The 72,089-nt window shown below is 38.4% G+C and overlaps 1 protein-coding gene and 1 pseudogene across 2 annotated transcripts; one reads left to right on the top strand and one right to left on the bottom strand.

The window, feature by feature from the left end:
* Positions 1-15,460: 15,460 nt before the first annotated feature.
* On the top strand, positions 15,461-20,741 carry LOC135594310 (ACT domain-containing protein ACR10-like; annotated as a pseudogene).
* Positions 20,742-23,340: 2,599 nt separating this feature from the next.
* LOC103998365 (uncharacterized) lies at positions 23,341-52,903 on the bottom strand. 2 transcript variants are annotated; one of them, XM_009419822.3, is made up of 14 exons: positions 52,331-52,903; positions 50,973-51,059; positions 50,298-50,401; positions 50,078-50,128; positions 40,334-40,505; positions 39,924-40,232; positions 38,226-38,429; positions 37,624-38,139; positions 37,308-37,517; positions 33,789-33,977; positions 27,736-27,908; positions 24,509-24,661; positions 24,349-24,430; positions 23,341-24,275 (listed from the first exon to the last, which is right to left on the bottom strand). In XM_009419822.3, the coding sequence occupies exons 1-14, from the start codon at positions 52,733-52,735 to the stop codon at positions 23,877-23,879; spliced, it is 3,054 nt and encodes a 1,017-aa protein (XP_009418097.2). In that variant the 5' UTR covers positions 52,736-52,903; the 3' UTR covers positions 23,341-23,876. The 2 variants fall into 2 exon arrangements, with proteins under 2 accessions (XP_009418097.2, XP_064939502.1); XM_065083430.1 differs by lacking the exons at positions 23,341-24,275; positions 24,349-24,430 and adding an exon at positions 24,741-24,785 and having other exon boundaries at positions 24,525-24,661.
* Between the last annotated feature and the right edge of the window lie 19,186 nt (positions 52,904-72,089).

The raw sequence follows: 72,089 nt of genomic DNA, 5'->3' as shown, positions 1-72,089 counted from the left end.
TAGATAGGGGGAGTTAAGGTTAACTCCATCATCAATTGATTGTCATCATCAAAAAGGGAGAGATTATTGAAACTCGGATTTTGATGATGAAGTCAATTGAAATTTGTTTGATCTAATCTATATGTTAAGAAAAGTGTGCAGGATTAACTACGATAGTAGTAAGACATAAAGTAGGTGTTGTGCTAGAGTCAAGATCGAGATCTTATTGGGAGTTCGAGAGTTCGTCGGAAGCCCGAACGTTTGTCGGAAGTTCTACCGGAACCAAACGAGAAGTCCAGGAGCTTGCCAAAGAAGCTCGTCGGAACTCGCCAAGAAGATCGTCATAAAGTCCAAGAGCTTACCGGGAGTCCGTCGGAACATTACCGAGAGTTCGTCGGATGTTTGTCGGAAGCTCGCTGGAAGAGCAATTGACGCACCGAAATAAGAAGTGCTATAATTATGGTTTAATTATCGTAGTTAGAGCATAAATTAAGTTAGAATTGAGAGGTAATCCCACTAACTTAATTAGGGGCCAACTGGGCCCTTAACAGGGCTGAATTGCACAAAATTATGCAGCCAATTCAGCCCCTAAAAACAGGGCCAACGGTGGCACCGCTTGGAAAGCAGTGCCCCAGGATTTTTGGGCGGTGGTACCGCCCCTGTTAGGTGGTAGTACCGCCAGAGCTCAGTCTCCGAGCTTTGTCAGGCCATAGTACCGCCCCTATCAGGCAGTGGTACTGCTAGAGCTTAGTCTCCAAGCTTTGTTAGGCGGTGGTACTGCCAAGACCCTAGAAATTCAGGATTAGACACTTTTTTGCTCTAATTTTAAAGCATTTTGGACCTATAAAAACCTCACCCTTTTCTACATGAAAGGACATGAAAGCTATTGGCATAATCTTGAGTTCTTGAGTCTTAAAGTGTTGTAAAAGTGAAGAGTTCTCCTCCTTCATCTCTTAGCATTGTAACCATCCAAGAAAAAGGAGTGAGACTTGTAAGGGTTGTCTCCTAAACCCGGCAAAAGGAGAAAGAGCTGTAAAAGGTGGTTGGCCTTCGCCTATTAAAGGAAGGCTTTTAGTGGACGCCGGAGACCTCGTCGGAGGAGGAATCCAAAAGTGGATGTAGGTCACATTGACCAAACCACTCTAAATTCTGGTTTACTTCTCATTTGTGAATTAGTTTACATCTCCTTAATCCTCTCTTGCACTTTTACGAAAGCTTTCAAGTTTACATTCTCTCCGAAATAGATTGAATAGAAACAATTTTCGTAGGAATTAGTTTTAATCGAAACGAATATTTTTCTGAAATCGGAAAAGTTTTCTGTTATACTAATTCACCCCCCCCCCCCTCTCTTAGTGCTGCTCTTGATCCTAACAGCGACAACTAAGAGAAGCTCTAGCCTATGAACCTTTGGTTCCCTCCTATTTACAGAGGCCCCCTATCAACTTAACCCTAATGGATCCTACCCTATTGGGTATTGGATCTCCATCTAACTACCCAAGCTTCTTAGATTAGTGGATCTTTATATAATAATCTCTCATTGGCTCTTATTGGATCTCCATCTAACTACCCAAGCTTCTTAGATTAGTGGATCTCTATATAATAATATCTCATTGGCTCTTATTGGATCTCATCCATAGGATCCAATAATTCAGGGGCTTATTAGATATCCAATAAGATAGGGGCTCCGACGGATATCTCATATCTGAACCTCTACTCGTCGTAATGTCTACCATATGTGTGTGACCCTCTAGGCCCAATATCAAGCTGGCCATAAGTCATACTTGTCAGAACTCATTCAGGTTTAGTGAATTATTATCTACATAATAATTCACTTGACTTGTCTATCCTCGGTTACCGTTTATCTATAGTCCCTCATCCTTCTAATACCCTAGAGATCATATACCAAGTATGGTACTGTCAGTCTCACATAGTTTCTACTCGAGTCTCGCTCTAATCGGATTCTCCCACAGAATTTTCTCTCTATATATGAATATCCCTGGCCAGGGATTTGTTTGAGTAAGAACACATGAGATATTCCTCTCATGACACCGAGAGCGGATGATCCTCTATCGACACTCAATAGCCCTCAAACGGTTGACTACCACTCCCAATGACCAACTATGCTAGATTTAGAACCTCCAAATCTATAAGTCTAGTATCAAAGAGTGGAGTACTCATACAGGACACCCTTGGTGTCTCAAGTCTAAGGACCAAATACACCACTAAGACGACGGAATCACTGTCTGACAATGAGGCATCATCAACCATCCAACATTCCATGAGTGGATCAATCAGTGAACTCATTCTCCAATGAGCACTTGTACTATATCCCTAGTGTCTCTACTGTTGAATCTCGTATTTTGATGATGAAACTACTTGATATATGTTTATGATTTAATCTGTGTTTTAAGTAACGCAGGATACTTCGATCAGGATGAGACAATTAAAGCAGGAAAATCATGTTGTGCTGGAGGAACATGTCAGAAGATTGGACGTCGGGCCGGTGGATCGGTCGACGTATCGACAGAAGGCTTCGGGCCGTGGACTCGGGCATCGGGCCAAGAAGAGCGGGTATTGTGCCAAGGATATCGGAGTTGCAGAGTCAACTGGCCGATTGGGCAATAGGCTGCAGGAAAGGACGATGCACCGAAGAATCGGACGAAGCGTCGAGGGACCAATGACATGCCAGACAACTTGGTTAATTGCTTAGGATTAATTATCTCGATCGAAGTTTTTGTTTTGAGTGTGCAGGATTAACTACGATGGAAGAAAGACAAGCAGCAAGAGTTGCGCCGGAGTCAAGTTCATGATCACGTTGGGAGTTCGAGAGTTCGACGGAAGTTCGGACGGTCGTCGGAGGTTCTGCGAGAACAGATCCGAGAAGTCCAGAAGCTTGCCAAGCGAAGCTCGACGGAACTCGCCAAGTGGATCATCGCAAAGTCCAGGAGTTTGCCGGAAGTCCGCAGGAGCATCACCGAGGGTTCATCGGATGACCGACGGAAGTTCACCGGAAACTCGCCGGAAGAAGCGATTGACGCACCAAAGCAAAGCTGCAGAAATTGTCTTAGATCTAATCGTAGTTAGCACATTGATTAAGTTGGAAAATAGGAGGTGATCCCATTAGCTTAATCTTGGGGCAATTGGGCCCCTGAAAGACTGAAATTGGGCCGAATGGAGCTAACCATTCGGACCCTGATTGCACCAGGAGGTGCAACCGCCTAGGCCAGGAGGTGGCACCGCCTGGGCTAAGCCTCCCAGCGAGACTGGGCAGTGCAACCTCCCCAGCCAGGAGGTGGCAACGCCTGAGCTCAGTCTTCGAGCTAGACTGGGCGGTGCAACCTCCCTGACAGAGAGGTGGCACCGCCTGAGCTCGGTCTTCGAGCTCTGGCAGAGAGGTGCAACCGCCTCAGTCAAGAGGTGGCACCGCCTGGGCTCAGTCTTCGAGCTCTGCCAGGCGGTGCAACCTCTCCAGTCAGGAGGTGCAACCGCCTGATCCCGGAATTCCGGGATTTGATCGTTTTGAGCTCCAAATTTGAACTGGGTTGGGGCCTATAAATACCCCACCCATTCAGCACTGAAAGCACAGAACACATACTCGAAATCTTGCTATCTTTCTGTGTTTCTTAGAGCTCAAAACTGCTAGTTCTCCTCTTTCTATTCTTCAAGTTTGAGTTGTAAAGAGAGGAGAGAAAACTTCTGTAAGGGTTGTCTCCTAAGCCCGTCAAAAGGAGTGAATCTGTAAGAGGGTAGTTGGCCTTCGCCTATTGAAAGAAGGCTTCTAGTTGACGTCGGTGACCTCGTCGGTGGAGGAAGCCAAAAGTGGAGTAGGTCAAGACTGACCGAACCACTCTAAATCTCTGGTTTGCTTTCATTTTGAGCACTTTATCATTACTACAAACCTCCTACATAGCTACTGCTCTCTGCGCTTTTACGAACAAGTTTCTAAGTTCTGTTCTTTTCAAATCTGCATTCAGACGTAAATCGGTGTTTTCGTACGATCTCTACATTGCGGTTTACACTTACGTTTTGATTCTATTTATAATTGTAAACTGTCTTCTGCGCTTTTACGAACGAGTTTCTTTGCAGTTTACGTTTATGTCTTGATTCTGTTTATAACTGCAAACTGATTTCTGCGAACGAGTTTCTTTGCAGTTTACGTTTACGTCTTGATTCTGTTTATAATTGCAAACTGAATTCTGCGAACAAGTTTCTTTGCAGTTTACGTTTACGTCTTGATTCTGTTTAGACGTAAAACTGTGTTTTAGACGTAAACTATTTTTAAACGTAAAACTACGTTTAGACGTAAAACTGCGTTTAGATGCAAACTGCGTTTAGACGTAAAACTACGTTTAGACGTAAAATTGCGTTTAGACGCAAACTGCGCTTAAATGCAATCTGCGCTTAGACGCAAACTGCACTTAGACGCAATATGAGTTTAGACGTAAACTGTGCTTAGATGCAAACTACGCTTAAACGCAATCTGAGCTTAGATGCAAACTGCGCTTAGATGCAAACTGCGCTTAGACGCAATCTGCATTTAGACGCAAACTGCAAACTGCATAAATTACGCTTAGACGCAAACTGTGTTTAGACATAAACTGCACTTAATCATAAGTAATCTTAGAATTGGCTTTTGCATCAAAGTAGTTTTTATCGAACGAACGCAGCTTTCGTTTTTAATCGCTGAAAGATTTCCGCTGCACTAATTCACCCCCCCCCCCCTCTTAGTGCTCTCGATCCTAATATCTACACGAGCAACTATGAGACCAGCTGTATCCATTATATGGACGGGTATACAGTACACCAATCTATCCAATTATCTCGATGTCCCTCTCGAGTAACTTATGATCGGAATTATTTAGGATTAGTGTTTAAAGGAGAATTGGTCTCATTATCGTGATCTCATCATGATCCGATTCATATTGTATAGATCCATGAACATCATAATTTATTCATATAATAGGTAATATAAAGTGATAAAATACCAAATTATAATAATAAGTAAAAAGACTGCGTGTCAAGTCACACGTGTCATCACTCACGTGATTGGCTTGTAGGGCACCTATGACTAGGAGATTGGGGCATATCTTCAAGAAAAGAATTAAAAGATTAGTGAAGGATAATATTTGGGAACATTTAGGCTTCACTGATTTTAATATTTGTATAGATTACATTAAGAGAAAGTAAACTAAATATATAAAGAAAAATACCACAAGAAGTAAAGAACTCCTTGAGATTATTGATATTGATATCTACATACCACTCAATATTCCTTGTTTTAGTGGAGAAAGATATTTCATTACATTTATATATGACTTATTTAGATATAGTTATGTTTATCTAATACATAAAAAGTCTCAGGCCATTGAACAAAGGTGGTGAATTTTATAGCAGATATAATGAATCCAATCAGAATATTGGTCCTTTTGCTAGATTCCTAGAACAATAGGATATTTGTGCTTAATATGCATTACCAAGTGTGCCACAACAGAATAGTATTGCTGAAAGGCAAAATCATACTCTTATGGATATGGTTAGGAGCATGATGAGTTATTCCTTTGCACTTGAGTCAATGTGGGGTGAAGCTTTTAGGATAGCTATGTACATCTTGAACAGGGTTCCTAGTAAGTCGGTTTCATCAACTCCATTTGAGTTATGGACTAGTAGAAAGCCTTAGTCTAAGACATTTACATATTTAGGGGTGTCCTATAGAGATAAGAGTATTCAATCCGCATGAAAGGAAATTATATCCAAGAACTATTTCTAGATATTTTATGGTTATACAGAAAAATCCAAGGGATATAGATTTTATTACCTAATCATAGAACGAGAATAGTAGAATCCAATAATGCAAGATTTCTAGAAAATGACGAAATCAGTGGGAATGAAAAATCTCGAAGGATTAATTTTGATATTAAGGAGATTCAGGTTAATTCTCCCATATTATCTCATATTCGAGAAATTGTTGTTCCTCAGGTCAATAAAAGAATTGATGAGGTTGAACAACAAAATAACATCGATGAACTCTCTCATATGACATTGATGTCATCGCTGATGATCTTATAGAATAATCACAATTGGTAGCTTCGAGAAAATCTTAAAGGAAAAGGAAACATGTTATTTTTTATGATTATGTGGTATATCTACAAGAATCAGATTATGATGTAGGAATAAAAAGAGACCCCTTATCGTTTTCACAAGCCATACAAAGTAACGATCATAAAAAATGGTATGATGCAATAAAAGAAGAGTTAAAATCAATAGTTCAGAATGGTGTTTGGGAACTTATTGAATTACCCAATAATTGTAAAAGAGTCGGTTATAAATGTGTCTTTAAAACAAAACTTGACTCAACGGGCAATATCGAACGATATAAAGCCAAACTTGTGGCTAAAGGATTTTCTCGAAAAGAAGGTATCGACTACAATGAGTCTTTTTCTCTAGTTTCTAAAAAAGACTCATTAAGAATCATTATAGTATTAGTAGCTCATTATGATCTTGAGTTACATCATATGGATGTGAAAATAATATTTCTGAATGGGGATCTACCTGAGGAAATCTGTATGGAACAACCTGAATGATTCATAGAAAAGGGAAAAGAAAGTTAGGCTTATAAACTTAAGAAATCCATTTATGACCTTAAACAAGCTTCTAGACAATGGTATATAAGGTTTTATAATATCATTAATTCCTTCAGATTTAAGAAAAACACCGTTGATCAATGCATATATCAGTGGGAGCAAGTTTATTATATTGGTCTTATATGTGGATGATATTTTACTTACTAGTAGTAATCTTGGTTTATTGTATGAAACCAAAATATTTCTCAATAAGAACTTGATATGAATGAGATAGTCTATGTTATTGGCATTGAGATATTTAGAGATACAGAAATAGATCTCAAGGATTATTATGATTGTCTTAGAAAGGATATATTAATTGTATCTTGGAGAGATTTAATATGTAACTTTGTTTAGCCAATGATATACCTATTACTAGATGTGAAAAATTTAGCTAAAACTAGTACTTGAAAAATGACTTAGAAAATAATCAAATGAAGAATATTTCTTATGGGTGCGCAATTGGAAGCCTATTATATGCTCAAACCTAGACCATATATCAATTTTGCAATTGCAATACTAGGTAGATATCAAAGCAACCTAGGAATGAAACATTGGAAAGCTACAAAGAAAGTATTAAGATATCTGCAGGGGACGAAAGATTATATGCTTATATATAGGATATCAGATCAGCTTGAAATGATAGGATATTCATATGCTTATTTTTCAAATTGCCTCGATAGTAGGAAGTCCATTTCAAGATTTGTATTCATATTAGCTGGTGGGGCAATTTCTTAGAAAAGTATAAAGCAATCACTTATTGCATCATCAACAATGGAGGCTGAATTTATAGCATGCTTTGTGGTCACAAATCAAGCTTTATAGCTACGAAATTTCATCTCAAGACTTGGTGTGGCCAACTCAATTGCTAGGCTACCGAAGATATTTTGTGATAACACCGCAAAAGTTTTCTTATCTAAGAATGACAAGTACTCTAGTGGTTCCAAGCACATCGAGATAAAGTACTTGGTGGTTAAAGAAAGAATCCAGAAATAACAAGTGTCAATTGAGAACCTAAGCAACACTATGATGATTACCGATCCATTTACCAAAGTTTTACACTGTAAAATATTTAAAGAACATGTTCTTAGAACAGGACTTGTGAGCAAGCTGTAAAAGATATGATGATACATATTTAAGTAGATGTTATTATTGATATTTTTTTGTTTAATTAAAGTTATTTATTTCTGTTATCCTATTTATATTTATGTTTATGCATATTATAGTTGAATATAATAACATGATTGTCTTGACAAGACAAATTACATAGGTCATTATGGATTATATTAGGAAAAACTAATAATGTTGTGGTACATAGAAGGGAGTATGATATAGATGATATACAATCGCTATGACTTGTATTGATAGTTGGACTTAATATAGTATTATTGTGTTTATTGGACTTATTGGCTTGTTTTTAAAATTCATGATCATATATAAAATGCTTTTCGAAATTCTTTTGGAATACAAGGTAAAATTATTTTCAAACAAATTTTGTTTTATTTATTTTGATTTTGAATATCTTTTATATCTTATCAATTAACGAGTCAAGTGGGAGAATGTTAGAATATGTGACCCTTTATAATTAGATAAGATATATAATGGAACTAATTGGATTCTGATAACAGATATTGACTAATAGAAAAGAAGTTCATATTATAATAGGATTCCTTAGGGGATGCTCTTGATAGAAAGAACTCTCCTAATAACTTATCCTAGACTCTCTGTTCTCGCCTATAAATAGATAGGACCTCTAGGGACTGAATGAGGTATGTTACGCATCTTTTAGAGGATGCAGTTAAGGGAAGCGATCCTGTGAAAGGATAGGAAGAGGGGAGACTGATAGTCTAGTTCTTCTTACATATTGACAACGATTTTAGATTTTAAGATGGTGCATTTGCATATCACACAAAAAATTATTTGATTTCAATCCTGACATAAAAAAATTAATTTCATATTTTATATAACATATTACATATTTTATATTTTATGCTAACACTCCTAATTCTCAAGTGTATATATACCGTCATATCTATTTGGTTGGTCTCTTCTTGCAAGCTTATAGCTCTGTAATATTTAGCGTTAATAATAATGCTTGTGGCCCTTGGAAGACGTGACACAGGTACTCTGTGAGCTGGGACTCTCTATAAGGAGGGTAAAAGTTTCCACCACTACTGATGGGAGAGTTATGGACCTCTTTTTCATCAGTGACACAAGGTTTGATTATGCATCTATTGATATTTATCAATTGATACTAGAACAATTCTCCTTCGTAATCTGTGATTATTATTATGCATCTCTAATCCCTATACCAAGAATTCAAATAGGATGTTCTGATTGTAAATCATAGTATATTAAAACTAATCACCAAAGTTTACTGTTAATGATTAATGTCAGTTGTCCCAGACTTGTGTTGTGTTTGCTTGGAGATTGTATGACCATGATGAGAACACGCCCATGGTTCTGCATTAACTGGCAGTTCTTCTAATTTGGTTCGTAGTAAAGGATATTTAGTTATACTGAACTATTTCATCAACTGCCTTGTACATATGTTAATTGTATATAAACATAATGTTTTCTTTTAAATGTAAATTCTGTCGTTAAATTAGAAGTGTCAAGATTCGTTGTGGTGTGGCCTGAATTACCACATTGAACTGGGAATCAGCAAGAGGCAAATTCTGCTGTACAATCTACTAGTATGAACTAGAATAGCTAAAATGTAGATCTCCATTTAAAATTTTGAAAAGGTTAATTGGCATGAACAAGCCAAAGTTGTCCAAAGTAAGCATTACGAGCCCTTTTTGGCAACATTTTTGCAAAGAAGTTATTAAATATATTACTGTTAGAACCCTTGTAGATTCTAAACTTGGGGTTGATCTCTTTAGGGGATCGGCCTCCTTGGAACTCTATAGGGGTTCCTCCCTCCAAGTTGCTGCTCAAAGGCTGTAGAAAATATCCATCTATTGCTTATCAAAAGAGAAGGAATACATGGCTATTTATAGGGCTTCTAAACCCTAACTCCTAATAGGACTCCTACTTAAGACTCTTACTTCTAACCAACTCCTAATATGACTCCTACTCAAGACTCCTATTCCCTTACAACTCCTAATTCCTCTCTAAGAAAAAACCTCCTACATGAATGCCCTCATAATTAGGACTCTCCTAGCTAGAGTCCTAACAGAATGTCCCTCTCAATTAGGACTCTCCTAGCTAGAGTCCTAACATTTTTACATGAATGTCCCTCTCAATTAGAATTCTCCAAGCTAGAGTCCTAACAGACCCGCCCTCTTCAAATCAGCCTTGTCCTCGAGGTTGATGATTCATGAATTCTGGGAATTTGATCTTCAAGTCGTCGTAGTTGTCCCAAGTGGCATCTTCTTTTGGTAGGTTCGCCCACTGTATTAGCACTTTATTAGTGGGTCGTCGTCGTCGAGTCACGATCCGTCGATCAATAATGGCACTTGGCTGGGTCTGGAGTTCTCTTTGGGTAGTCATATTTGGTGGGTGGCTTTGGGCTATCTCCAAGCACTTGTTTAAAACTTCCGGTTGGCTGTTGGTTTGTGGGTGATATGTCGTACTCCTTTTCAATTTAGTACCCTGCATATAGAATAACTTTGTCCAAAATCTGCTATTGAAGATGCAAGTAGAATTTTGTCACAAGCACAATGCGTCCCTTATAGTGTAATTCTTTTGAGTCCCAATTGTAATGAGCCATGGGGCTTGGTGCTTCCTCCAATTTTTTTATAATCTTACTAGTATCTGAATCTTCCTACCATTCCATCTTAATATCCTCAAGGAAGTCGCTGGTCGGAAGTGAAACGGTCGAAACTTCAACTTGCTCGGGTAGCTGCGAAAGCGCATCTGCAAGAACATTCTCTTTCCCCTTTTTGTAAGTTATTTCAAAATCAAATCCAAGAAGTTTTGTTACCCATTTTTGCTGCTCGGGGGAAGATATCTTCTGCTCCAAGAGATATTTTAGGCTTTTATGGTCGGTCTTGATTTGAAAGTATCGCCTGATCAAGTACAATCTCCACCTCGTTGCTGTGCGCACAATGGCGAGCATCTCCTTATCATATGTTGACATATTTTGATCAGAGGGAGATAATGCCTTGCTAGTGTATGCGAGTGGTCGACCATCTTGCATGAGAATGGCTCCAATTCTGACTCTAGATGTGTCGGCCTCAATAATGAAGGGTCGGTTGAAATCTGGTAGTGTTAGCACCGGCGTCGTCGTCATGGCTGCCTTAAGTTTGTCGAAGGCAGCGGAGGCTCTGTCCAATCATTGGAAGACATCTTTTTCTAGTAAGGAAGTAAGTGGTGCACTGATCTTTCCATAGTTTTTCACGAACTTGCGGTAGTAGCCTGTTAAACCCAGAAAGCCATGTAGCAATTTTATGTTTCTCGAGGTCGGCCAGTTTTGCATTGCTCCAATTTTGAAGGGGTCCACTGCCACACCTTCCTCTAATATGATATGCCCAAGATATTTCACCTTTTGTTGAAGAAAGCAAAAATTCGTGGTTGTTGTGTGTTCAAAAGGTGGTTTTCCGTATGTCTTCTTCACATGCTCGTATTTAATGATACCCGGATCAAAGGTCCAGCTTTGTAAAGATTTGTGCTCCCTTTCATCTAGCAATTCATCTACTATTGGAATAAAATATTTGTCCTTGATGATTATGCCATTGAGAGCTCGGTAATCAACACATATTCGCCTTGTTTCGTCCTTTTTGCGTACAAGTAGCACCGGCGAAGAGTAGAGGTTGCAACTTGGCCGAATAACTCTTGTTTCGAGCATCTCTTTTATAATCCTTTCTATTTCATCCTTCTGGAGATGTGGATACTGATATGGCTGAGCATTTGCTGAAGATTTGCCTGGAAGAATCATTATACAATGATCATGCCGACAGGTAAGAGGTAGGTTGCGCGGTTCGTCAAATATATTTGAAAATTCAGCAAGCAAAGGAAGTAGATTTGGATCTTCAAATTCTGTTGGCTCTCCCTTAGTTTGCTGCTCAAGTTGTACCAAAAAGCCACTGCATGCTTTATGCAAAACATTCTCCATTTGTTGTGTGCAAATCGTTGTTATGTCGCCCCCACGTTTCCCATGCAATGTCACCTGTTTCTCCTTACTGTAAAATTTCATAATTAGTTTCATAAAATTTCAAGAAATATCACCTAATATCATCAACCATTTAATTCTGAGCATAGCCTCATGATTGTTAAGAGGGAGAAGGAAGAAATATGCAATTATCTCTTGGTCCTGCAGCAATAGTTTCTCCTGCAAGCGCCTATGATCACAATTCAAAATCCGTCCGTCGGTGACCTTAACATCAAACCTGCAGCGATTCTCGATAGGTGATGATATCCGAACAGCAAGCTTACTATTTAGGAAGTTAGTAGTACTGCCCGTGTCGATGAGAACAGTGATTGGTTGTTGTTTGAGAAGGCCTCCAATTTTCATCGTTTGTGGGTTTGAATAGCCAGCTAGTGTATGTACCGTAACTTCGGTCGGTTGTGGCTCTTCTTCTACATCTTCTTCTTCATGTTCAAGGCTCTCTTTTGGATGTTCAATGACCTCTTCTTCTATCGGTTCAATCATAAGAAGTCCCCCTTTACTACAGCGATGCTCATGGCTCCACGGCTCGTCACAATGCCAACATAATCCCTTCGCATATCGCTCCCGAAGCTCTTCTCTTGTTAACCTCTTTGGTGTAGGGACTTGGTCGACAGTAGGGGGGGCTAAGGGCTTCAATATTACTAGTTGAGGAGAGACCCTAGTCCTCCGAGCTTCATGGTTCAATTGCTCGTCTTGATGTCGTGCGAAAGAGATGGCTGCCATAAGCGTATACGGTTGTCGCGCTTTAACTTCTCCTCGGATCTCCGGCTTCAAGCCCTCAATGAAGGTCCTCAATAGCTGTTTTTGAGACCAATCATGAGTTTGATTAGATAACCTTTCAAACCTGGTTTGGTACTCCTGAATGGTGGAGGTTTGTTGGATCTTTGCTAGTTGTTCGTCAATATTCTCGTAATCGGTTGGTCTGAAGCGAATCAGCAGTCTTTCTTTGAATTGTCGCCATGAAAGGACTCCATAAGTATGTTCAAACCAGTCAAACCACTGTATAGCATCCCCTTCAAGATGTATAGCTGCAATTTTCACCATAGATACATCCGCGGTTTTGTGGTACCGAAAATATCGCTCCGCGCGCGAGATCCAACCAATCGGGTCTCCTTCTTCCCATCTAGGGAAGTCCACTCTCATGCATGGATAGTTGGGGTTGGTCATAGAGCCTACCCTCCCTTGGAAGTCATCTCTTCGGGCTTGGTGTGATTGGGCAAAGCTCTCTCCTTGATATGATTTCTTCGGGCTTAGTGGTCGGCCCAATCTGAGTTCGGCAAAGAGCGTCCGAATCTTATCCTCCATTCGTGCCTCCAAGGCTTCGAATTTAGCATTGATTGCCTCCTTAGATGCCATAGTATATGGCCTCAAATCAATGATGTTAAGATCTCTCTTTTGCTGTTGGGTTAAAGGCATGTATAGGTTGAGAGAAGTGATGGTCGAAAGTGTTGGTGGATTGGTGGATGTAGGCTACGGTTTAGGCTTATTTTGTGGCTGTTTTGGGTGCAGTTTGAGGGTGTGGTTTAGTAGAGTTTTAGGGCTGTGGATGAAAGTTTTGGATCTGTGGTAGATGGTAGCAAAGGTTTGAGAGAAATCCGTGGAAGTTGCAGCAAGTATGTGCTGTATTGTAAGAGTAGAATTGTCATCGAAGAAACAACGGTTTCTCGACGTAATTTCCACCAAAAACTTGAGAGAATTGAGAAGGGAATTGATAGCAAAATCACAGTTTATATGACAGCAAGGATATCTAATTTAATCAAGAAAATTTCGGCAGTATAACAGCAAGGAAATTGGTGCAAGTTGCAATTGCAGAATTATCGTCGAAAAATTTCAGCGGGTTATGATGAAAATTTGCAGCAACATAAAATTATTTTTAGAGATAAATTTCTTAATAGATCAATCTTAGATGGAAGCCAATATGATCTATGAAGTGTATAAGAAATTTCATTCAAAAAAGATTGCAAATAGATGGGTTAAGGCAACGATATGCAGCTGAAATTTTCTGCAGCATAGATTTTCAAGTGCAGTAGATTGGACATAAAAGATCAGTAGTTTATATTGAGAATTTTTCGATGAAACCAAAGGGAAATCTACTGTTAGGAAGTATCAAAGATGTCATAAAAATTTCGTAGAAATTTGGATAGAAAAAGCACAGTAGCAAGATCAAACAGATGGTGCTATGCGGCTTGAATTCTGCAATTCAAGTGCAGCAGATTGGACATAAAAGATCAGTAGTTTATGTTGAGAATTTTTTGATGAAACCAAAGGGAAATCCACTGTTAAAAAGTGTCAAAGATGTCATAAAAATTTCGTAGAAATTTGGATAGAAAAAGCACAGTAGCAAGATCAAAAAGATGGTGCTATGCGGCTGGAATTCTGCAATGTATCTTTCGTCGTAGAGATGAAAACTTTGTGACGAAAAGTTTATGCAGCAATATAGGAACGATTTTTTTTTTTGGATTTTCGAATAAGGATAACTAAATTGTAGCAACAGTAAGGTAGGAAACCAGAACATGTTGCAATTCACGGGGAGATCAAAGGATGATCCGTGGTGGTGGAGATGATGACGGAATTCGGTGATGATCTTTTAAGCAATTGTGGGAATTGCTTTGGATGGTTGTAGAGGGTTGATGGATGGCTGTGGAAGGGCAGCGAGATGCCGAGAACGCTGCTCTGATACCAGGTGTTAGAACCCTTGCAGATTCTAAACTTGGGGTTGATCTCTTTAGGGGATCGGCCTCCTTGGAACTCTATAGGGGTTCCTCCCTCCAAGTTGCTGCTCAAAGGCTGCAGAAAATATACATCTATTGCTTATCAAAAGAGAAGGAATACATGGCTATTTATAGGGCTTCTAAACCCTAACTCCTAATAGGACTCCTACTTAAGACTCTTACTTCTAACCAACTCCTAATAGGACTCCTACTCAAGACTCCTATTCCCTTACAACTCCTAATTCCTCTCTAAGAAAAAACCTCCTACATGAATGCCCCTCACAATTAGGACTCTCCTAGCTAGAGTCCTAACAGAATGTCCCTCTCAATTAGGACTTTCCTAGCTAGAGTCCTAACATTTTTACATGAATGTCCCTCTCAATTAGGATTCTCCAAGCTAGAGTCCTAACAATTACACACTTAACAAATCTCCCCATCATGTATATACATCAGGGTTCTTTTTAGCAATGTTGTTAAACTTCAAAATATTCTTAGATTTATATGTCCTAGCAAGTTAAGTGCACAATTGCTGTTGAGATTCAATATATTTTCTTAAACGCTGTCGCTCACTTTGATGGATGTTTTTTTACATTTATGGCATCTAAGTGTATGTAAATCGTTTTATGGTTTTTACGATAGAAAATTATCGAGCTAAACATAGGAACCAAACCGATTAATTTTGTACTTGAATTTTCGTCGAGACCAAGCAATCGTTCTGCGAGGCTTTTGGTGTTGTTATTCTCACTATACGTCCTGTTCACATATTTCCTGTGTTCTAAAATGAAAATATTGCTTCAGGCAACTCCTGCATACAAAAAGAAGAAAGGAAGAGGCCTGCCAAAAATTGAGAGCTGTTTTAGGGGATTCCATGACCAAAAATTGTCAGATTGAACCAGCCAACGAACAGATTATTGTGTGCCTGCAAGCATCGCCTTTTCTGCCTCCTGCAATCACAGAAGAATTGTTCGATTTAGAACTTTCTGAAGAATTGCCTGTTGGATCTCCTTTCTCATCAAATAAATAATCCTTCTGTGACCATGGACAACCCTCTCAGCCCCAGTCATACACTACTTATTCAGATCCTTGGTCGAGACCACAAAGGACTCCTCTATGACGTAATGAGTGAGGACTCTAAAGGATTACAATGTCCAGGTAATAACATTAACAAGAACATGCTAACCAAAATGAACGTTAACAAATAATAATAATCATATCATTTTACCTTGTCTTCGTTAGTTCGTTTCAACTATGATTTTGCTATGCATTCGACCTTTTATCATGAAATGATTTTGTTACTATAGCTTAACCCCCCCCCCCCCCCCCATTGTACTTCATTATAAGATGCTTCCTAGTTATTTATGACAGGATGATGTTTTGGTCGTTAAATTCCCTATTTCTGATGATGCTAAATGCACTTAAAATGGCTCCTGTTAGATCTGCTATGGCCGATTCCATTCGAGCCAGGATGGAAGATGTGAGATTGATTTATTTGTGATGCAAATGGATGGGGAAAAAGATCATTGATCAGGGCAAACAGAGAGCCTTGTATTCGCACTTGAGAATGGACCTATTCCGTCCCCTCCAAGTTACCGTAGTTAGCCGTGGCCATGATATGGAGCATGGTTGCCAATCCTATTGAACTATTTGGTAAAGGCCACCCGCTTGTGTTCTATGACATCACTCTCAAAATGCTTCAGATTCGCATATTTTTGGTATGTCTTCCTATTTTCTGATTTGCATAATCATAAACAATTATTGTGTGCAATATTTTCTAACTTATAAACCATGATAGTACTGACCACATTTTTCACTTGTAATTGGCAAGCAACTATTTACCGTTAGAGCTAGTCACAGAAAATTTATCAAAGAATAATTTTGGTAACCCAATAAAGATAATAAAGCGGAAAGAATAAAAATAACAATAACACCATATTTACGTGGTTCGATCAATTAACCTTGATCTACATCCATTACTATAAAAGAGATTATTACAAATGTCTTAGGAAGATATTCACTACTATAAAAGAGACTATTACAAATGCCTTAGGAAGATATTCCTAAGCCATAAAACACCCGAAAATACTAAACAAGAAAAACTCAAACTATAAGCCCAAACTATTTAACTAAGTGTGGACTTAAATCCAAAGCAAACACTTAGGTTTTTCTTGTGGTGCATCTGACTTCAAAGCTCAGGCCCTTATTTATAGTTCCAATAGGAGATAATAAGCCTGATTTTCCCGATGTGGGACTATGAGACTTGCCAAATTAACAAATCTCCACCTTGGCATGTCCCAACAAAACTTGCTCCACCTTCTTCATAAAAGCCCCAATGTGCATTCACCAACAATGAACACCAACCAAGTCCAAGCACTGCTTGAACTTGTAAACCGAAAGAGGCTTCATAAGCATATCAGTTGGATTGTCCTTCATATGAATTTTCTAAACAAGGACCTTTCCCTCAGCAATAGTATCCCATTTGCATCCAACAATTTTCTTATCTGAAGGCGGCTTCACAAGATCCCAAGTTCTATTCCGATGGAGAGATTCAATTTCTTTATTCATCGCGATCAACCACTTAGCGGAATTATCACAAGAAACTACATCTGAGTAGGTAGTAGGCTCACCAACTTCACTTGTTTCTTCTGCAACAGACAAAGCATATGCAACCAAATTTGCATATCTTTGTGGTGGTCGAATATCTCTCCGTGGTCTATCCTTAGCTATGGAATATTGCTCTTCCTCTGGATTATCTGTGTTAGTAGACTCGGGACCATCTACTGGCATTCTTTGAATAGAAGAGTTAGACTGAAAAGAATTAGAACTATCAATCTTAAGCTCCACCTGCTTCTGCACACTATCATTTGTACAACTAGTAGATTTTTCTTTGGAAGATAACATAGACAATTTATCAAAAGTAACATCTCTGCTGATTATAAATTTTGGGGATTTGGGATCAGAAGTAACATACCCAAGGAAAATATACTTTTTTGCTCGAGGCTCTAATTTTCCTTCATTTACATACATATATGCTAGACACCCAAAAATTTATAAATCAGAGTAATCAGCAGGAGTACCTGACCAAACTTCCTCCGGAGTTTTAAAGTTAAGTACTGTAGAAGGAGCACGGTTGACAACGTAACAGGCCATATTAATCGCCTCTGCCCAAAAGTTCTTTGTCAACCCTGCATTTGAGATCATACACATTGCTCTCTCCAAGAGTGTTCTGTTCATTTGTTCGGCCACACCATTTTGCTTAGGCGTCATCCTAACAGTGCGATGCCGAACAATTTCTTCATTTTTGCAGAATTCATCAAAGTCACATTCACAAAATTCCATGCCATTATCTGTTCGAAGCCGCTTAATCTGTTTACCTATTTGCTTCTAAATCAAAGTCTTCCATTGTTTAAAGGTTAGAAAAATATCATTTTTATGCTTCAAAAAATAAACCCAAACTTTCCTGGAATAATCATCAATGAAAGCCAACATATACCTAGCACCACCCTTAGACTGAACATGAGTTGGACCCCAAAGGACTGAATGAATATAGTTAAGAGTACCTTTCGTTTTGTGAACTACCGGAGAATTGAAGCTGACTCTTTTCTACTTTCTAAAAATGCAGTGCTCATAAAAATCTAGTGGCCCAGTACTCTGTCCATAAAGTAGACTCATTTTGCTCAATATGCTCAAACATTTTTCACTCATATGACCCAAACGCATATGCCATAATTTGGTGATATCAGAATCAGACAATGATGATGACGAGACTGCAACCGAGCCTGTGACAGTAGTTCCCTGCAAAATATACAAGCTACCAGACCTACAAGCTTTCATAACAACAAGAGCACTTTTAGAAACTTTCATAACTCCACCTTCAACTATATATTTACACCCAAGGGCCTCTAGGGTGCCTAAAGAGATGAGATTCTTTTTTAAATTAGGAACATGTCTAACATTAGTGAGCGTCCTCACAATACCATCATGTATTTTAATTCGGATTGTTCCTCTACCAACAACATCATATGCTGCATTATTGCCCATTAAAATAATTTCACCATTACAAGATTCATATATGGAAAACAAATCTCTATTAGGACACATGTGATAAGAACAACCTGAATCTAAAATCCATTCATTTTTAGACTTCATCATGTCATCAATAGCAGAGAAAATATTTCCAACATTCTCATCAGTTGCTACACTAGCTTCAGCGGATTCAGTAGTTTTCTCAATAATTTTTTCCTTTTGCTTTAATTTATTTTTCAATTTAAAGCAATCAGCCTTAATATGCCCCATTTTATAACAATATCTGCATTCCAAATTTCTATGTCTGGATTTAGATCTAGATTTAGATCTACTACTGTCAAATTCCCTTTTATCTGTTCTCCCCCTAATAATCAGACCTTCAGCTTGATTCTCTCTACTTTCCCCAGTAATATCCCTATCTGCTCTTTAGATTTTAGTGCAGATTTAATTTCCTGATATGAAATTGTTTCTTTTCCATAAATCATAGTATCACGGAAATGCTTAAAGGATTGGGGAAGAGAACACAAAAGTAACAGGGTCTTATCCTCATCATCAATTTTTGCATCTATATTCTCCAAATCCATAACCAAGGAATCAAATTTATCAAGATGTGAGAGTATAGATGTACCTTCAGTCATCCGAAACATATACAAACTCTGCTTTAAGTAGAAATGATTCTCTACTGTCCTCTTCATATCAAGGCTTTAAACTTGTCCCACATGCTCTTAGTCGTAGTCTCCGTAGCTACCTCCCGTAAAACCTCGTCAGAGAGATTTAGAATAATGTTGGATCGGGCCTTCTTATCCATACCCGCAAAATATTCCTTTGACGTACCATCTGGAATGTTCTCAGCCCCCTGTAGTACCAAATCAACTCCGTCTTGAACCAGAATGGCCTCCATTTTGAGTTGCCACATGCCGAAGTTGACATTTCTATCAAATTTCTCGATAACAATCTTTGTTATTATCATCGTTGCCAAAAGATCCCGAAACCAGGCTCTGATACCAGTTTGTTAGAGCTAGCCTCAGGAAATTTACCAAAGGATAATTTGGGCAACCTAACAAAGATAATAAAGCGGAAAGAATAAAAGTGACAAGAACACCATATTTACGTGGTTCGGTCAATTAACCTTGACCTACATCCACGGACGAAAGAGGAGCAAATCACTACTATAAAAGAGACTATTACAAATGTCTTAGGAAGATGTTCCTAAGCCATAAAACACCCGAAAATACTAAACAAAAAAAACCCAAACTATAAGCCCAAACTATTTAACTGACAAAGACAATAAAGCGGAAAGAATAAAAGACAATAAAGCGGAAAGAATAAAAGTGACAAGAACACCAGATTTACGTGGTTCGATCAATTAACCTTGACCTACATCCGCGGACGAAAAAGGAGCAAATCACTACTATAAAAGAGACTATTACAAATGCCTTAGGAAGATGTTCCTAAGCCATAAAACATCCGAAAATACTAAACAAGAAAAACCCAAACTATAAGCCCAAACTATTTAACTGAGTGTGGACTTAAACCCAAAGCAAACACTTAGGTTTTTCTTGTGGTGCTACTTGTGGTGCATCTAACTTCAAAGCTCAGACCCTTATTTATAGTTCCAATAGGAGATAATAAATATAATTTTCTCCACGTGGGACTATGAGACTTGTCAAACTAACATTTACTACCATCATAGGATAATTTAGGAGTCACCTTGTAAACCATGAGAAATATCTCTCTGAACATTCAACCACTAACCCTTCACACAAGAGCAGATGGATGTCAAATATTAAGTTACTGCCCAGCTGGTGTTTTCTGCACCCATACCTCAATGTCGTTTCATAATTTTTGCCTTTCAAACGACAGCACAAACTTCCATAACATTTTTAGTATAGCTATATGAATCTTAATAAATTATATGCTCTCAAATTTTCAGGCCGAGATTGGGAGGCATGTCATTGGTGATAGGGAGTGGGAAGTCTATAGATTCCTCCTTTGCGATGATTTGAAGTTGTGTGCATCACAAAACAAGATAATAGAGGGACTGACCAAGATGTTGATGGGTTGGGAGTAATTGGTATCAAAACTCATCTCTTCTGGGTGCTTTGCCTATTTCAGGTCTGGTGCAATCAAGAAGCTCATCATTAGGCTATTCTTTTGTACATCAGTTGTGTATGTTCATCTATCTTTTCCCCTCTTGTCTGTAGCATTAAATATGTAACTTTGTCTCTTCAAAAGATGTCGGAGACAAAGGGACAACTCTTTGACATCATATGTTGAATTATACGGAGAGAAAAACAAGTATAGTACCAACTCCTGTTTCTATGTGCATCCAGTCTTACAAGCACTTGTGCTGCTGTTGTATAAAGTCTGTTGATACTGTAATATATGTTACATTTGCTATATATTGAAAGCTAAAATCCATTGTGATCCCCAATTTATGCAACTGATCGGTGTGCACTGTTTATCTGCTTCAAAATACCCTCTCCATTGTTGCCATGATAGAAATAGGTTCGGTTCTACACTGTTATAACGTCACGATGGATTTACAGTTGCAAAGGTAATTTACAGTCAGGCAACATGAATTTGGTGGTGACATTTATCCCATCAAGCGAGAGATCCAATTCCATCAACCAAAACTGTAATATTTATTTCTCGATGCAGACGGGAAGAAGACTAGCTAGCGTCTGAGCAGCTGCTCTGTTTGCGATCAGGGTGCGTTTGATCCTCTCCCTAAAAGTAATATTTTTCCAAATCTGACATATGAATTCACTGATCTAAAACTCAATTTGGAACGAAGCTCCCCCGGGAAAATCCATTTCACCGCTTAAAATATTTATCCAAGAGAAATATTTTGGTCCTATAAACAGTGGCAGGTGCTTGATGGTTGGCGTAATTGCTTTCCTAAGCAATTTAGGAAGTTAATTGAGGATGACGCAATGGCATTAAATTAATCAAATGATTCTTCTGTGATCCGAGAACAAAGGCAAAAGGAGGAAAGAAGTGAGATTCTAGGAACTTAAAAAATGTTTGATAAAACAATTCATTTTGCCTCTGAAAATTACCTCCAAACTTATATATATGTCAAACTAATATAATATTTGTGAAGAACAGAGAGGAGATCAACAGAAAGAAACATAATTGACCCGAGATTTCAAGGGGAAATCCATTCGTTAAAATGCCAGGATAAATGGATCAAATGAAATGGAAAAGCTTGATTCGAAGCTTGTCAGTTTCCTGATGAACAAAACAAGTTCACTGGGTACCAACGGACTGGGAGATGTCACAAAGAGTTGTATATTTGTTGTGAAAGATGATCATAACAAGAGCTAAAAAGTTCTCTTAAAACATCTTTACGAACCAAAATTAGTCCCACACTGCTTCTATCTTGATAGGTAAAATAGCAGTTGGGGCAATTCGATAAACATCTGACCAAACCACCTACGTGCCACCGACTAAGACAATATAAATCTATAGTTTGAACTAAATGCCACTTGATAGTACTTTAATATCTATTTTTGAGATATAATAGTTTGATTCAACAAATTTTTGCTATGATTTCTTGTTAACAATGTATGATAGTGATTTAACAGTCCCACAAAGTGTTCATTCTGAAACTATATGCAGGCAATTAATGAACACAGAAATGGAGCCTTTATTTTTTTTTGAGGAAGCATTAATTTAGAAAATCAAGTTGATTGCCAAGTCTTTTCCATAATTAACATAAGAAATTAGCAACAATCTCTTGTATTATTTCACAAACAAATTACATCAAGTTCATATCCAAAAGATTGTTCAGTGTACTTTAAAATAGAAAACATATCCAAATTACATCAAGCAAACATAGGAAACCACAGAATAGAAACCCAAACAGCATTGCAGACACAATAAAAGAATTCGAGTAATATACCTGAAAGAAAATACCTAATTTGATTCTAGTGTCAATATAAGCCTTCAAATAAATTTGAATTCCTTTTAATACACCATATTAAGATGGTAAAGTCACGCATATAATCTGCTTTATCATCATTTATTTCTTTGAGATGGCGTTCTGATGAGAAGATAATAGTGGTCGTTTTATTGGTAGTAGTTTTACAAACTGGATAAAAGAACCATAACTAGTTTATTTGGTCATTTTGAGGATAGCTTTCTCCATTAAAAAAAAGGTCTGACATCCTAATTGATCAATCAAGAAAACCCCTGAAAACAAATACTTTCATCATTTTATCACACAGTCAGTGATTCATCTTTTTTGCTTTTCTTTTATAGGTTTGGGATGAGTATCATTGTCCCCAACACATGTTCTTCCCATCTCTTTGGATGTTAATTATTTTCTTTTGCAAATGGTAAATGGGGAAGAATCTGATCCCAATATCCTACTATCAGCAGTCCAAGCTTTTAACAACTAGCATTTTAAAAAATGACTCGAGTTTTAAAGTCTTTTTTTTTTTTTACATTAATTTAGCATTGTGTCTAACTAAATTCTCATGGAGGAATTCAACATCCTACTAGGATCAACAAGGGGTTAACTGCAGCTACACAATGCTGCAGTTTCTTGTGCAATTATTGTGTTAATCAGCATATTTCTGTTTTAAAACACTTTCTTTTTTTTTTTTTTCCGTCCATAGATGTGGACACTAGATTAGCCTATCATACTGTTGACAAAATTTTAGTTACCATAATGAAACAAAGTTTGTGCCAATACCTGATGGTTGTAATCTGGGCTCCAATAGATGTTGGACACAAGACCAGGACGAAGCATTGTACACGAGCACAGTAGATGAAACGTACATCCAACATCTTAACGGAATATTTCTGAAACTTATAAAGTTGTAAAAACCAGGAATACCGTTCTGGAAAATGTGCAGAATGATGCAAAAGGGCAAAACAAAAACTCTGACAAAGAAATTCTATTTCTCATTCATAAATGCTTTCCATTTTTCCCTGATGTACAGTGACAAGTTGTGACTCAACCAAATACAGTTCATTTTGGTGTATCCTCTTTGGATTAATCAGTGGAAAAGAATATCACTTGGCCAGAAGCATAAGTAGTATCTGCACTCCTGACTTACTATCACAAAATAATTCTCTTTTCAAAAATTATATCAAGATACCTGTGCAGCTAAGATTGCCATGACCTTCTCGACTCCTTCAGAGCATAAAATGCAGGAAGAGGTGTGTATATATGTAAACATTAGGGCAATATCCAATGGCTTATCAAATTGCTTCATATCCAGCATCCACTATTTTTGGTCTCTCTTGGTGTAGCACTCACTGTAAGTTCTTGATTGGTTAATAAAACTGAAACCTGAACTTTATATGGTGATCTCTTTATTACCAATTGCTTCTTATTCCCGCATCCACCATTTCTGATCTCTGTCAGTATAACGCTATAGGTCTTTGATTGGTTCATAAATGGGAATTTTGAACTTGTTATGGTGATTTATCTTTCTGTCCCAATGATTTCTGCTTGTATCCATGCTTCTGCCTCTCCAACAGCTTCTCCCTTGATTTCTTCTTTTTATCCATCTTTTGCTTCAATCTCTCCTCCCTTTCCCTGTCGAGGATCCCCTGCCAATGCACCTCACCAGTTAAAGGCCACAACCATCTGTCATTGGGATGCATGCCATCATCTGCTTTCTCAGCTAAATCTTCATCCATGCTCTTCAGTAGATCTGAATTGAAGTATTTCACCCACATATCTCTGAGCTCAAGAGGGTGCTGTTCTTTTAGCTCCCCAGTAAAGGGGTCAAGGTAAACCATCTTTCTACCACTATGATAAGCCCAAACATTGACCAACACTTCCAAAACACGGCAGTAGCAGTGCCTTATCTGAGTTTATGATTGGCCATTGAATAAGTACATAGTAAAATTGAAACTGATTGGTGCAGGATAATTAAGTTACCTCGAGTCTTGATGATCCAAGAATGCAAGAGGTCAGGCTACTGGTGTTCTGATTTAAGCTATCAAGTGAATCAGCAAAAATTCTGTAATTCAGCAAATAAAACATGTCAATGAAACATATGTGGAGAATTTCACTGGAAAAAGAGATAAAAAAAGAATACCTTGCAAACATTATAAATTCTAGGAAGGAGGGTGTTGGCATCACCCAGCTGTGAAGAACAGACCAATGGTCACCATCAAAGGGCATTGGGGGCAGGGCTCGCATGTCAGGTGGTAGGCCATACATTTGTCTAAAAGCATCTTCAAACATCACCCTGCAAGAAATTGAAGTAAAAGAGTTTGATAAACTGTTTAGGAAACAGTATATATATCCTTTTGTATCATGTAGTATACCTGTAGTATAAGCCCCACTACACCTGTTTCCTATTATATATAAGCCTGCAAAACTAACAACTTTTAGCTTTAGTGGGGCTTGAGAATTTAAGATTATCTAACTGCAGTCCTATCCATCCTTAACCCAGGTTTAGAAAAATGGGACCAAATAATATTTTAGTCATTATGTGGGGATTAAGATTATCTAACTATGATCCTGTGACTCCTGCCTACTGCTGTCATGAGGTGCTTGGGTGCTCTCTTTGGTGCCAGAGCAAGGTGAAGCGAGACCTGAGTGCCGTAAAATATCTCGAGCAAGGCATTTTGATTGGCCACTGCCTAGGCGCACCTGGTCCAAAGAAGGTTGGTAGAGCTTGAGTTGAACCTAAGCTAATTGTCAACTCAAACTGATTGGTTCAGGTTCAGTGCAACCAAGCCAAATAACAACACAATCCATGCCCACACATCCCTTGGAACTCTAAGGGATCATGCTACTCTGTGTGTGGAAGGCAAGCAATGGTGTGCCTTGCCCTTTCCGCTGTGACCTCCAATGGTGCATCCTCACAAACTTTGTCTTGTACTTCCACCGTTTCCTAATAAATCCACTTATGGCCATCAAGGACTGCTTCTGGAAGTGGGAGGAGGCATTAGAAAGTGGAAGGAGCCACCACCATTCTCTGTTGGTAAGCGTTTGCAGCTCTCTCTCTCTCTCTCTCTCTCTCTCTCGGTAGTGTGCCTTCTCCTCGCACTATCGCTCTCCCTCGCCTCCCACCCGACAGCCTCCCCAGACCCCGACAACACCCCTCTTCCTCCTCCTCCTCCATCTCCACCTCCTCTCTGGTAGTTCATATTCAAAAAATTAATTGAACCAACTACCAAATCTACTAAGCCCTAGAACAACCAAATTTTGTCACATGCACAAAATAGTTCCATTTTGTGCTGAGTTTAAAGAATATTGTCGAACAAGGAGATGTATCTGCTGCTAGTTGAAGCATCAATACATCTAGTAACAGGATATCAGATAATACCTTCTCAATTACACAAGCATAAAGCTATTTTACAGTTCTTCATGTCAATGACAACACAACATTTAACTAGTGACAGAAAACTGGTGGTCAATATTGCTGGTGTCCACTGAACCTAAGATGTTAATATCATGCATGTCACTATCCTAGCCTAAGAAAATTTCAGGCTGACATAGAGAGTCACTAGAACATGTATATCCACAGAAATAAATAATATATTGTGTTTATAACATATAGCCTATAATATCGTCAAACACCAGACTATTTATAATTTTTTTTCAAGCCAGTAAAATACTGGTCGCTAGTAACTTATGGAATACTGCCAGAAATAGTAGATACCAAAAAGGACCTTTTCTCTCTTCCTTCTGTCTAGAACTTGTAGGAACTCAAGTAAAGCTGATCACCAGCTGATGATGTGTGGAACAGGTCACAGAGTAAGGAGGGTCATCAACCGAACAAATGTAGTGGGTGTTGGTAAGGTGCAAGGGGTCTGCAAGAGACCATTGAAACTGGTTGAATTTCCACTGAGATTAGCTGAATTTAGAAGATCCAACGTACAACAGCAAAACAGTTTTTCTTGACATAAAGCCAGTGATTTAAAAAGGCGCTCGGGCGAGGCAAGGCGAGGCCCGAGCGCCTCGCTAATCTCCCAGGCGGCGCGCTTCAAACAGGCGCCACTTGGGCGCTCGCCCGAGCCCAGGAGCTGGGCGCTTCGGGCGAGCGCCTGGGTTAACCAAGGCGACCGAACTAGGATTTTAGGTCTAGTTCGGTCCTGGTTCGGTCTCTGATGGTTAGTTAGTTCAATCGAACCAACTAAAATCGATATAAGTGAGAACTCAACCCTAACCCTCGTCGCTACCGCTGCCACTCCCGATCCCGATCCCGATCTCGCTGCTCGCCGCTGTCGCTGCTCGCAAACGCTGCCTCTGTCGCCGCTCGCCGCTCCTGCTCCCGCTACCGCTGCTCGCCGCTGTCGCTGCTCACAAACGCTGCCTCTGTCGCCACTCGCGCCTCCTGCTGCTCGCCGCTCCTGCTCCCGTTGCCGCTACTCACAAACGTTGTCTCTGTCGCCACTCGCACCTCCCGCTGCTCGCCGCTGTTGCCGCTCACAAACGCTGCCGCTATCGCTGCTCGCCGCTGTCACCGCTGCCTCCTAACACTCCGCTACCACTGCCGCTTCCTCTTTTCTCAGTCAGCAGGCTCAGCACCCCCTTACACTTACTTCTTCTCCTTTTGTTAACAGTATACAGTATACTGTATACTGTTAATATTGTTAGGTTTATTTGAAATTATTAATTTTCAATACTGTTAATAGATTTTCTTAATTTAATAGCATATTTTAATTTAAAATTTTAAATAATTATATTTATTAATTATATTATATATTTTTATATTTTAGCGCTTCGCTTCGCTCGGGCGAGCGCCTAGCGCCTCGAGCGTTTTTGGACCTTAGCGCCTTTTAGCGCCTAACGCTTTTTAAATCACTGCATAAAGCTATCAAGCTCAAACTAATGATGAATCACAGATTTTTATTTACAACACAGTTGAAGCTTTTCTTAAAGCTGATACAACCTTTTTAAGTCTTCAAAGAATTCCTGAATCGAACCAAAGCTTTTATATAAGTTACAATTTCATCATTGATCTACAGTTTCCTGGAGACACCTACATTTCTAACAAAAATCAACCATATAACCTGCTGTGCCCATTTCAGGCCACTCACACTGTACGTGTCATGTCATGTACCAACAACATTGTGTCATGGAATGCCTATGCATGGAAAATGTCCAATTCTCATATAGGTGATGGGCACATGGCAGGGAACCATGTGCGAACCTGTAGGACCTGGCAAAATGCAAGTGGTTTGACTAGCAGACCCAACAACTAAATCGCTGATTTTAACACTAAATTCATGCATATTACTAGATAGGGAAACTATTGCAAACCAGCATATAAACAGATCAAATAGAAGTAAATGCAAAAGGATGAAGTACCTGCACTTTGCAGCATTTAAGAGATCACACGTGGACCAGAAGTCAAGTTTTCTGTTTATATCAACTTTGTTCAGGCCCATATCCATTACTGCCCAATAGTAGATTATATCCCCTTTGCTTTGTCCTTGTATTGTCTTCTCCAATACTTCTTCAGCAGCATAAGACAAAGAAACCTGTTTCACAATAAGATAAACTTTCACCAAGTATGTTATAGAATTATAAAGATTTCCTTTATAATTAGCAAAGACAATAAGATAAACTTTCACCAAGTATGTTATTCACCAAGTATGGTATAGTAGCAAAGACAGTTGCACTCATGTGACTCAAATTGACAAGTTATGCTCTAGCATGATGGAATGCCTACTGTTAACTTATAACAATGAAGAGATAACATGTGGGCAATCTAAAAGTCTTATTCGACATTACGAATTCTACCCAATGGACTACCTCGAAGATCGATGGAAAAGATGACAACTTGTGTCAAGGACGAGACCAATTGATGCAAGACTACACCATCGAGTTTCGACAACAAGCGATGATATGAAGTTTACCATTGGTTCGCACGCCCAGATAAACTAGTAGCGAGTGGACTATGAAGACAACCAAAGAGGGCTACTTAAAGGTCAAAAAAAAAATTCAGCAACAATAAAAATTCTTCTTCCTCGAAGAGAAGTGACCACTTCTAAGATCAGTAAAAATTTACAAGGCATATAAGGGAGAAGTGTTGGTTCACACAAAATTCTTTCCAAAAAAGTGAAAGAAGAATAACCGAAGTCGACGAACAATAGCTACAACTGTCGACGATGATCCCATCGAGCTTGTGTTAATTCATTTGTAGATTCGAGTCCGAGTTCATTGATGGTGAGGCTAAAGGTTATAGACTTGATTCCATCCATTGGTCCAAATATTACAGAAAAGCCATGCATGTTGAAAAATCAAGTTAAGAAGTTATCGACGCCATCATCGACATTGACAATCAAATAGATCTCATCTCAACAAGCTTGGTCCAGAAGCTTGGGTTGGATCCAAAAAGATATAGAGATAAGGATAGATCGACTATGGAAATTTTGCTTCACCATCGATAGTAAGCATATCGATGAGGTATTGCTTCACCATCTTCGACATCGACAATCATCCTTATGAACGACATGGAAGAAAGAGGATGGTTGTATGGTACAGGAGCTCATTAGCAAATATATGGACCTTTTTACCAAAAACCACAAACTACCTCCATGACGAATGGTAAAGCACGAAATATAGCTCATCTCCAAGCACCACTACCAAATCTCAACATGTATCAAAACTCAATTTTAGAGAATGAAGAAATCTAACAATAAGTGGCTGAGTTAATCGAGAGCGATGTTATCAAACCAAGCTATTCTCCTTGCAAAACACGGTGGTGATGGTGCTGAAGGATGAAGGATGGTGCATGAGCATAAATTACCATGCCTTAAACAAGATCAAAGTGAAATTTTGGTATCCCTACCTTAGATAGACGTGCTGGACCACCATCTTCACCAAATTGGATCTCAAATCGAGTGGTGCATAGCTCCATGATCAAACCGTCGTTCGAGGTATGCTTAGGCTACTTGCCCCAGAGCCCTTTTGATATGCAGTTTGCGATCAATTCACGTCACAAACATCCAAAGAAGGCAACATAATGCTAGAAGCACAAAAATTTCTCGAGCATATCTAATGGGCGCCCAAGGAAGTTGAACAACAACTTCAATGGGCTCAACAGAAATACAAACACGACCGACATCATATTGAGGGTCGGTTCCTAGAAGGTGACTTCGTCTTGCTGCACCTAGGGAAGGAATGACCAAAAGGAAAATGAAAGAAACTCAAGCCCATCCAATATGAATCGTTCAAAATCTTAAAGCGAGTTGGAGACAATGTTTGCCAATTTGAGTTGCCTCTGTACGTAGAAATGTACTCAGTTGTGAACATGAAGAACTTGATGGTGTTCAGGCCATTAATGCTAGACCATAAACAAAAAGAGACGTTGCTTTTGATAGATGACTTGGTGATCAGCTAAGAGAAGACTAAAACCATTGTCATACCATAAGATAAGGCATCAAAACAGCTTTTCGAGTACGACGCAAAGGACAAAAGCCAAGTTCAACAAAGTGGTTCACGAAGGAAGCTAGTGAAGCAAAGTTTCCCAATCTTCAATTTCAAATTCATCAGAATCTGAATCGCCAAATTTGGGAAGTCATGATTAGGAACAATCAAACTCAATTTAAGTCCTACTCCAATTCAACTCAAACTCAGTTCGAATCATACTCCAATTCAATCCAAACTTAGTTCGAGCCATACTCAAACGCAACTCAATCTAGCCAAGTCAAACCCAAGCTCAAAGCTCAAGTTCGGCTAGCTCAAAGACTCAACCCAACTCAATTCGAGTTGGATTGGAATTGGAAGAAGAGTTGAACTCAGATTAAGAGTCCTACTCTAGTTAGGTGTCCTCCCCTCTACAACTTTAAGAAGAGGGGTGCGGTGCGGTGCGACAACCCTAAAGAGGACATGAGCAGTAACCTAAGAAAGAAGAGTTGGCGAATAGAAAGAAGAGAACAGCAATAGCAGGATTGTAGCCTTAAGGAGTTTGAGCTATTGTTCAGGAAGTCTGAGCTTGTTGCTCAAGAAGTCTCTTTTTAGTTCATTGTTTAGGTATTTCTTTACAAAAGCAATCTAGATCGTCTTTTCCTTTCAGTTATCATGCCCCCACAAAGTATAAATCAGCTCGAAGGAAGGATCAAGATCATCGAATTTTTCCCCAAACGGATTAGAAGAAAGAGCAAAATGATGAAAGTAGAAGTGGAGGTGATAAGAGTTAAAGTAGGCCATATAGGAGAACAAGGGGATATATACAATGATGTTCCATTTGTGAGCAAAATACCAACTATTTGAGTGTGAGATAAATATTATGTAAAGGACCAACAACATGCAAAGTGGACATGCACATAAATGTAAATAAATTATTTTCAAAAGTATTTTTGTCCAACAACACATTGTGATAGAGATTAAGATTCATAGCACCCAACCTTCCAAAGCAAAAATTAGTTAATCTTTGTTTTTGTAATCAAAGAGACCTAAGACGAGACTATCTGAAAATGCATATGCCATCTGGACTAGAATGTGCTAAAGAAGAAAAACTTGTAACCATTTTATTGCAGATAATGATGTAAACATACCATAAAGTTGCAATGTTAATCACTTGTTGATTGTGACAAATTAATTTCAAAACAGAAAAAAAACACATGCAGCATTTGGGAAGTCACAAACTCTAGAGATAGAAGTTTGGTTCAAATTGACCAAAAATAATCTGTCAACACAAAAGGCACAACAACCTTCACCAAGAAACAATCAACAAATCCTTTATTTATGATGCATGTCATGGTCTTATGCAGCATTTAATAAGTCACAAACTCTAGAGATAGATTTTTTGTTCAAACTGACTAAACAGTCTGTCAGCATAAAAGATGCAACATCCGTCATTAGGCAACAATCAACAAATCCATCATTTAAGATACATGTCATGGTCTGCACCAAGCTCCCTGTTCAAACTATTTGATGTTTCATTTAATTTTGCTTATTGTAAATTCTAGACCAATTTATAATCTCTTTCGGCTGATTTTGTACTTCTCAAGATCTTTTATAATTATTTGGCTACATATCAGGGCATCAAAGTTTTAAAGCAAGAGTCTCCAAATCAATCACATTAGGACAAACAGTATCATAAAATTATGGCCTTTGGAATGGGACTATGTGAAAGTAGAATAAGCAACAAGAAAACCATATTCATCTATGAAAACATTAAAAACATTTTAACCTATACTATATATCATTAATTGTGATCAAACAGAGTCTTGTCCATGTTACCTAATTTATCATTACTAGCATAGTTTAAAAAAACCATCCCAACCGATATGAACCACGTGAAAAATACCAATCTGACAAAAAACCAGCTCGTTAACCGACCCATTTTGGAGGTTCAAATCCAGATCACTTCGAATATTATAAAGTATATTAAACTTCCTCTCTCTATCATGTGTGTGTGTCAACCCCAAGCCCCTAAATATGTGGGACATGTTGTCGCTGCCTAGCTCACCCACCACCGCCAACACTTCTGTCTCTCCTCCTCTCCTCTTCTTCCTCTTCTATTTCTCTTCTCCACCTTTCGCTCCTCCATCCACTCTCTCAGTACCATGGCATGTTCTGTCATAATATGTATAAGTACACTGGTGTAGTGTTTTCAAAAACCCTAGGCGCCAAAAGGCACGAAGGTGCTAAAACGCCCAACCTTTCAAGTGAAGCAAAGCACTCTCCCAAATATTAAAATTTAAAAAAATATATTATGATTGATAAATATGGTCATAAAAATAAAAATGACAATCATATAAAGTATAGTTACATTGTAGGAAATAAAAGCAGATATCTACGAAGTTCCTACTTAACAGTATATGTTCTGTTATGTTTTAACTCCTAATAGTGTACCCACCTCAAGCTGATGTTGGAAATTAACAATGTTGGAAATAAAAATAGGAAATAGGCGATGATTAACGATGCAAGAAAATATGGAGGAAGGTGGTGGTTAGGGCAGAGGATATTGGCAACCGACAACAAAACAAAGCTAGTCGACAACGAAAGCACACACAACAAAGAAACAGAGTTGTAGATGGTAGCGTAGGAGCGTAGGGGGAGGAGGCTCGCGATCCGACGACATAGGGCAAAGGGGGCTTGTGGTCCGATGGCGTAGGGTGAAGGGGGCTCGTGATCCAATGATGTAGGGAGAAAGAGGCTTTCGGTTCGACGATGTACCCTTGTGGTTAAGCGGCATAGGGCGATGAGGCTCAGCATTCGTCGACAAAGACCGAAGGCGGCTCGCGATAGGGTTTCTAATCCTTAACACTGGATCAGGCATTGGGGGGGGGGGGGGGGGGGGGGGGGGGGCGGGTAGTGAAATTAACCTATGTCTAGTTGGTTCGGTTGAGCCACCTATGTGAAATTAACCTAATTTGGACTTGATTTGAGTGCTATGTCTAGTCGCTCGAGCGACACCTTCTTTAAGTGCCTCGCCCGACCTTGTTATGAGGCACTCGGGCCTCGCCTCATCTCGCTCGTGCACCTTTTGAAATCACTGCATTGGTGTGAACCAAACCTGTAAAGATCAAGCCAAAGTCTAACGGAGTCCAATAATTGAAACTTTAAACCCTGAAACTTTAAAATCTTCTGAATGTATCTAAGAGTTATTACTTGGCTATATTTTACACCCAACTAGAAGCCAAATAAAATTTAGAAAGATGATTTCATGGATAAAATGATATGCATATGTTTTTTGCTTGGTCCATGTTTAAATTTCAGTTTTCTATATAAAGTGAAAAACTCTATGATTTGTTAGCTTAGAGGGGAGAAACAGTATGGGTTTGACCAGAGGTCAGTCATTCTGGAAGCTGCTTATATTTCCCTTAGGTTGGCTTGTAATCCTGGGAGCCAATGCACTAATTTATTATTTGTTTATATATCTACTTGTGCACATATGAACGTTTTTCAAATCCATATGATTTATATGTGTTGTATTTTCCTTGTTTCGAAAGGTGTTCTACTTCGTGTTAGGATGAATAAAATCATCTAGAACAAACACAACCCACATGTTCAGGGCTGGATGCAGCTCTTAGTAAAACATAATGACAGCAGAGGACAATGGTAACCAATCCAACACAGTTAGAGATAAAGGTGTATCGTTTTATGATCAATACTTTGCATGTTCTTGTAGTTACCATGTGACATTATGTACTTGCTCAAAGAACTATTTGGCAATAAATGCAGGATTACAACTAAAGGATTTTTGAATATTTCTTTTTGTCACATAGTTATGGGTGATTGTTCTTGTTATTATGGTATGGGAAACAACAATTCAGCCTGATGACTGTTAAAAAATAAGTACAAAAAACTATGTCAAACAGTTTGTAAAGATTGACCCAAATATTGACTTGTATGCCGTAGAAGATACAAAGGTTTGGCTATATTTATGTCATAAATATAATGCATACCTTGTTTCCAGCAGCACGCCATGACTGGAAACCGATCCATGGTAACTTGTGAACGCTGTCCACACTGTTTGCAACTGCAAACATAGCGCCAGTCTCACATAAAAGATCCCTAAAGTATGTATCATTCAGGACAGGAAGCCGGCTAACTGCATCTATATCATCTGATTTTGATCTTCGGGCTCTAAATGACTGAAGTAAAAAAGATTAAAGGTGAAGGTGGTAAAGCATGATCCAGTTGCAAGCTTATTCAATTTAACATATAGAAAAAAACCTTCAGACAAGAGTAAATTAATTTTGCTGGAAATAAGCTTAGATGACAATTATGCAGGTGGAAATTGAGGAAAAGATGAAAGTTAAAGTAAATTAGTGGCAACCTGGATGTAATACTAATGAATAAGTACAATTCAACTGGCCTAACTTGCAATCTCATTACAATCAATAAATATGAAGGGACAAACAAAAGAGGGGAAAAGGAGAGAGTTTGGTAGAATAGAAGAAGAAAAGAATCTAGTAAAACAAGAATGAAACCTAGCATTGCAAAAATGCTTGAAGATCAAATAATTTACTTTGCAAGAAGAATGTTATAATGTAATTTCATTGAGAAGCATACTAGCATGCTGGTGAATCTTAAATTTGATTAATAACAGTACAAAAGAATTAGTTGGTCTATGATACTTCCTATCATAACCTGGAAAACTGAAACATAATTGGACATTTTTTTGTTTTCTGAACCAACGCTTTCACATTTGGAGACCTAATCTTTAACTGGAGCAGATGAGGTCTGTCAGAAGGGACAAACAAAAGGCACTTAAACAATCCCATAGGTTTCTGTTGCATATTCAGAAAGTAGCCAATGACTTTATAATCTCTAGAATTAAGGAAATACCCCATGATTTTTTTACATGACCTTAGTTGCCATAAGTGAAAGCAAGATGGATACAATTGTAGGTCAAGAATTGAGGAAGCAACAATGATTGAGAATATAGAAGTAGGAGGCCTGCCAAATATTGTATATGTATGTATATACATATACATGTATACATAGATGTATGTATATACATATACATGTATACATAGATGTATGTATATACATATACATGTATACATAGATGTATGTATATACATATACATATATACATAGATGTATGTATATATATATATATATATATATATATATATATATATATATATATATACATAGATGTATATATGTATATATAACTTTGTATATTATATTATAAAATTTTAAAATTAAAAACATTTTTTACTATAGCTAAACTTGTGAAAAATAAATTTCTCTTCATTTTAATTTATTCTCTTCTAATCTCTTTTTCTTTTGTCTTTTTCTTCTTGTTCTTTTCCCCATTACTTCTTTTTTTTAGCCTTTTCTTCTTCTCTTTCAACTCCTATTTTCTCTTCCTCTTTCCTCCGTCTTTTTTTTTTTCATAAATGGATCATGGGTTGTGACCTAGTAAGATCAAATAGTAGGCCAATTGGATGAGACCCACAGACTACTCACAGGAATTAATCCTCGATGGTTGCCTCCTTATGTTCTTCCCTCCCCCCTCGGCCGTTCATTAACTCCTACAACAGTGCCTCCCAAGCCTCCTGACCCAGGGAAAAACCCTTCCCCACCCTCTTCCTCCTATGGTAGGAGCACTCCCTCTACCATCACAAAGCCCTCATAGGCCTCCACTCTCTTGATTGTCCCCCCCCCATCAGAGTAGCAAACTTTGGCAACCTTCTTCACAAATTACTGCAGGAGTGTATCAAATCATCCTCTACCGACTTCGTTCAATTTAAGGAAGACAAATACCTCACCTGATGGCATATGTGGGCTTTTTGCCTCATCGATAAGTTTCTATATCGTCCTCTGCCCTTTACTGTTCTTAAATTTCATCTTCCTAAACTTTGGCCTCTTTTTACTCCAAACCCCACCCCATTATGGACTTGGAAGCCGGTTTCTTCTTGTTTCGATTCTACTCTAAGGTTGATGCCCTTCAGATCTTAACTGAGGGACCTTGGCATCTTCATGGTGATGTTTTTTAACTCATTCCCTAGCATCCTAACTTTTAATCTTTGTCCAAAAGGATTGATATTGCCCTTCTGTGGATTCATTTATTGGGTTTGCCGATGGAATACTAAAATGCAGAATCCCTATTTCATATCACTTCTTTGCTTGATTGCTTGATCACTTTCTTAAAATTGACCCGCGATATCTTCAATTGGGATGTAGCCGGTTTGCTCGAATTTGTGTAGAAATCAATGTTACCTAACCCCTTAAACAAGCTGCTTGCATTGGACCTCCCAAAACTCTTTTAAGTTCTCTCCTACAGAAACCTCCCTGTTTAATATTACATATGTGATTGATTAGGTCATAAAAACTTTGTCCCTTTAAATCACCAATCGCCAACGTCGATTGGTGAGGTCGCCTCGGTTTCCCCGAGCAAAAAAAAAACGAAAAGGCCAAGGCGACGTCGCCCCGGTTTCCCTGCAGGAAAAAAAAAAAAAAAGAAAGGCATCGCCTCGATCGGTTTCTTCTGCTGGGGAGAAGAAATCGCTTCTCCTCGTGACGTTGCCAAGGCTTCGTCGCCGCACCGGATCTCCAGGTTTTCTTCTTTCTTCTCCCTCTTCTTTCTTCTCCCTTTCTTTCTTCTCCGTCACCGATCAATGCTACCTCCCGATAGCAAACGGTCCGTGTACCGATCTACTGACGGACCATTACATACCGCCCGGTACGAGCGGTATTATTCGAAATTAAAATCCTTGGTTTATAATACGTTTTAGAAACATATTTTTATTACTATCAAGGCAAATCAAATCTGAAAATCAATGTTTCATGGGGATCTTTTGGTTCTGGAACCAATACCTGCAGGTTCTATTGATATCCACATGGTTTGGTGTAGTATTAGTATTGTACCAGTCCAGCCAATGTTGGATGTCAATATGGAACTGAGATTTTAATCATTGTCAAGAATCACTGTTGAATAACATAATGACCAAAATACACCTCTAAGTGCAAAACAGTTCATTAAATACGACAGGTTCAGTTTAGTCAATTTCTAACTGATTTAGTAATGACAATACTCAAGCTTTCACCATCTGACATTTTGCAATTTATATATGCGATTTTGTCTAACTTCCAACAGAAAAAAATTCATGAAAGCTTTAATGAGAAGTTTCTTTTAAGCAAATAAGAGAAGTTTGAGACCAGATACTTTCCTAGAATTAAACTAATCAAACCCTCATAATTTTTTTTATCTAATCTGATCAGATAGTCCTATTTGATGATCTGAAACATTCCAAGAGACTAGAAGGATAAATAAATAAATAAAATATTTAAGCCCTATATTTCAACAAAAAACAGAGGAAAATTCAAGTAAACAAGTTTAAGAAATATAATACGATTGGAAGTCTAATTATATGGCAGATGCATGAACTTATGTTATATATAGAGGACAAAATAAATTAAATGTAACAAATTCTCATGCATTGTAGCATCAAGCAGGCTGAACGTACAAGTGTTATCCCACGATATATAGAACCATGGTGCAAAAAAGGCCATGCTCCTTCTCCAGTATACACTTCATATATGCATAGTGGCTGTCCAGTTCTTTCTAATTCCCCTTCGTCACGCTCATATGCTTCGGCTTTCTGCTTTTCAGCTTTCCGTGAATTCCGGTAAACATCTTCCCATGATCCTGAAGTTCTCTCCATTCTTTCATCAAGCTACAAAATCATAAAACCATAAAGAAAAACTAGCATGCAGATTTCAACTTGATCTTTTCAACCAATGATTCAGAGAAAATTGGCAATTTCAAGCATGGAACAGTACCTCCTGCATTTCTCGACTCACATAGTCCTCAGAAGCTTCCATTTCACTAATGTCATCCCAATCTGATAGAGTTGGGAAGTCCTCTGCATAAGTCTCATTTACAAGTTGTGAATCATTCTCCATAAGCCTTTTAGAAAATTGTTCCTCCAGCAAATATACAATGCTTGATCTTTGTCTAGAATACTCATTTCTTAAAAAATTCTCATTTTCTGTAAAAGTATATGTTTGTTTAATTTCTTTGTCAAGCAGGTCCCACAACCAAGTTTTCTGCTGAATTTGGGAAATAGAATTTGGAAGCAGTGTGTCCGAAGGAAAATGGAGAATGCTTTCAAAAAGCTCAGCATAACCAGAGATACATTCTGAAGCAAGCATATTCATAGAGAGTGACTTCCCATGTGAAGCAACAGAATGAGCTATATTTGACAACTCTTTATCTCCCATTAGAAGAGATAATGCTCTAACCAATGTGTCCGATGTACTGGGGTGAAAAAGAATGCCATGGACATTATTGACAACCTGCAAAATAAAAGACATGTTTTAGTCAAAGAACACATAGATTTATAGCCAAAGAATAAAAGCATTAGGTTCAGCATTAAGCTCACATATTTCTGTATTACACTCATATTAGGAGCAACAATGGGAATTTCAAAGGACATGGCTTGCAACAATAGTGGAGGAAAGTTTTGTTCCTCAATGAATGACCAATAAAGAACAATATCAGCCATATACAGAAAATTGTTCACATCAAGATCCATGTCATAATGTCTTACAGAACCATCTGGAAATCCCATGCGTAAAGCAACATCCTGTTCCAGAAATGTGACATTAGTTGTTCTTGAGTTTTCACATGATACGAATATTAAAGAAAGTACTGTAAAGACAGAATTTTAGTATCTTATGCTAAAATATACCAGAACTGAAACAACATATAAATATGTAAATCTAAAATGGAAAAAATCTAATAAATATAATCAAATATAAAAATTTTAAAGCATATAAATGCAAGAGAATTTCAGCAGAAACACAAACTTCAATATGAACCATATCATGAGATGATAGTTTATGATTTTAATTTGAGCATCTAGAAAAAAAGAAGCTAGGAAATCAACGGCAAAGGAATAAGAGAGGCCCTAGTTGGACTTGGGGGTTATGCCTCCACTATGAAACGGAACTGCCTAGATACATAATATAGTAAGAGAAAATACAGCACATACAGCATGCACTTTTTATCTTGACTGAGATCTGCATGGAGTTTTGATGGTGATGTACAAATGCAGTGAAGTGAAGATAGATAATCTTATAAATGTAAACAATTGTCTCATGTCTTGTGAGATATTTAAATAGAACCAATTGTTGTTCGAAGTGATACAGTAAGATAGAAAAAGAACTGCTGATCAATAATACAAGGCAATTTTAAATCTTTAAATAACTATCTAGAGATACATATATCATTGAGCTAGCTAAATTTGTAGCATAATAAGTGTGTACTCAGCATGAAATGCCCTTTCCTAAACATCACCCCATACCATGCAATGCACTTTTAATCATCTTTTACCAGCATACCACTTAGCCCTGAGGTCTTGCGGGATCAAATGGGCTCAATTTGAGCTAGTCAATTGACTTTCCTCAAGTGACTTTCCTCTATACATGAATACCCAGCAACACCAATAATCCATGCCTTAGCTGTTCATAATTAGCCAATGATTACTAGCCACTGGCAAACTCCATCCATCAGCCTAAATAGACATGTCATACCCCCCCTCCCCCCCCTCACATTTCTATCACTCTCTCTCTTTGGTTTTTCTTCTGTTGACGTCATGACTATGCTGTAAGGCATGCTGATGACATGCACCATGACAACCTGAAGCTGGCACAATGTGATTCCTTGAGAAGGAATTTATTGGCATCAAATGCATACAAGTTCCACCGTATATATGCTAAAATAACATTCACAAGACATGACATCTGTCTCAAATAACAAGGAAGACCCCATCATGTGTACCATGCATGCAGACCATTCTATCTTATGGTGTGTATAGGTCAGACAGATATGTCTACATTACTAGACCAAAATTCAGGTATATATACTAGAGAATGATAAATATAATGTTTTCAAAGCAAAAGCAAACAAGAATGACTCTGAGCAACCAACATTTGATCAGCATGGTCTTTCAAAGATATTTCTGGCATTTGGCACTTAATTAAGTTTCCGTACACGACAGATATCTAGATTTACTATTTAACTTTACAGATTATTAATTCAAATGAAAACATGACATACTATTGAATTTTACCAATACCTGGAAAGTAGAGCTATAGGCAGCTGTCGAGTTCCCACATAAGAAAACAAACTTTATTGTTCCAATCAATCCCTTTATTCTTTTAACTTGAGGTGCCAAGGCATGCATCACTCTGTAATCCCATGGTGGATCACCATAGAAAAAGTAGCTACCAATAACTAGTATCAATCGGTCATTTTCAGCAAACCCATAATTTCCCCGCAGTTGATTTCGGGAATGGCTTGCAATATAGGCACTAGTTGCCCATATATCTACTGGAGATCCAGAAATCACGAAAAAATTTCCATTATCTAGCAAGGTGTACAGCATCTGACAAAGATATAGTAAGCCAATCAAATAACAAATTGATATTCACAAAAAAAAAAAATCAAAATGGTCTCTATATCGAAATTGAAAGGAAAGGTTATTACTGGAAGAGAGAAATCAGGAAAAACAACAGCATCAGCCCTAATAAAAGCATTTCTCCATTCGTTAATAAGATCTTTCCAGCCCAACTCTGCATAATGTGAAAGACGTTTCCCAAGGATGTCTTCATGAACAATCCATATAAGTGGCACAGACATGAAAGGCTCTTGCATAAGTCTGCAGATATTAAACTAATAAATACTTTCCATAATCATACAATAGTAGGCAAATATGTGAGTAAAAATATGACATACAAAAGAAGATTTTTGGTGTCCCTGTCAATGTCCTCTTACCTTCTCTTGTTTCTTAAAGATCACCTTAAGGTCCTCATTTTCTAACTAACTAGCATCCTTTTCATGTTGAGTTATATATTGATTATTTATTGGCAGCAAATTCTTTGGATTCCACAAATCTAATTTTAAGACCTAAGTCACGTTACACTATTACTGTAGAATCTACCAAGAAGATTTGCCAACAAGTGTTCAGAGAAATTTATACATTCATCATGTATTAATGCAAATTGTTTAGGGTTGCACTAAATCTGTCATGATTACAGAAGCTACCCAAAAGGATGTGCCAACAGGAGTACAGAAACATGTCATCACATTTAATCTTGTAGAATGGATGATCACTCAGACAATTACAATATTCTTCTAAAAGAAAATAAATTTTGATGATGAAGTAATCATGAATGTGGAGAAAAGTAAGAAATTCCATGAGAAAATAGTGATCATGAAATAGTGGAGATAATACCTGGAAGCATAGTTTGCCTTATCAATTCATACCGGTCTACTGACCAGCTATTAGTACGGTACGTACCAAACCATACAACACACAATATAGTGAGGCATACCAACAAATCGGTATGTACCACCCATACCGGTTCCCTATCGGGACCGGTATGTACCATCCATACCGAGCGATGCACCATGGTATGACGAACCTTGCCTGGAAACAGGGTTTTGAATATCGGTAAGCTCGGTACGATACGTACCGGTATATACCGTCGATACACTAGGGCGTACCAATAGTACATCATAAAATCTTTAAAATACCTTCACCTACCACGTCAGGGCGTACCGATCGGTATGCCTCAGTAACGGTCAAAATCCGAGGCGGTACCAGTCGGTACGCCTCGGTACCAGTCGGTATGCCTTAGTACTGGTCAAAACACTGGTACCGCCCGGTAGAGGATGGTCCGCGTACTGGTATCCTCTCGGACAGGTACGTATCGCCCGCACCGAGTGGTACACATCGAAATTGAGAACCCTGCTTGAAAGTACCATAAATTTTATCATGATTTAACTATGAATATCATCCTACACATATCTCAATGGCAAAACAATCCATATCGTTGACCTTCAATATTCGGGACATCATTGCTTGTTACCATTGGATTCATATGTAATTTCAAACGGACTCAATCTACCACACAAGATTTACAATTCTAACTTGATCAAAAATTCTAACAAATTATTTAAAAAATAATGCAGGCAATAAAATTTAAATATAAAGGGGGCAAGACTAAGCAGTCAAGTAAGTCTAATGAGGTTAATCATTTGTAACCAAGAAACCAATATTCAAGTCATGTATATATTCAACTTATCTGCAGCAAGCATAAGATTGCATATATTGACCCTTCCTATATCCTACACTTTTTAAAAGCCTCACACAATAGACTGCCCCATTTTAATGAAAAAGTAACAAATTATAACATTTTCTTTTTGTCTAAAGCACCTTTTTTATTATTTGTGTTTAAATATATTTAATTAGTTGTAATTGTCATAGGTTGTCTTCAATATTTTTGGTTAAGTTTCCAAAATTACTCGAGGAGAAAAAAAAATGAGAAAAAATGAAAAAAAATTAAACGCTCATTTTGATTGAAGATTTCATATGTACAAAAAGGATTCTTCTCTAAAAGATGCAAGCCTACCAATTAATGATTTCATCATAAATACATTATCCTCCAAATCATATTTGTAAAAAATCTTCTTTTATTATTTTCATAAAGTACAATCAATGATGTAATTGTACTTTTCCATAAGGTTCGTCATACCATAATGTACCTCTTGGTATGAACGATATATACCAATCCGATATGAGACTAGTATGGGCAATGCATATTGGTTTATCAGTACACCCCACCGTACTATGTGTCAGTATGGCGGTACGTACCATACTGATAGTCGGTTGATACACTAATACATACCAATGAGGCGAACCATGATTTTTCATTTAATATATTTTTTTTCTTTTTTCTCTTATAAATGGGGCATATAAAATGGAGACGAGGGAATATAATTGATATCAATGAATGGATCAACCAATTAAAATTCTTTTCTCATATTATATGTGAGTGGTGTGAGGCCATATACTTTTGATTGTATGATTCCATCATGGATGCGTGAGAAGTATGGAAGAATGGATCCTTCATCTTGTGATTTTTTTCCATCAATCAGAGTGAGTATTATTATTATTTTCTATTATTATCTTCGAAGTACTTTCTCTATTATCATAAAAAACCTTCCTTGGTTCGTCGACATCTCATCCTTTATAGGTATTAGAGCTTGTCCTATATTAGATTTGATATAAAAGCTTCTAGTTTAACCAAGATGTTCTATTATCATGGTTCATCTATACTTTAATTATTTGAACTCCAAATGAGTTCTTACATAGTAAAAGTGACTGATACAGGACCATCTTAATTATATCTTATTTGAATAAATTTGACTAGTTTATGTGCTATGTTTAATTGTCATAAGTTGCCACATAGCAATATCTTCAATATTTTAGTTAAGTTCCCTAAGCTACTCAAGGAAGGAAGAAAAAGCAAATACACAAAAATAGAAGAAACCAAAAATTGATCTTCATTGAAGATTTTATCTGAGATTCATTTTGGAGACAGAAGTGTAACAATCAAGAACATTATAAAATAGAATAATATCCTTTGAATCATGTATGGAAATTAATATTATTTGAGAAGAAAAAAAGTTCATTTATTGACTTGATATAATTGTAATATATTAATTTAATGTATTTTCCTTTTTTCCTTATACTTGGGGTTTGTAAAATGGGAACAAATGATTGATATTGACATCTCAAACTTCACCAATGAACTAAAGTTTCTTTCCCAAATTAAGTGTATGGTTCGAAGCCACATGCTTTCTTTCAACGATATATTTGTTGAATCTCGAATTTTGATGATGAAACCAATTGATAAAGTTATGATCTAATGTGTGTTTAAGTGATGTAGAACTAGCTTCAATCAGAGAAAGATAAATCAATTAAAGCAGTGGAATCAGAGGTTGGGCCGGAATAGAATATGTCAGAAGATTGGATATCGGGTCGAAGGACTGGTCGACGTGTCGGCAGAAGGCTTCGTGCCATGAGTTTAGACATCGGGCTAGAAGGATCGGAAATTGCACCAAGGAGATCGGATGTTGCGGAGGTCAACATGCCGATTGGGCAATATGCCGAAGGAGAGGACGAAGCGCCAAAAGGTCAGATAAACCAATGACATGTCGAACAACATGTGATTCATGTTTGTAATCAATTGTGTCTTGATTGTCTAGGTTGTAATTGAGTTGGTTTGAATGTAATTAGGCTAACTCAATTAAGGGCCCATTGGACCTGAGTTGGAACTGTTTTGGACTAAGTAGAAGGCTCATTCAGTGACCCTTGGTTGGCCCAGGCGATGGCACCACCCAGACTGGTGATAGTACCACCCAGATACAGTCTCCCAGACTGTGTCAAGCGGTGGTACCGCCCACTGTCAGACTGACAAGCGGTGGTACTACTAGTTGTCAGTCTGGCAGGCGGTGGTACCGTCAGTACCCCGAAAACCCAGGGATTTGAATTTTGGCTCTAATTTTTTAAGTCATTTTGGGTCTATAAATACCCCACAAATTCCTGCTTGGTCAAAACACGAAAGTAAAACAAAAACTCTGTGATTCCAGCGTTGTAAACTCTTTTAAGTATAGAGTCCCTCCTCCTAGAGCTTAGAGATAGTCTTAAGGGAGGTATGCGAGAGAATACTTGTAAAAGAGGGATGTAAAGGTTCTCTCCTGAGCTTGTGAAAAGGATAAAGAGTTGCAAGAGTAGTTGATCTTCGCCCGTTGAAAGAAGATCGATAGTAAAAATCGGTGGCCTCAAGTGAAGAGAAATCAGGAGTGGATGTAGGTTACGACAATCGTACCACTATAAATCTGGTTTGCATTCTTAGTGTCGAAACGGTCCTAACAATTGGTATCAGAGCCAAGTTTCTCTCTATTTGGTTTAACGCCCAAGAGAGATGGCTTTTTTCGACTTTTAAAAGGATCACTTTATCATTCGTCCTCCTATGTTCAATGGGATGGACTACACGTATTGGAAAACACGAATGAGAGTTTTCTTGCTTTCTTTGAACTTTGATTTTTGAAAATTTCTCTATCCTATCAAGTTTTCAATAAGAGATTAAAAAATCTATTTATGTTATTTTAAATCTCTTGAAAGTGATTTTGATGATTTGATGATTTGAATTTGAATGAGTTTTATCTAAATCTTACACTTGATACTTGAAATTTTTTTTTTATAAATCATGATTTTGATGACTTGAGATTTCTTCTGTATTAATCAAATTCTCCTATTTTTCTTTTTGCTATAGAGAAGTTTTTATCCTAATCATGATCTTGATTTCTCGATATTTAATACTTAGAGATTTTTTTGTGAATCAAGATCTCTTATTTGATCTCTTGTGTTTCTTTTTATCATTTACTAAAGAGGAAAATTATCCAAATGAATCATGATTGTTCTTTTGATTACAACTTGAAAGTTTTCTATGAATCAAGATTTTTCCTTTCACTAAAGAAGAGATTCATCCAAACGAATCTTGATTCTTTCACTTGATATTTATGAATTGAGATTTATTATGAATCAAGATTTTTTATTAATTCTCCTCCTACGATTCTTCTTGGTATTTACTAAAGAAGAGATTTATTCAAATTAACCATGATATGTCACTTGACTTCTTGATGTTTATGACTTGAATTTTATTAAATACAATTGTCTTGTATTTATGATTTGTATATCTCATTATATGATTGAATCATTGATAAAAAAAAAAGGATTTTGCACTATTGTACTCTTCCCTTCTTTTTTACAATGATAAAGGGGGGAAAGTCTTGCTATCTTACACATCGTAAAGAAAAACAAAATTGCTAGCTTGTAAAAAAAGGAAAAACTTGCTAGCTTGCACTTCTCAAAAGAGAAGAAAGAATTTGCTAGCTTGCACTTCTCAAAAGAGAAGAAAAAATTTGCTAGCTTACATATTTCAAGAATAGCAAAAATTACTAAACTTGCACATCTCAAGAAAGACAAAATTACTAACTTGCAAAGAAAGGCAAAACTTGCTAACTTACACTTCTCAAAAGAGAAGAAACAATTTGCTAGCTTGCATATCTCAAGAATAGCAAAAATTGCTAACTTACATAACTCAAAATTGTTACTAGCTTGCATGTTTTAAAATATTGCTAATTGCACTTTTCTCCTTTTTGTTAATGACAAAAGAGGAGAAGTTATGATGTTGATCATGCATGATATGATGAAATTTTATATTTTAAAATTATTATGATGATTTCAAATTATGCATGCAATAATGAAATACTCATGAATTCAAAAGTTCTATCAATATGACATATTGATAGGGAGAGTTTAGCTAAACTCCGTCATCAATTGGTTGTCATTATTAAAAAGGGAGAGATTGTTGAATCTTGAATTTTGATAATGAAACCAATTGATAAAGTTATGATCTAATGTGTGTTTAAGTGACGTAGGACTAGCTTCAATCAGGGAAAGACAAATTGATTCAAGCTGTGGAACCAGAGGTTGGGCCGGAATGAAACATGTCAGAAGATTGGACGTTGGATCGGAGGACTGGTCGACGTGTTGGCAGAAGGCTTCGTGCCATGAGTTCGGGCATTGGGCCAGAAGTATCCGAAATTACGCTAAGGAGATCGAATATCGCATAGGTCAACATGTCAATTAGGCAATACGCCGAAAGAGAGGACGAAGCGCCGAAGGGTTGGACGAAGTGCCGGATAAACTAATGACATGTCGAACAACATGTGATTCATGCTTGTAATTAATTGTCTTGATTGAAGTAGTCTAGGTTGTAATTGAGTTGGTTTTGAAAGTAATTAGGCCAACTCAATTAGGGGCCCATTGGGCCTGAGTTGGGGCTATTTTGAGCCAAGTAAAAGGCTCATTCAATGACCCTTAGCTGGCCTAAGCGATGGCACCGCCTGAGGCTTGGCCTCCCAAGCTGTTTGGGCGGTGGTATTACCCAAACACAATCTCTCAAACTATGTTAGGCGGTGGTATCACTAGATTGGGCGATGGTACCGCCCAGTGTCAGACTGACAAGTGGTGGTACCGCTAGTTGTTAGTCTGGCAAGCAGTGGTATCGCCAATACTGGCGGTGGTACCGCTAGTATCCCGAAAACCCGAGGATTTGAATTTTGGCTCCATTTTTTGAAGTCATTTGGGGTCTATAAATACCCCACAAATTCCTGCTTGGTCAGAACATGAAAGTATAACAAAAACTCTATGATTCCAAGGTTGTAAACTCTTTTAAGTATAGAGTCCCTCCTCCTAGAGCTTAAAGATAGTCCTAAAGGAGGTGTGCGAAGGAATACTTATAAAAGAGGGGTGTAAAGGTTCTCTCCTGAGCCTGTGAAAGGAGAAACAGTTGTAAGGGCAGTTGATCTTCGCTCGTTGAAAGAAGATCGGTAGTGGAAGCCTATGGCCTCGAGTGAAGAGGAATCAGGTGTAGATATAGGTCACAACGACCGAACCATTATAAATCTGGTTTGCATTTACTTTATGTTTTTCATTTACATTGCAAACTGATTTCTTACTCTCATTACGCTTACGAACATGTTTTCATGTTAACATCTTTTCGATACGGGCTTTATCGAACAACGTTTTCGAATCGTCGTAATTTTTACAAAAGCACTAATTCACACCCCCCCCCCTCTTAATGTCGAAACGATCCTAAAAATATTTATATCATATGAGACATGCAAAAGTATGTCCATAAGTTCATTATATGAGTTTTCCCCTTAATTCATAGTGATGAGGCTCACAACTATTGCTTTATATTAGTGTTTTCTATTATTATCAAATCTTTTTCTTTATAATTACAAAAGAAAACATCCTTTGTTTGTCAAACTCTCATCCTACATTAGATAGGTGATGATGTTTGTCCTATATTAATCAAAGCTTTTAACATTAATCTATATTTCAATTATTTGAACTCAAGCGAGTTTCTACGTAATGGAAGCAAATGATGCAAAACCATTTTAGTTATTTGTTGGTTAAATAACTTCGATTAGTTTAGGCTTATATAGCAATTTTCATGAGTTGTCCTATCTAAGTTTCCTAAATTACTCAAGGAGAAGATAAATAAATAAATACAAAAAAAAGGAAGAAACCAAATTTTAATTTTAATTTAAGATTAGAAATCTTGATTAAAGATTTTTTCTAAAATTCATTTATACAAAGAAAGTCTATCAATCATAAATATCATCAGAAAAAGAATATTATTCTCGAAATCATATAAAGAAATGAATCTTAGTTGAAGAAGGAAAAAGTCATTGATTTCTTTGATGTAATTGTATTATTTGAATTTACTGTATTTTCTTTTGTTCCTTATACTTGGGGTTTACAAAATAAGAACAAGTGATCATACGTCAAACGAAGAATGTATCAATAAATTAAAATTTTTCCTATGTTATGTGTGAGTGGTGAAAGGCCATATGTTTTCTCTGATGGTATTATTCCATAGTCCTCATATGAGATGTAGAGGTGTGAGACATTCATCTCTTTGCTAGTCTATTCCTTGAGACCAAACAAATCTGGTACTTATCTCTGTTATCTTTTCATATTATTATCTAGACCTTTCTCTATTATTATTAGAAAAACCTCCTTTGTTCATTGAGATTTCATTAGGTTGGTACTAAAGCTAGTCCTACATCAATAACATAATCCCTCACCTTCCAATACATACCACGAGAGAATTTACTAATCTAGGTATGACCCAACAATGCAGACGACCCCTTTTCAGATGGTTTGAGGACAGTTTAGTTTTTACCAGTCAATAACGTTCCTAAATCAGGCTTATTCCTAAGTGTTTGCCCATTACCATACCTAAATTAGCAATGAGCTCCCTTACCAGTCCCAAGCACCAAATAGACCCATCAAGATATCTTTAAAGGTTTTAAAGATGGATAAACAGATCTCTTCCATCTCTCTTCTCAGTAACGAATTGGTGCAAGAACTATGACTGCAACGAATTGTCCATTTTGAGATAGCCCCATATAGTTTTGGCCTTTCGGTGGGGACCCCAAAGGCAGGCATGGGAGAAGAGTGACCTTTGCCTCCTTATAAGGCATTGACTTTCTAATTCTTTTAACCAATGTGGGACAAAATAAAGCCTCATTAAAACCTCCAGTACAGGCAAAGGCCTCTATGGGTCACCATCCAGTGAGGTACATCACAAGTCATCATTGGTGTGAGCACTCTGACCAGCAAGGAATTGTCCATTCTGAGGTGGGCGGCTCTGTATGATTTTGTCATTTCCAAGTGGACCCTTAGAGATCCCACATTGGTTAAAAGAATTAGAAAGTCAATGCCTTATAAGGAGGCAAAGGTCACTCTAAGGGTCCATTCTGAGGTGGACGGCTCTGTATGATTTTGTCATTTCCAAGTGGACCCTTAGAGATGCCTTTGTTGAAAAGGTTGACCTTTAGCTCTTTACTACGTTTCAGCTCTCCAACTCTCGGTATTAGAAATTTTTAAAAAATAAGTATCCAGAAAAAAAATGAAGAAAGACAACTCTTGAGAGTGGGGATAACATCCTCTTCAAAATGACTACAAGGTCTCACCAATGGCCCAATGAATTATAGAGAGATTATTTGATGAGATTAAACTCATTAAAAAAGAGAAAGAATGATTCAATTATCATTTAAAATCCCTGCATCCATCCATTCTTACATCACCCAAGATGCCTTGCAGGGCCACTTCTTTTTTCAGGAGTTCACTCTTGAGCCTTAAAAGCATGGTTTGCAGTACTGTAGCAGTGTAGCACTGCTACAGTGCTCGGCACGCCTGAATATACCGCTCGGTACACCTGGGTATATCAAGCGGTATACCATACCGTACCGGTACCGAGCCCAGGTCGAAACTCCGGTACGGTACAGTATTGCGAACCTTGCTTAAAAGTCCTCAACTCCTTGGATCCCCCAAAATGGGTACTCTTTGGGAATCTATGGGAATCAGTTAAGTAGTAGATGTAGAAAATTGGGCTGATTTATTTACACTGCAAAGTTGTATAGATTTACATTTGTGGTGCTCCCAATTTCATTAGTATGCAAATGTAACATTTATTTTGAAGCTAGATTATTATATACCATAATTTGAGGTTATCTGATAGAATCACTAGCATATTAGTCCAAAATATTTGGTATTTCAATGTATACAAGTTCAAACTAAATCACAAGTAGAAAATTCACTATTCAAGAAGCAGCTGATATAATTTTTGCTCCAGTTGCCCAACCAGTAAATAAGTGAAAAAAAAAATACTTTTGCATTTGTAGTCCCATTTCATGTTTATATAATTTATATATAATTTATATATAATTTATTTAGTAAACAGTTTTGAGACCCTAAGGGGTAGCAGATGTCTAATCCAAATCCAAAAGAAGCATAAGTACCTTGGAATGACCTTCTTGCCTTCTAGAGAGCTCACAATGACACCTTCGTAACTAGGCCAAGGAAACAAATAACAACAAAATTCATTAAAAATTTCACAAATGACCCAAAAAAAATGTGCCTCTTCCATATAGAAGATACTTCTTCTCCAAAAGCATCTATTACTAAAAACTTGACTAAATAAGGGAAACTGAATAAGAATTATCACAGATGGATACTCACTTTGACCAGTCAACAGATCCCAAACTGTCAGAGTCTAGAACTGATAGTTGACAGCCAACACTTTGCCACAAGAAATGAGCTTCATTGTTCTCTAGCATAAAAATCTGCTTAATAGAAGAACTATTAGTCCAGACCACATCATGGCAAGAAACGAAGAATTGTTCCATTACATGCCTTGGATTAGTAGAAAAAGGTATGGGCTAGTTACATAGGTGCTTATACTCATTGATGATTCATGAGAGCCGATGAAATGGAAAAGCCCAACGCATGTGAACAATTTTGCAGCATATTTTGTGTTTGTAACATACTAAAGTACATACTAATCAACATAAATTAACATGGGGAGAATGCCAACTAAGGCAAGCACTGTGGCCAACACCTTGTTTCTCAGCAAGCTTAGTGTCACATCACATTGTGTAAGTCAGCTAGTACCATGCAAAAATGGTGTGTGTCACCGCACATGAAATCCCTGAATGTGAACATGCTCGATATATGGTGTCAGCCTTTGAGCATCATATGCTCAGCATGTCACACATCAACATTAGGTTTATCATAATAAAGCAAAAAAACTGTGCTAACATGAATTTATCAAGCATTATTTGCATATAAACACACTAATTTATGAACTTTACACCTCAAGAAGGATGCAATGTTATCACAGTCAAGGAAACTAACCATAAATGTATATCCCAGGTCCATAAGACTTTTCACCAAAGTTAAAAGCATCAATGAATTTGAATCCTTGTATGTGTCTTCTATAACCTGAGAACATTAGCATCGGACTACAGTTAGCAAACAATCAATTTTCAATTTTACATAAGCATGCGTTTTTTTTTTTTTTTTTTGTGTATAAGCATGTTAACAACTAGCCAGATTGCTGATAATCTTTGTTCTCACTAGAATATAAAACTATTACTATATGGCCAGAATGAGATCACACTGACATAATAAATAATAAGATGAAAAAAGGCCCATCAACTATACTTCCATCATTTGAACACATAGACAAATGACTAAAGGATACAAGGGATAAAGAACAAGGGTAAATTAGTCTCCAAATATAATGTTAAAGTGATTATTACCAACTCAAATGGAAAAAAGGAAAGAAAATGAGAAAGGGAAAGAAGAAACAGAACTGAGATAGACAACAAAAACTAATTCAACTATTAGTTCAAACTTCTTCATTGGTGCAAAAAATACAAGATCTGAACTCTGAAGCACAAATCAGCATTAAGTTATACTTAAATAATATAGTCAATCAAAGAAGGGAATTTTAGGTAGGTTGCCTTTTCTCTGGGTTGCCTTTTAGCCAATTCAATCACGTAAAAACTTGCAAATGAGCCCTGAAGTGTTCATAGCCTAGTTGTTATTTTGATGTTAACATGAATCTTATTGGTGCAGCATAAGAATCTTTAGCTTCTAAGCTCTGCCCAGTGATATTTTCTTCTGCAGACTGGATCACCCATCAAAATTGTGATGGGTGATGTCACATTTCAGTTCTAATGTGTGGGGCCCACATGTGCGAGAGAACACTTCATTCTAACCATGATTTGCCCACCTGAATAGCATTTCCTTCTTGTCATAACGCATTCAGTTGCATGGCAAGTAATAGCAAACCCATCTGCTTTTTAATTGAAAAATCCAATGTCATTTTGCTCAAAACAATCAAGAAAATAGTATACTACAAGGTACCGGGGTTGCATGTTGATCAATGAATTATTAACCAACAAGATCGTAGTTGGAGAAAGGGTTAATAGACAACTTATCCAATTATGAAATTGTAGGAGAATGCAACAATATAGGCATAGAAACTAGTACAAACAACACGTATTTCATCATGAATTTCCGTAGGCAAAACAAGAGGCACCTCTACAACATAATTGCATCAAACTTTCTACCAACGAAAAAGAAATAAAAACAATTGAGGTGCAAGATCGCCGATCAAACGCAAAAATAAATAACCAACAAGAACAGCGTATACGCCCAAAATCTTGAACCCTAAAGCACAAACATGAGGATTCGAAAACACTTACAAGCGCCAATCTAGGCGGCCGAAGGCCGAGCCTCCCATCAGATCTCCGCCTATCGAGGGCGCTTCGCTGTTCTTCGAATCTCCGCATCAGATCCGACGGCACGAATCTTAGCACACTGCCGACCGGCCTTGTCCGCCTCCCGCCGCCCCCAATGCGGGAGACAAACTCCCCAGGCCCGCCGGCGCTCGTCATCAGTGTCAGCTGCCAGATCCCGAGAACGAAGAACGCTAGGACGACGAGGACAAGACCGCCCAGGAGGACTTGCGTCCACCGGCACCCCGTCCCCTTCCGCGGCGGAAGCCGATTCCTCCGATCTGCTGGCGACCGCCCACCGGCACCGTCGTTTAAATGCCCGGGCAAGCTGTCGGCGTGCAATCCCCTCCTGGAGAACGCCGGCCGAGTCATCTCCTCTCCACTTCTTCTTGTCTGAGCTCACCGAAGTCTCAGAGAATGGCAAAGGTTTCAGTGGGGTGGGTTGGTTACTTGGTTTACGGCATTCAAGAGAGGAAAACAGAGGAATGGTAACTCTGTTTCATGGATCTCCCGGATTTGGGTTTTTGGTTTGGATTTCTGGCGACTATTTTCCATTTCTTGAATTAGCCATAAAAACGTATTGGCCAATTTATCCCAATAAAAAAAACCCAATAATAGAGTTTGACAATTTATTCCAAAGTAAATTCAATAATAAGATTTTACCAAATGACTCTCTGTATTTTATTTTAATCAAAGGGCGCTCCATTTTTTATTTTATAACCAAGATACTCTTTATAAAATTTAAAATATAAAATGTTGTCCATCAAACCTAGTTGACTAAGTTAATTGGACTGAACATGGGATCAAATCGATTTAATAAAAATTGAAGTATTTGATTTATTTCTTTCTTTTAAGTCCTAGATTATTTTTTTTCAAATTATTTTACTACCCTTGTTCTCGTCCTCCACCAACACCATTTCTCCTCCCACTCTACCTCCACCACTTGCTTGTTCATTATGCTAAGTCCTTCTCCCTCCTTCTCCTTCCTCCATCTTGGTTTTCCCTTTATTAGGCTCGTAAAAGCAGGGGTAAAAAAGTAGTAAATAAGTAAATTAGTTTATAATATTAATAAAAAGTATAAAATAAATATAAATTAAATTTATAATGGTTCGGTTATCGCGACCTACGTCCACTCTTGATTCCTCTTCCGTCAAAACCATCGACTTTTACTAACGATCTTTTTTTAATTGACGAATATCAACTACCTTTATTAAAATATTTCTTATTTTCATAGGCTCAAGAGAGAACCTTCGCACCTCTCTTTTACAATTAGGTCTTACTCCTCCCTATAAGACTTCTAACTCTATAAGAAAGAGACTCAATAACTTAAGATATTACAACTCTTTTTTCCTCAAGAATTTTTTTTCCTTTCTACTATTTTTCTTGTTATCTCAAATAGGAATGAGTTGGGTATTTATAGACCCCATATGACTTAGAAATAGAGCCAAAAATTTAAATCTTTGGACTTTCGGAGTACTAACAGTACCATGGCCTACCACTCTATGCACTAATGGTACCACCACCCAATCTAGGCAATACCACCGCTTGACATAGTCTAAGAGATTATATTTCGACGATACTACTGCTAGTCTAAGTGGTACTACCGTCGGGTCTTTCAAAAACGTACACTTTGTATGTTCAAGCTCATAGGTGGTTCCACCACTTGACCCAACTGTAGGTTATTGAATGAGCCTTCCATTCAGTCCAAATTAGCCTTGATTCAAGCCCAATAAGCCCTTAAGCATGGTTACACCCAAAACTAACTCAATTAATACTTCAACTACGATGATAAACACATAATCGATTATAAAACAAAAATCCTATATTACCCGACATGTCATTGTTTCATCCGGTGCTTCGTCTGAACCTTTGATGCATCATCCTCTCCTTCACTTTATTGCTCGATCCATTAATATATTTGTTAGGATCAAGAGTGGCACTAAGAGGGGGGTGAATTAGTGCAGCGGAAAACTTTCATGATTTCAGAAAATTGTTCATTTCATTTAAAACCGAATCCGACGAAAATGGTTTCGATTTAATTTGTTTCGGAGAGAAGTTGAACTCGAAAGCTTTCATAAAAGTGCAAGAGAAAATTAAGGAGGTATGCAGTAGAGTAAATTGCACAAAGTAAATGCAAACAGAGTTTTAGAGTGGTTCGATCAATATGACCTATATCCACTTTCGGATTCCTCCTCCGGCAAGATCATCGGCGTCCACTAAAGGCCTTCCTTCAATAGGTGAAGACCAGTCACCTCTTTACAGCGCTTTCTCCTTTTCACGAGTTTAGGAGAGAACCCTTACAAGTCTTACACCTCTCTTTAATGATCTCAAAACTTAGAAAGAGAGGAGGAGGACTCTAGCACTTATTTACAATACTTTTACATCCCAATAACTCAAGATTATCTCAATGCTTTCGTGCCCTTTCATGCAAAAAATGGTGAAATTTTTATAGGCCCCAATGGCTTCAAAATTAGAGTCTAAAAGTTTATAATCTCATCTTTCCGAGGTCTTGGCAGTACTACCGCCTGACACCTAACACTAGGCGGTATCACCGCCTGACAAAGCTCGGAGATCGAGCTCTGACAGTACCATCGCCTAACAGGGGCAGTACCACCACTGGCAGCATTAACTGCCGATGATACCACCGCCTAACAAGGGCGGTACCACTGTCCAGAATTCCTGGGAGACCGAGTCTCTCAAGCGGTGCCATCGTCGGCCAAGAATTCAAGGGCTGAATGGGCTGCTCAATTCGGCCCAATTTAGCCCTATCAAGGGCCCAATTAGCACCTAATTAAGTTTGTGGGATTACCTCCCAATCCTAACTTAATTTACTCTCTAACTATTGCTAGTCATAGGTGCCCAGCAAGCCAATCACGTGAGTGATAGCACGTGTGACTTGATATAGAATCTTTTTTGCTTATTATATTTTGGCATATATCACTTTATAACTATTGTATATATACATACATACATATATATATATATATATATATACATACATACATATATATATATATATATACATACATACATATATATATATATATATATATATATATATATATATATATATATATATATATATATATATATATATATATTGTGATGTCTTTGGATTTATGCAATGGGAATCGGATCGTGATGAGATCACGAAAATAAGATCGATCCACCTTTAAACACATATCCTAAATAATCCCGGTCATAGGTTACTCAAGAGGGACATCGTGATAACCAGAAAGACTGGTGTGCTATATACCCGTCCATACGATGGATGTAGCTAGTCTCATAGCTGCTCGTGTAGGGACAATAGGGATATAGTACAGGTGCTCATTGGAGAATGAGTTCACTGATTGATCCGCTTTATGGAATGCTGGATGGTTGATGATGCCTTATTGTTAGATATTGATTCCGTAGTCCTAGTGGTATATCTGGTCCTTAGACTTGAGACACCAAAGATGTCCTGTATGAGTGCTCCACTCTTTGATACCAGACTTATAGGTTTGGTTGTCCTAGATCTAGTACAGTTGGACATTGGGAGTGGTAGTCGACCTTACGAGGGCTATTGAGTGTCAACAGAGGATCATCCACTCTCGGTGTCATAAGAGGAATATCCTATATGTTCTTGCTCAGACAAATCCCTAGCTAGGGTCATTCGGGTTGAGAGATAAAGAGTTCTCCGGGAGAATCTGATTAGAGCGAGACTCGAGTAGAAACCATATGGGTCTGACAACACAATGCTCGATATACGATCTCTGGGATATTAGATGGATGAGGGACTATAGGTACACGGTAACCGAGGATAGACAGGTCTAATGGATTGGATTTCCCTGTATCGTTTGGGGACTACGGCGTAATGGCCTAGTAAGTCCGTAGTCGATGAGTCAAGTGAATTATTACAGAGATAATAATTCATTGAGTTAGAAGGAGTTCTAACAGGTATGACTCACAATCAGCTCGATATTAGCCCTAGAGGGTCACACACATACGGTAGGCATTGCGATGAGTAGAGGTTCGGATATGAGATATCCGACGGAGCCCTTGTCTTATTGGATATCCAATAAGCCCTTGAATTATTGGATCCCATAGACGAGATCCAATAAGAGCCCATGAGAGATTATTGGATAGAGATCCACTAATCTAAAAGGCTTGGGTTATTAGATGCAGATCCAATACCCAATAGGCAAGGATCCATTAGGGTTTGATAGGGGACCTCTATAAATAGGAGGGATTCAGAGCCTCATAGGCTAGAGCCTTTGCTTGCCTCTCCTATTCTCCTTCCCCTCTCCACCTCAGAGTAGGCCTGGAGTTTTGAGGAGCGTCGTCGCAGCCCTACTATGTGGATCATCGCTAGAGAGGAGGACGCTTGACCTCCTTCACCCTCTCCTAAGGATCTGCAAGGAAACAGGGATATACGATCTCCCTAGGTAACATAATCTACTCTATACGCAGTTTTTCAATTTCGCGGATTTTACGCACCAATCTTCGCACGACAACGAACATCTCTTTGGGAATCGGGGATTTTGTTTTCTTATTCTTCCGCTGTGCTTGTGATGTCGCCCCAAAGATTTTCCCAATAGTGGTATTAGAGCCAGGTTGTTCGTGCGATAGATTGGTTTTAAACTACGTGTGTTGTGTTTTGGAGAAGCTTTTGACGTCAAAATCATTGACGCAAAAGCGAAAAAGGGCAACAACTGTTGCTGCCCTCGCTGTCGTCGCAGATGGCAACACTGCCATCTGCATACAGGCAGGTAGCCTACAGCAGCAGCCGCAAGGGCAGCGGCTCCTGCGACCGCTGCTCTCGTATGGTGAAGCGTCGTAGGGCAGCGGTGCTTGTGGCCGCTTCTCCCGCGGGCAAAATCCTAGCAGGGGCGGTCGCCCGGTGAGGCAACACCGCCTGCGGGCGCTGCCTCGCAGGCAAAATCGCCCGCGGAGGGGACGACACCCATAGGGGTGCCCGCCCGCGGGGGTGCCTAGCTGAAGGGGTAGCGCCAGCGCCACCAGTGGGCTTGCCGCTTGTAGGCAAGGGCAGCGACCCCGCCCTCCGCCGCACAGCCTACCACCGAAAGGGTGGCGGAGGCGGCGGCAACAGCAGCAGTAGGGGAGGATGAGGGCATTAGGGTTTTCTGGGCAAAAGATAGTTTTGCCCCTCGGAATTTGAGAAATTCCAATTTCTGTCTTTTGTCTAAATTATGAAAATACCCCTAGGAATTAAAAAATTTCCTATATGTCCCTGATTTCATAAAATACTAATTAATTAAAAAGTTTAGTTGATTATTATTTTTATCATTATCTAGTAGTCATACATGATGATGATAATTTATACATGTGATGTATGATGTGTGGACGAATGATCATGGACCATGTGATGTGTGTACTTGTGATTATTATTATTGGGGTCTGCGAGCCTCCATTATATTTCTCATTTATTGTCGGGCCTACGTGCTTATGATTAAGTTGTAATCACATGAGGAGGCACAACGGGAGCGTGGATGCGATAGCGGACCCACGAGACGGACGATTGCGTTGTATGAAAATGCATCGAGATGTCAACGAAACCGACGAGGACGAGATGGATGATCACAGGGCATGGAGATGCACCTTTGCACACATAGATCTTGATGTGAGTGATTAGGCCTACTGGCTCAGGCCTAATCACATTAGATTGTGGTCTATGATCATTTGGTGTGATTGCTTATACACATATTATATATATATATATATATATATATATATATATATATATATATATATATATATATATATATATATATATATATATATATATATGCAATGTAGATATATATTAAATATGTATATGTGTGACATGTCATATTAGGAGACCAAATCGTAGAAACATCTCTCTCGATAATATTAAGTCGGTAAACGTGAGGCAATTAGATTGACCCACGTGGCCTTCCATCATTATAAGTAGGAACTGATTCCCGATGTAGGTTGAGTTGGCCGAGTCCCTCGAGACTCACCTATATCGTGATTCACTATCTTGCTTACGATATAGAGATGTCACCGGTGACCGGAGGACATGATATGCTTGGTCGAGTCCCTCGAGGGTATATCATCAAATCAGACTCATCTTGTAACGAAGGTGTTGACTTAACCGAGCATCATGGTTGGTCGAGTCCCTAGAGACCATGGTAATTCGGAGGCCGAATAGGACGGGAATCACAAGGAGTTGTGATCGGCAAGAGTTGCCTACCTTTTAGACTTAGTGTGATTGGTCGAGTCTCTCGAGGTTACACTAAGACGCTGATTGGATTCTGATCCCCACAATAAGTCTGTCGGAGACTTCCATTTCACGTGCTGAGGGTGTCGCGTAACTCGTTAGTAAAATAGTGGGAGCATATTAAGATAGAAGTCCATATCTTGATAGTTTATTTCTTGTAAAATCTGCATGTTATTCATTTCTACTGCATCTTTATTTTCAGAAAATGTCGCTTTCAAATCCCTTACGTGGCATACTTGATGTCAACCGCCTCACTGGTCCAAATTATACGGATTGGCTCCGTAACTTGAGAATTGTTCTCACGGTAGAGAAAATCGTGTACGTCCTTGATACAGTGATGCCTACGCCCGAAGAAGGCGCAAGCGAGGATGAGATTGCTCGCTACGTGAAGTACATTGATGACTCCACTCTTGCTCAGTGTTATATGTTGGGCTCTATGACTCCTGAGTTACAGAGACAACATGAAAAGATGGATGCCAGATCCATTCTCCTACATGTCCTTAAATTGTTTAAGGAACAGGGAAGGACTCAACGATATGAGATATCCAAGAGCCTCTTCCGTGCTAGGATGACTAAGGGGACACCGGTTCAGAACCATGTCCTAAAGATGATTGAGTGGATAGAGAAACTCATAGGTCTAGGAATGGTCCTAGAGGATAACTTATGTGTGGACTGTTGAATCTCGTATTTTGATGATGAAACCAATTGATAATTATGTTTATGTTTTAATCTATGTTTTGAGTGACGCGGGATGCTTCGATTAAGATGAGACAATTAAAGCAGGAAAAATCATGTTGTGCCGGAGGAACATGTTAGAAGATTGGACGTCGGGCTGGTGAATCGGTCGACGTATCGATAGAAGGCTTCGAGTCGTGGACTCGGGCATTAGGCCAAGAAGAGCGGGTATTGCACCAAGGATATCAGAGTTGCGGAGTCAACTGGCCGATTGGGCAATAGGCCGCAAGAGAGGACGATGCGCCGAAGAATCGGACGAAGCGTTGAGGGACCAATGACATGCCGAACAACTTGGTAAATTGCTTAGGATTAATTGTCTCGATCGAAGTTTTGTTTTACATGTGCAGGATTAACTACAATGGAAGTAAGACATACAGCAGGAGTTGCACCGGAGTCAAGACTATGATCATGTTAGGAGTTCGAGAGTTCGACGGAAGTCCGGATGGTCATCAGAGGTTCTGCGGGAATAAATCCGAGAAGTCCAGAAGCTTGCCAAAGAAGCTCGTCGGAACTGACCAAGTGGATCGTCGCAAGTCCAGGAGTCCGCCGGAGCATTGCCGAAGGTTCGTCGGATGTTCGCCGGAAGTTCGTCGGAAGAAGCGATTGACGCACCGAAGCAAGTTGCAGTAAATATCTTAAGAAATATCGTAGTTAGCATGTAGATTAAGTTAGGAATGAGAGGTGATCCCATTAACTTAATCTGGGGGCAATTGGGCCCTTGATAGACCCAAATTGGGCCAAATGGATTAACCCATTTAGACCAGAATTCCTGCTAGGCGGTGGTACTGCCAGGGTCGGCGGTGGCACCTCCCAGGAGATGGTCTCCCAGGAAAGCTAGGCGGTGCAACCGCTCCAGTCAAGCGGTGGCACCGCTTGGGCTCAGTCTCCGAGTGAGACTAGGCGGTGGAACCGCCTGAGCTCGGTCTCCGAGCTCTACCAAGCGGTGCAACCGCCCCTGACAGGAGGTGGCACCACCCAGAGGCTCAGTCTCTGAGCTCTACCAGGCGATGCAACCGCCCCAGTCAAGCGGTGCAACCGCTAGATCCCGGAATTCCGGGAGATGACAATTTTGAGCTCGGAATTCAAACTGGTTTGGGGCCTATAAATCCCCCACCCTTTCCTGCAACCGAAAATCCAATCTTACTCTATGATTTTTAGAGCTAAAAAAGTGTTGTAAAGGCTAGAAGTTCTCCTCCCTATTTTCTTCTAAGTTTTGAGCTTTCAAGAGAGGAGAGAAATTCTCTAAGGGTTATCTCCTAAGCCCGTCAAAAGGAGTGAAATTATAAAAGGATGGTTGCCCTTCGCCTATTGAAAGAAGACTTCTAGTGGACGTCGGTGACCTCGTAAGAGGAGGAAGCCAAAAGTGGATGTAGGTCAACATTGATCGAACCACTCTAAAATTACGGTGCTCTCTAGTTTGCATTTATTTTTGCTGCTTACCTTACTGCAAACCTCCATATGTGCTTTACTTCCTCTTTGCTTTTGCTGCACTCCTTTACGAACTCGCTTTCAAGTTAAGTTTCCGAAAATGATATTACGTCGGAAACAATTTCATCATACGAACGCAGTTTTAAATATCAAAGTTTTCTGCTACACTAATTCACCCTCCCCTCCCCTCTTAGTGCTCTTGATCCTAACAATTGGTATCAGAGCCCGGTATTTCTCATTTCAGATTTACACCCGAGAGAAATGACTCTTCATGGCTTTCAAGAGGGCTTATCGGTTATTCATCCACCGTTGTTTAACGGATTGGACTACACTTATTGGAAAACTCGAATGAGAGTTTTCTTGATTTCTATGAATTTGGATTTATGGAGTATTATTGAAAATGGTTTTCAACTTCCCTTTAAACCGATGAACGAATGGTTGGATTTGGAGAAGTATTTTTCTTTAAATGCAAAGGCTATGAATGCCTTATTTTGCGCTTTGGACAAAAATGAGTTCAATCGGATTTCTACGTGCGAAATGACTTTTGATATTTGGCGCACTCTTGAAATCACACATGAAGGCACAAGTAGTGTAAAAGATTCTAAAGTAAATTTTTTAATGTATGATTTCGAGCTTTTTCGAATGAAGCTGAGCGAAACCATTGTTGACATGTACACCCATTTCACGGATGTCGTCAATGGTTTAAAAGCTCTTGGCAAATGTTTCTCGAATTTTGAACTTGTTAGTAAAGTTTTACGATCACTTTCTAAAGCTTGGGAATCAAAAGTAACGGTAATACAAGAAACAAAAGATTTAAATATTTTTTCACTTAAAGAACTAATTGGTTCATTGATGACATATGAAATGGTGCACAATGCACATGATGAACAAAACAACCTTCCAAAGAACAGGAAGGATTTGGGATATAGAACATTTGAAGACCACTCGAGCATAAGCTCAAGTGATGGTGAACAAGAACTACAAATGAAATCTAAAAAGTTCATAAAACAAAAATTAAAAAGCAAAAAAAGGGGAACTACTTGCTTTGAACGAAAGAAAAAGAATACAACTTGGGATGAATCGAGCTCCTCCGAAGATGAGGAGAAAATCAAGAAAGGCAAGGTGGCAAACTACGCCTTAAAGACATTCAACGATGAGGTAATCGAAACCCCCTTAATTTATTTTGAAACTACTTGATGTTTTTCATGATGCATTTTCTTTTTTAGAATAATTATTTTTCTTGAAAATTACAAATTAATTTTTTTTAAAAAAATACAAGAATATGATCATGCTCATAATTTTGAAAATAATAATGAAAATTACATGTTTTATGTTAATGGAATAAAATGATAGATTTAAATCTAATGATCATATGTATGTTTTTCTTAATAAGAAAAAATGTGTATCTTGATTATTTTCGATTTTGATTAAAACCATGCTTGATGTCTTAATGAAAGTATTAAGAAGTTTAATATCATGCTATATGTGGTTAAGAAGTAATAATGTGTATCATGTTGATTTCCATTGTTATTTCTCGATTTTGATTAAATAAAATCATGTTTGAAGAAATGCATAATGACGTAATATTAAATATTTTGATACCATGATTGACAATTTTATGTATGAGATTTTAAGTTATACATGATGATAAGCATGTGTTATTTTCATGAGTGTATTTGAAAAACATATGGCAAAACCATTTCCGAATGCATGAAAGTGTTAAATTTCATTTTCGGATTTTCTTGATCCTAACAATTCATTTTCGAAAATCTATTGATCTTGCTTTGATGATTTAAATGAAGCTTTATCTTGATTTTTTAAAATATATAAATTGAGATATTTTAGGCTTAAATCAGGATTTTATATGCATGAATTAATATCTTGTTCTCTTACAAAATTGAATGAATTCTATCTTTTCATGATCTCCTAAGAATTCTTTATATTATTTATTTAAGAGGAGATTTGTTAAAATGAATCACGGTTTCTTTTGATTTTTCGAAATTATAACTTGAGTATTCATTTTATAAATCAAGATTGTTTATATGTTCTCTCATGACATCTTTTAAGGCTTATGACTTGAATTTTGTTATGTAAAATTCTTTGAATGAATGAAATATATCTCATCACCTAATAATTCTTCTTGATATTCCTTATGTGATGATATGAATACATGAAATACTCATTAATTTGTTTTGATATATACAAATAAGAAGTTTCGATCATGCATGGTAGAATGATGTAATTTGACAAAATTGGTACCATCATGATGTGAAATAAATGATGATTTGAAATCATGCATTAATAATGATTTTTTATTTTATGATTTGGTATGATGCATGCAATGATGAAATATTCATTAATTTGAAATGATGAATGCAATACTTATGACAATGATGTTAGGATCAAGAGCACTAAGAGGGGGGGGGGGGGGTGAATTAGTGCAGCGGAAATCTTTCAACGATAAAAAACGTTCGAACGATAAAAACGATTTCGGTGTGAAAGTCGATTCTAAGATTACTTTAACTTAAGATCAAGCGAGATGATGTTAAAGTCAATCTATGAAGGCAGTTTGCAGTTATGATGAAAACCAGAATATAAGCGCAAACTGAAATACGACGTTCGTACGATAAAAGCGATTTCGGTGTGAAAGCCGATTTGTAAACCACTTTAACTTGAGATGAAGCGAGATGTAGTTAAAGTAAGGATATAAAGGCAGTTTGTAGTTATGATGGAAATCAGAATGTAAGCGCAAACTGAAATATGATGTTCGTACGATAAAACTGATTTGCGTCTAAACGCCGATTCGGAAAGCACTGAACTTTGAAACACGTTCGTAAAAACACAGAAGGCAGTAAGCTATTGAGGAGGTTTGCAGTAAAGATAATATGCTTAAAGTAAATGCAAACCGAGATTTAGAGTGGTTCGGTCAATCTTGACCTACTCCACTTTTGGCTTCCTCCACTGACGAGGTCACCGACGTCAACTAGAGGCCTTCCTTCAATAGGCGAAGGCCAACCACCCTTTTACAGTTTCACTCCTTTTGACGGGCTTAGGAGACAACCCTTATAGACTTTTCTCTCCTCTCTTTAAAGCTCAGAACTTGGAAGAAAAGAGGGAGAAGAACTTTTGGCCTTTACAACAATTTTGAGCTCTAAAAATCACAGAACAAGATCAAGATTTTGATGTATGTTCAGTGCTCTTTTAGTGCTGAATGGGTGGGGTATTTTATAGGCCCCAACCTAGTTCAAATTTGGAGCTCAAAACTGTCTATTCCCGAAATTCTAGGATCTGGCGGTTGCACCTCCTGATTGGAGCGGTTGCACCGTTTGGTAGAGCTCGAAGACTGAGCCTCTGGGCGGTGCCACCTCTTGTCAGGGGTGGTTGCACCTCCTGCCAGAGCTCGAAGACCGAGCTCAGGCGGTGCCACCTCCTGACTGAGGCGGTTGCACCTCCTGCTAGAGCTCGAAGACCGAGCTCAAGCGGTGCCACCTCTTGTCAGGGGAGGTTGCACCACCTAGTCTCGCTCGGAGACTGAGCCCAGGCGGTGCCACCTCTTGGCTGGGGTGGTTGCACCGCCCAATCTCCCTCGGAGACTCAGCCCAAGCGGTGTCACCTCCTAGCTTGGGCGGTTCAACCGCCTAGTAGAAATCAGGGTCCGAATGGGTTGATCCATTCGGCCCAATTTGGGTTTTTCAGGGCCCAATTGCCCTAAGATTAAGTTAATGGGATCACCTCCCATTTCCAACTTAATCATTGTGCTAACTACGATATTCCCTAAGACATTTACTGTAACTTGCTCCGTTGCGTCAATCGCTTCTTCCGGCGAGCTTCCGACGAACTTCCGTCGATCATCCGATGAACCCTCGATGATGCTCCTGCGGACTTCCGGCAAACTCCTGGACTTGCGATGATCCACTTGGCGAGTTCCGACGAGCTTCTTTGGCAAGCTTATGGACTTCTCAGATTTGTTCCCGCAGAACCTCCGATGATTGTCCGAACTTCTGTTGAACTCTCGAACTCCCAACATGATCATTGTCCTGACTCCGGCGCAACTCCTGCTGCATATCTTACTTTCATCGTAGTTAATCCTACACACTTATCTCAACATATAGATTAGATAACAAATGACAATTGACTTCATCATCAAAATCCGAGATTCAATAATCTCCCCCTTTTGTTGATGACAATCAATTGATAATGGAGTTAACCTTAACTCCCCCTGTCTATATGCCATACTTGAGATAAGTCATTTTAGAATTCAAAACCTTTGAATTTAAGAGACATATTGATAAGTTAAAATCATTTAAACTTATCAATACTCCCATCATGATGTATCTCTCTGAAGATGATGTCAAGGCTTGACATTCATTTCCAAATTTTATATTACATGTTTGAATGATGGTAATAGTAGCAATTCATCATATTATAAGATATCAACATGTAAAACTGCGAAGTAAGATTTTGATATCATTACATGATGCACACATTTCAAATGTTTTAGCAATTATTGCATTTCATCACATGGTAAGATATCAATACGTAAAATTACGATGCAAGTTTTTTTGTTTGATATCTTGACATGATACAAACAAGGCATAATACAAATTATAGCAATCATAGCATCTCTTGGTGATGCAAGCATGGCATTAGTACTCATATATTTCTCCCCCTTTGTCATCACTAAAAAGCATGGTAATTGTGATACCAGGAGAACAATATAAGCAAATTTTGAGCATAAGTGTGATAGTCGTTCATGCCTTTACTAGGTTCAAGTTATTTTCCAATAGTAAGTGATAGGAAATCAATTGTACAAGCATGATATGTAGATCACTTTGAATACTTCTTCCTTTGTATTTGTTATAATCTTTTTGCATGAAGGAGGAAGGCCATTTGTGATACCAGCTATTTGTGAGTTTACTTTGAGTTAAGTTAAAACCGATGAGAGATTAAATCATGAAGTTAAAATCGATGAGAGATTGAATCATGCTTCATTTTTACAGGTATCAAGATATGTATGTGAAACAAATCTTTGCAAATAAAAAACACTATCATCCATATTTCAAGATGGAATTCATAAGCGAATCATTTCATCAAATCCATTTCAGAAAAATATTTTTTATAAGTGTATGAGAAAATCCGATTATTAGGATACCAATTGTTAGGCGAATCTGAAAATGAAATTAACACTTTCATGCATTCGGATAAGACTATGCTACAGATTTTCAAATACAATCATGAAGACAAAACATGCTTATTGTTATGAAAATTTTTGTATTCAACACATAATTTCCAACATGTTATTTAGGCATGTAATGGTAGTCAAGTGATTTGATCATTCAATACAGTCCGAAAGATAATTTTAACTAGTTTATGTACTCAGACACATCAACATTCCTAATTCTCTTCTTATGAAATCAAATTGTTCTTCACTTAGAGGTTTTGTAAAAATATCAACTAGTTGATGTTTAGTATCAATGAATTCTATGATTACATCATGATTAGTAACATGATCTCGTATAAAGTGATGTCTAATATCAATATGTTTTGTTCTTGAGTGTTGTATAGGATTTTTCGTTAAGCATATTGCACTTGTGTTATCACATTTAATAGGAATATTTTTAAGATGAATTTTATAATCTTCTAAGGTGTTTTTCATCCATACAACTTGTGCACAGCATGCACTTGCTGCAATATATTCAGCTTCGGTTGTTGATAGTGCAACCGAGTTTTGTTTCTTAGATGACCAGGAAACAAGGGCATGTCCTAAAAATTGACATGTTCCTGATGTGCTTTTTCTATCTATTCTACAGCCAGCAAAGTTCGCATCAGCATAAGCAATTAACTTAAGATTCTCTAATTTTGGGTACCATAATCCTAGATTTATGGTACCATTAAGATATCTAAGTATTCTTTTAACTACTTTGAGATGAGATATCTTAGGGTTTGATTGAAATCTAGCACAAAGTCCTACACTAAACATGATATCTGGTCTAGTTGCAGTGAGGTAAAGTAAACTTCCTATCATACCCCTATAAGTTTTTTGATCGAAGCTTTCTCCACTTTCATCAATTTCTAACTTAGTGGAGGTGCTCATAAGAGTGTTAATAGCTTTTGAGTTATTCATATTAAACTTTTTGAGCAAATTCATAGCATATTTAGTTTGACTAATAAAGATGCCATTGCTTAATTATTTGATTTGTAAGCCTAAGAAGAATGTTAATTCTCCCATTAAACTCATTTCGAATTCAAGACTCATAGTTTTAGCAAAAGATTCACAAAGAGATTCATTCGTAGAACCAAAGATAATATCATCAATATAAATCTGAACAATGAGAAAATTATTTTCAAAATTCTTGATGAATAATGTAGTATCAACCTTGCCTTTTGTGAAATTATTTTTAATAAGAAAAGAACTAAGTCTCTCATACCAAGCCCTCGGTGCTTGTTTTAAACCATAGAGAGCTTTAGTTAATCTAAACACATGATTAGGGAGGCTATTATTTTCAAATCCAGGAGGTTGTTCAACATAGCTTCATTTTAATCCAAGGGTGAATTAGTGCAGTGGAAATCTTTCAACGATAAAAAACGTTCGAATGATAAAAACGATTTCGGTGTGAAAGCCGATTCTAAGATTACTTTAACTTAAGATCAAGCGAGATGACGTTAAAGTCAATCTATGAAGGCAGTTTGCAGTTATGATGAAAACCAGAATATAAGCGCAAACTGAAATACGACGTTCGTACGATAAAAGCAATTTCGGTGTGAAAGTCGATTCGTAAACCACTTTAACTTGAGATGAAGCGAGATGTAGTTAAAGCAAGGATATAAAGGTAGTTTGCAGTTATGATGGAAATCAGAACGTAAGCGCAAACTGAAATATGATGTTCGTACGATAAAACTGATTTGCGTCTAAACGCCGATTCGGAAAGCACTGAACTTTGAAACACGTTCGTAAAAACACAGAAGGCAGTAAGCTATTGAGGAGGTTTGTAGTAAATATAAGATGCTCAAAGTAAATGCAAACCGAGATTTAGAGTGGTTCGGTCGATCTTGACCTACTCCACTTTTGGCTTCCTCCATCGACGAGGTCACCGACGTCAACTAGAGGCCTTCCTTCAATAGGTGAAGGCCAACCACCCTTTTATAGTTTCACTCCTTTTGACGGGCTTAGGAGACAACCCTTACAGACTTTTCTCTCCTCTCTTTAAAGCTCAGAACTTGGAAGAAAAGAGGGAGAAGAACTTTTGGCCTTTACAATAATTTTGAGCTCTAAAAATCACAGAACAAGATCAAGATTTCGGTGTATGTTCAGTGCTCTTTCAGTGCTGAATGGGTGGGGTATTTTATAGGCCCCAACCCAGTTCAAATTTGGAGCTCAAAACTGTCAATTCCCGGAATTCCGGGATCTGGCGGTTGCACCTCCTGACTGGAGCTGTTGCACCGCCTGGCAGAGCTCGAAGATTGAGCCTCTGGGCGGTGCCACCTCTTGTCAGGGGCGGTTGCACCTCCTGCCAGAGCTCGAAGACCGAGCTCAAGCGGTGCCACCTCCTGACTGAGGCGGTTGCACCTCCTGCCAGAGCTCGAAGACCGAGCTCAGGCGGTGCCACCTCTTGTCAGGGGAGGTTGCACCGCCCAGTCTCGCTCGGAGACTGAGCCCAGGCGGTGCCACCTCTTGGCTGGGGCGGTTGCACTGCCCAGTCTCCCTCGGAGACTCAGCCTAGGCGGTGCCACCTCCTGGCTTGGGCGGTTCAACCTCCTGGCAGAAATCAGGGTCCGAATGGGTTGATCCATTCGGCCCAATTTGGGTTTTTTCAGGGGCCCAATTGCCCCAAGATTAAGTTAATGGGATCACCTCCCATTTCCAACGTAATCATTGTGCTAACTAGGATATTCCCTAAGACATGTATTGCAACTTGCTCCGGTGCGTCAATCGCTTCTTCCGGCGAGCTTCCGGCGAACTTCCGTCGATCATCCGATGAACCCTCGGTGATGCTCCTGCGGACTTCCGGCAAACTCCTGGACTTGCGACGATCCACTTGGCGAGTTTTGACGAGCTTCTTTTGTCAAGGTTATGGACTTCTCGGATTTGTTCCCGCAGAACCTTCGACGACTGTCCGAACTTCCGTTGAACTCTCGAACTCCCAACGTGATCATTGTCCTGACTCCGGCGCAACTCCTATTGCATGTCTTACTTTCATCGTAGTTAATCCTTCACACTTATCTTAACATATAGATTAGATAACAAATGACAATTGACTTCATCATCAAAATTCGAGATTCAACAAATGATATACATGATGTATTGCATATGATGTGTATCATGAATGCTTTAAATGATGAATGTTTGGTATCATGATCAACATGTTGATAAATGCTTAAAATTTTTAATGTTTGAATATCATGTATGATATGCTTATTAATGATGATTGATTTATTTTTGGGTATCGTGCATGAAAAATAAAGTTTTTTAAAATTATGTATGTTTTAATTTGAATATATAATGATGCACAAATAAGATTGATACTTACCTTTGTTATGATCTAGAAATTGATGTAAAGGGTCTTCCCTTCTTTTTGATAATGATAAATGGGGAGATAGCTAGCTTGCACAAGACAAGGGAAGCAAAAATTGCAAATGTACATATAGCAAAAAGGGGCAAAACTTATTAGTTTGCTCAACTCAAATGTGCAATCTTGTAATCTCTACCAAATGTGCAATCTTGCCTATTTCAAGAAGCAAGAGTTGCCTTCTTGAACATCTCTAATTTGCTAGCTTGCATGATGTAGAAGTTGCTATCTCAAGAAAAGCTAAAAATGCTAAACTTGTACTTTGCAACGGAAGCAAAATTTCGAGCTCAAACATTGTAAAGGAAGCAAGAATCATGAGCTTACACAAGAAAGCTATCTTGCATTAGCTTTCAAAATCTTTGCTAGCTTGTATTTAGTAAAACTTGTATATCATAAAAATTGCTAGCTTGTAGTCTAAAGAGAAGCAAACAGTTGTTATCTCATGAAAAGCAAATATGCTAAACTTGTACATCTTTAATTGCTAGATTGCATGATGATAAAATTTGATACTATGTTTTTCATGCAATAAGTTGAACCTATATTCCAAACACAAGAATAGTTAAAGTTCTCCTTTCTGTTGATGACAAAGGGGGAGAAGTGTGATGTTATGCATAAGTTTATGCATAAGTTCATGATGACGTGTTGCAAGTATTCATGATGAATATTCCAATGACTTGAATTCAGTTTGAATTCAAGGTTCTATCAATATGGTATATTGATAGGGGGAGTTTGTTTAAACTCCGGGAGTTCAATTTAACTCCGTCATCAATTGGTTGTCATCATAAAAAAGGGGGAGATTGTTGAATCTCATATTTTGATGATGAAACCAATTGATAATTATGTTTATATTTTAATCTATGTTTTGAGTGACGCAAGATGCTTTGATCAGGATGAGACACTTAAAGCAGGAAAAATCATGTTGTGCCGAAGGAACATGTCAAAAGATTGGACGTCGGGCCGGTGGATCGGTCAACATATCGACAGAAGGCTTCGGGCCATGGACTTGGGCATTGGGCCAAGAAGAGCGGGTATTGCGCCAAGGATATCGGAGTTGCAGAGTCAACTGGCTGATTGGGCAATAGGCCACAGGAGAGGACGATGCACCGAAGAATCGGACGAAGCGTCGAGGGACCAATGACATGCCGAACAACTTGGTTAATTGCTTAGGATTAATTGTCTCGATCGAAGTTTTGTTTTACATGTGCAGGATTAACTACGATGGAAGTAAGACATGCAGTAGGAGTTGCACCGGAGTCAAGACTATGATCATGTTGAGAGTTCGAGAGTTCGACGGAAGTCCGGACGGTCGTCGGAGGTTCTAAGGGAACAAATCCGAGAAGTCCAGGAGCTTCCCAAAGAAGCTTGTTGGAACTCGCCAAGTGGATCGTCGTAAGTCCAGGAGTTTGCCGGAAGTCCGCCGGAGCATCGCCGAAGGTTCGTCGGATGTTCGCCGGAAGCTCGCCGGAAGCTCGCCAAAAGAAGCGATTGACGCATCGGAGCAAGTTGCAGTAAATGTCTTAAGAAATATCATAGTTAGCATGTAGATTAAGTTAGGAATGGGAGGTGATCCCATTAACTTAATCTAGGGGCAATTGGGCCCTTGACAGACCTAAATTGGGCCGAATGAATCAACCCATTCGGACCAGAATTCTTGCTAGGCGGTGGTATCACCAGGGTCGGTGGTAGCACCGCTCAGGAGATGGTCTCCCAGGAAAGCTGGGTGGTGCAACCGCCCCAGTCAAGCGGTGGCACCGCTTGGGCTCAGTCTCCGAGCGAGACTAGGCGGTGCAACCGCCCGTGACAGGCGGTGGAACCGCCTGAGCTCGGTCTCCGAGCTCTGCCAAGCGGTGCAACCGCCCCTGATAGGAGGTGGCACCGCCCAAAGGCTCAGTCTCCGAGCTTTGCCAAGCTGTGCAACCGCCCCTGACAGGAGGTGGCACCACCCTGAGGCTCAGTCTCCGAGCTCTGCCAAGCGGTGCAACCGCCAGACCCCGGAATTCTAGGAGATGATAGTTTTGAGCTTGGAATTCAAACTGGTTTGGGGCCTATAAATACCCCACCCTTTTCTGCAACAAAAGGTACTGAAAATCCAATCTTACTATGTGATTTTTAGAGCTCAAAAGTGTTGTAAAGGCTAGAAGTTCTCCTCTCTCTTTTCTTCCATGTTTTGAGCTTTCAAGAGAGGAGAGAAATTCTGTAAGGGTTATCTCCTAAGCCCGTCAAAAGGAGTGAAACTGTAAAAGGGTGGTTGGCCTTTGCCTATTGAAGGAAGGCCTTTAGTGGACGTCGGTGACCTCGTCGGAGGAGGAAGCCAAAAGTGGATGTAGGTCAAGATTGACCGAACCACTTTAAAATTACGGTGCTCTCTAGTTTGCATTTATTCTTGCTGCTTACCTTACTGCAAACCTCTATATGTGCTTTACTTCCTCTTTACTTTTGCTGCACTCCTTTACAAACTCTCTTTCAAGTTAAGTTTCCGAAAACGGTTTTACGTCGAAAATGATTTCATCGTACGAACGTAGTTTTAAACGTCGAAAGTTTTTTGCTACACTAATTCACCCCCCCTCTTAGTGCTCTTGATCCTAACATGGACATTGTGCTTCAGTCCCTACTAGATTCCTTTTCATAATTCATAATGAATTTTAATTTGAACAAGCTTGAGGTGACTTTCCTAGAGCTCCTCAATATGTTGAGGGAGGTAGAGAGTTCTATTAAGAAAGAGAAGCCAGTTCTCTACACTAGTGAGACCAGAAAG

Source organism: Musa acuminata, chromosome BXJ1-9, assembly GCF_036884655.1.
Source record: "Musa acuminata AAA Group cultivar baxijiao chromosome BXJ1-9, Cavendish_Baxijiao_AAA, whole genome shotgun sequence".
Classification (NCBI taxonomy): Eukaryota; Viridiplantae; Streptophyta; class Magnoliopsida; order Zingiberales; family Musaceae; genus Musa; species Musa acuminata.
The sequence above is the reverse complement of the archived record's forward strand: the minus strand, read 5'-3'. Positions and strand labels throughout refer to the sequence as shown.

Excerpts from the sequence above, each read along its gene's own strand:
- LOC103998365 (XM_009419822.3), bottom strand. The coding sequence starts at position 52,735 with ATGACTCGGCCGGCGTTCTCCAGGAGGGGATTGCACGCCGACAGCTTG. Across the intron at positions 37,518-37,623 it reads TGAGTCGAGAAATGCAGGAG|CTTGATGAAAGAATGGAGAG; the intron begins GTACTGTTCCAT and ends ATGATTTTGTAG. Across the intron at positions 24,276-24,348 it reads TTGGATCATCAAGACTCGAG|ATAAGGCACTGCTACTGCCG; the intron begins GTAACTTAATTA and ends TCATAAACTCAG.